General features: G+C 47.5%; 1 protein-coding gene and 2 pseudogenes across 1 annotated transcript; all 3 read right to left on the bottom strand.

Annotated features, from left to right (window-relative positions):
• Positions 1-14,831: 14,831 nt before the first annotated feature.
• On the bottom strand, positions 14,832-52,486 carry LOC147981089 (uncharacterized). The gene is made up of 3 exons (XM_087515860.1): positions 52,413-52,486; positions 26,743-27,427; positions 14,832-15,353 (listed from the first exon to the last, which is right to left on the bottom strand). The coding sequence occupies exons 1-3, from the start codon at positions 52,484-52,486 to the stop codon at positions 14,832-14,834; spliced, it is 1,281 nt and encodes a 426-aa protein (XP_087371986.1).
• Positions 52,487-60,750: 8,264 nt separating this feature from the next.
• On the bottom strand, positions 60,751-66,753 carry LOC147981088 (uncharacterized; annotated as a pseudogene).
• Positions 66,754-68,970: 2,217 nt separating this feature from the next.
• Positions 68,971-70,378, bottom strand: LOC147981087 (uncharacterized; annotated as a pseudogene).
• Positions 70,379-72,089: the final 1,711 nt, after the last annotated feature.

The following is a 72,089-nucleotide window of genomic DNA, read 5'->3' as shown; positions in this document are numbered from 1 at the left end:
GATCACGGGTATATACTATATACTTTATACATGATACATGTGGTGACTAAAGACGGGTCGGCTTGAGGAGCACCCGCGAGTGGAGTTTTGAGGCGGAGCGGCAGGGCAGGTTCCGACCACCTAGGAGAGAGGTGGGCCTGGCCCTGGTCGGCGTTCGCGGATACTTAACACGCTTAACGAGATCTGGGTATTTGATCTGAGTCTGGCCATTTGGTCTATACGCACTAACCATCTACGCGGGAGTAGTTATGGGTATCCCGGCGTCGTGGTATCAGCCGAAGCCTTCGTGACGTCAGCGACTGAGTGGCGCGCGCCGGATTGGACTGGAAGGCCACTAGGCTAGGTCTGCTTTCGGCCGCGTTCGCAACGTGCAGGTGTGCTAAGGGCGATGGGCCCAGACCCCTGGGCGCTTAGGTTTAGACCGGCGTGCTGACCTCTCTGTTGGTCTAGGTGGGGCTGCGACGTGTTGATCTTCCGAGGCCGGGCATGACCCAGGAAAGTGTGTCCGGCCAAATGGGATCAAGCGTGTTGGGGTATGTGGTGCACCCCTGCAGGGAAGTTAATCTATTCGAATAGCCGTGATCTTCGGTAACATGACGACTTGGAGTTGTACCTTGACCTTATGACAACTAGAACCGGATACTTAATAAAACACACCCTTCCAAGTGCCAGATACAACCGGTGATCGCTCTCTCACAGGGCGACGAGGGGAGGACCATCGGTTAGGGTATGCTATGCGATGCTACTTGGAGGACTTCCGTCTACTCTCTTCTACATGCTGCAAGATGGAGGTTACCAGAAGCGTAGTCTTCGAAAGGACTAGCTATCCCCCTCTTATTCCGGCTTTCTGCAGTTCAGTCCACATATAATAGCCTTATTCCAGTTGATACCAATGCATACATATGTAGTATAGCTCCTTGCTTGCGAGTACCTTGGATGAGTACTCACGGTTGCTTTCTCCCTCTTTGCCCCCTATCCCTTCTACCTGGTTGTCGCAACCAGATGTTGGAGCCCAGGAGCTAGACGCCACCATCGATGACGACTCCTACTACACCGGAGGTGCCTACTACTACGTGCTGCCCGCTGGCGACGACCAGGAGTAGTTAGGAGGATCCCAGGCAGGAGGCCTGTGCCTCTTTCGATCTGTATCCCAGTTTGTGCTAGCCTTCTTAAGGCAAACTTGTTTAACTTATGTCTGTACTCAGATATTGTTGCTTCCGCTGACTCATCTATGATCGAGCTCTTGTATTCGAGCCCTCGAGGCCCCTGGCTTGTAATATGATGCTTGTATGACTTATTTTATTTGTAGAGTTGTGTTGTGATATCTTCCCGTGAGTCCTTGATTTTGATCGTACATATTTGCATGCATGATTAGTGTACGGTCAAATCGGGGGCGTCACAAGTTGGTATCAGAGCCGACTGCCTGTAGGAATTCCCCTTTCCAACTCCTTGGCCGAAGTTGAGTCTAGTCGATGAAAACTGTTTTTCTAACATGGCTGTGTGGCCCATGGGCCCACGTCGCCATCTGGGTGGTATTAGGATCTTTTACTCCTCGAACCTTACTCTGGGACTCTGATCTCTCTTCTATTCGGGTTTAATAAATTTACTAAAAATCTAACTTAGGTTCTCGAAAATACTTTCTCCCGAAGAACCCCCTTCAGTCCAGACGATCGTCGGCTGCACTAGAGGATTTCGAAGATACTCTCCGATATTCTGTTGAAACCTTATGCCGTTGCTTTTGCAAGTCCCTACCACCGAAATATCCCTATGGATAAGTATTTAGACCTGACGTGCTTACTTTTATTCCCAGTCGATCTTGTTATTATAAGATACCCCGAGAATACTTTGTGCCTACTGCCTTGCAGTTCTTTGCCACATGCATACCACTACGGATAATTACTCGCATTTATCGAGTATCCGCTCATCCCCAGATATTCATGCAGTTCACAAAATTCTTCGAAATACCATTCGGTCTTCCGAAAATCCTGAGCAACCTATTGCTCCTGAAATTCTTGCTTGCTTGCATTATGGTTAATCCCATAAGTATAGTAATCTTATTGGCTACCTTTGTCAATATCATTTTGAGTCCATTGACTCAATATGTTGCGAATTCTCGCAATCCTCACTCAGATCGTAGAATTCATCCTTCCAGCTCAGATGTCATTTAAAACGTGAGCTGGTCCTCGGCCAATCAGATTGCCATCGATTGTACCCCTAAGTCTATTCAACTTGTCCATCCTTGATCAGAGCGTTTGCTCCTGATCCCTTGATTTGAAAATCATAATTCCTTTGTTATTTAAACGTTGAATTATTCAGATGTTCTGTAAAATGATGCATTTGCATTCTTTCTTCCTCTGATTGGGTATCGATACTCACATGAGCTCCATTGTGGGTCACCATATCCACTGTTGGATTATTATCCGACAATGCCCTTCATAATTAATCACCTTGTGAGTTCTTTCTCCGATACATAATGCCTTTGGTAATTTGTATCCTCTCCTTTTGCCAACCATGCTCTGCTTTCGAGCTGGTAATATTTACTCATGAAACTTGTGGTATATGTTTCTAAGAAGCCCCTATGGGTTGAACATATGCCTTCTCTAAAACTGCGTGAACTCGAAAGTTTTCACGGGTCATACTCCTCTGATAATTCACCGGGTAGGTTTTGACACTGAAATCAGTTTTATCTAGAGCAGTGATTGAAAGGTTATGCATTGAAGAAGTGGGAGTCGACCTTGAACTTGTGTTCATGCCCATGGACACGATGTATATCCTATCATGGAAGCTTCTTGCAATAATAACTATCCTCCTTGATATTATATCATTTGGTATCTGTGAATTGATCCTTGCAATCGTGGTTCCGACCATATGTTCTTCTTTGACCCCATTTCTCGGGCAAGTCTAAGCACTTGTCTTGTGTGGACCAATACACCAGTCCAACCTTTACTTTGATCTACCGTCGAGTATTACACCCTGGTATCTCGGGAATATCATGGGACATCATAACTTCTTATGGGTTCTTCATAAACCATTATCACTCGCCGGATCCAATTGTTCCTAGGTTCTGGGTTGTCGTCAACCGAGAACATCGAATAGTGAATCGAGTCCGCACTCTGATTCAATAACTCTTAAGTAAATGTTGTTGCTTACGAGTTAATATTCATTTAAGTCATTCCTAGCCTGATCGGCTATATCATCATTGTGCTAAATTTTAACTGTGCTACCTGGTCCTTCACGGAGCACAATTCTCGACGATGAGCTAAGCTTACGTCGATTTTCCTCATCATATCATTTCTCCCTGAACAGCAAACTTGATTTCGAGTTCGTGTCATACCCATGGTTCCAATAACCATTCGCTTCATCATTCCTTTCACTTGATGTCATCACCGATCGATTACATCTTCGTGGAGCCTCTCGACTAAATTTGTCGTGGTCATCAAACAACATTTTGATTCCTTCTAGAATATCAACCAAATGTATGATGACATGTAACCATCCTTGTCCCTCGATGATTTGTGTTATCACCGACAACATTATTGCTTTCCCTCCAACACAAACTTGTTCGTGTTTTGTGTTATACCTGGAGACCCGTGCTATCCAGCAATTATTCTTCGATACCTTGGAGTATTACCATCTTTTATGTCCAGAATGTCGTGAGAATTTCACCACCTCCTAAGAATTCTTGATACAGGTAATACTTATCACCATCACCATTCTTTCTTGGTCCCCGTGTTGGATCTAACCGGGATACCAACAGGTGAATGGTGCTGTTTGGATTCTGCCCTTCTAGCAACCCTATTGCTTTGAAGTTAATGGTCGGCCGTTCATTCTTAGACTATTGATTATTGAATCACCATTCTGACATTGGTCGTGCAACCCAACCCATATTTTGGGCGCACCTTTCAACCAATGTTTAATTGTGTATGTTTTTCGTGACCATACTTCCTTATATCATTTGATCTGACAAATGTTATCTCCTTGTTCACTTAATTGTGGAAATCCATCTTTTGTTAATCTTGATGAATTGTTGCTGATTCCATCAGCCACCTCCTCATTCTATCCTTGATTTAATAATGACCTCATGATTCGGAACTTGCTTCCATAGTTCAATTCCCGAGAATCTTACAATGTCGTCTCGTCAATTTGTCTTGCACCTTTTCTTCTCAGGCATCTTGAGTCTGAGGTTTCCTAACACCGATCAGATCGGAATCTCGATCAGATATGATGGTTGGAACATACTTTCAAGAGTTATAACATTGATCCTCATATGACCCGGTAAGGTGATGTCGTGCCTAGCACACCTGGCCGGTTGGCCCTATTGTTATAGATTCCTTTTCAGCAAGGTTATCCATTCGTCCATGAGGAAATTATAAGACTTATTCTACAAGTTATTCCTGATGGATCCTTTGTGTTTCCAAAGTCCGATCTTTGCTTAAAGACCTTTTCAATGCTATCTCGAAGCATGTCTGTGGTACTTCGATTTTCAACAAGAACATTTGAAATCCAATGCTAAATGTTTCTTGCTCAATTATCCAAACACCGTTGTATGGGTAATGTCATGAAATTTCTCTCTCCCCTTACCTAAAGGGTTTTCTACCTTATGTCCTGTCTTGGATATCATGCTCTGCTTGACTTTGGGAAGGATATACCCCTGACATATGTGTTTAAACACATTTTTCTTTCCATTGTTCTGTTTAAATCTGATGATCACATTTTCCTTTCCATTGTCTTGTTTAAACTTTCTCGTGGTTTATATGATCTAAGCAGTAATGATTCGTTGCTTATATAAACACCTCGGTTGTACGACTCTGTCAATAAGACCCTATTACTATTGTTGATGACATTCTGGTAGCCACCGATGGACGAGAACCTTGCCTATTGGTCCGCCTCGTTCAACGAGCAGGAAAATGGTTCTCTTCGTCCCTCGCCCTTGGTACCGACATTGTTGCCGACATAACTGATAGGCTATTTGATACCGGTGCGGTTTCTCATATTTGTAACTCAAAACAAGAGCTGTGGAATAAGCGGAGACTGGCAAAGGATGAGGTGACGATGCGTGTCGGGAATAGTTCCAAGATCGATGTGATCGCCGTCGGCACGTCGCCTCTACATCTATCTTTGGTATTAGTTTTACACCTCAATAATTGTTATTTAGTACCAGCTTTGAGCATGAACATTGTATCAGGATCTCGTTTAATGCGAGATGGCTACTCATTTAAATCTGAGAATAATGGTTGTTCTATTTATATGAGAGATATGTTTTATGGTCATGCCCCGCTGGTCAATGGTTTATTTTTATTGAATCTCGAATGTGATGTTACACATATTCATAGTATGAATGCCAAAAGATGTAACGTTGGTAATGATAGTCCCACATACTTGTGGCACTACCGCCTTGGTCACATTGGTGTCAAACGCATGAAGAAACTCCATGCATATGGACTTTTGGAGTCTCTTGATTATGAATCATTTGACACGTGCGAACCATGCCTCATGGGCAAAATGACCAAGACTCCGTTCTCCGGAAAAATGGAGCGAGCAACCAATTTATTGGAAATCATACATACTGATGTGTGCGGTCCAATGAGCATTGAGGCTCGCAGTGGCTATCATTATGTTCTCACCCTCGCTGATGACCTAAGTAGATATGGGTATGTCTACTTAATGAAACACAAGTCCGAGACCTTTGAAAATTTCAAGAAATCTCAGAGTGGGGTAGAGAATCAACATGACAGGAAAATAAAGTTCTTACGATCAGATCGTGGAGGGGAATATTTGAGTCATGAGTTTGGCACACACTTAAGGAAATGTGGATTTGTTTCACAACTCACGCCGCCTGGAACACTTCAGCGTAATGGTGTGTCCGAATATCGTAATCGCACTCTATTGGATATGGTGCGATCTATGATGTCTCTTACCGATCTACCGCTATCATTTTGGGGTTATGCTTTAGAGACTGCCGCATTCACTTTAAATAGGGCTCCGTCAAAATCCGTTGAGAGGACACCGTGTGAATTATGGTTTGGAAAGAAACCTAAGATGTCGTTTATGAAAGTTTGGGGATGCGATGCTTATGTCAAGAAACTTCAACCTAAAAAGCTCAAACCCAAGTCAGAAAAATGAGTCTACATAGGATACCCTAAGGAAACTATTGGGTATACCTTCTACCTTAGATCCGAAGGCAAGATCTTTGTTGCCAAGAATGGATCCTTTCTAGCGAAAGAGTTTCTCTTAAAAGAAGTAAGTGTGAGGAAAGTAGAACTTGATGAGGTACTACCTCTTGAACCGGAAAGTAGCGTAGCTCGGGAAGATGTTTCTATGGTGCCTGCACCGACTAGAGAGGAAGTTAATGATGATGATCATGAAACTTTGGATCAAGGTGCTACTGAACTTGGTAGGTCCACAGGGACATGTTCCGCACTAGAGTGGTACGACAACCCCGTCCTGGAAATCATGTTGTTAGACAACAGTGAACCTTCGAACTATGACAAAGCGATGGCGGGCCCGGATTCCAACAAATGGCTTGAAGCCATGAAATCCAAGATAGGATCCATGTATTAAAATGAAGTATGGACTTTGGCAGACTTGCCCGATGATCAGCAAGCCATAGAGAATAAATGGATTTTTAAGAAGAAGACTGATGCGGATGGTAATGTGACCATCTATAAGGCTCGGCTTGTCGCTAAGGGTTATCGACAAGTTCAAGGGGTTGACTATGATGAGACCTTCTCACCCGTAGCGAAGCTGAAGTCCGTCCGAATCATGTTAGCAATTGCCGCATTCTACGATTATGAGATATGGCAAATGGACATCAAAACGGCATTCCTTAATGGTTTCCTTAAGGAAGAATTATATATGATGCAGTTGGAAGGTTTTGTCGATCCTAAGAATGCTGACAAGGTATGCAAGCTCCAGCGCTCCATCTATGGGCTGGTGCAAGCATCTCAGACTTGGAACATTCGCTTTGATGAAATAATGATCAAAGCGTTTGGGTTTATGCAGACTTATGGAGAAGCCTGTGTTTACAAGAAAGTGAGTGGGAGCTCTGTAGCATTTCTCATATTATATGTGGATGATATACTATTGATGGGAAATGATATAGAACTTTTGGAAAGCATAAAGGCCTATTTGAATAAGTGTTCTTTCAATGAAGGATCTTGGAGAAGCTGCTTACATATTAGGCATCAAGATCTATAGAGATAGATCGGGACGCCTCATTGGTCTTTCGCAAAGCACATACCTTGACAAGATATTGAAGAAGTTCAATATGGGTCAGTCCAAGAAGGGGTTCTTGCCTGCATTGCAAGGTGTGTGATTGAGCACGGCTCAATGCCCGACCTCGGCAGAAGATAGAGAAAAGATGAGTGTCATCCCCTATGCCTCAGCCATAGGGTCTATTATGTATGTCATGCTATGTACCAGACTTGATGTGAACCTAGCCGTAAGTTTGGTAGGGAGGTACCAAAGTAATCCCGGCATGGAACACTGGACAACGGTCAAGAATATCTTGAAGTACCTGAAAAGTACTAACGATATGTTTCTTGTTTATGGAGGTGACGAAGAGCTCGTCGTAAAGGGTTACATCGATGCTAGCTTTGACACAGATCTGGATGACTCCAAGTCACAAACCGGATATGTGTACATTTTGAATGGTGGGGCAGTCAGCTGGTGCAGTTGCAAGCAAAGCGTCGTGGCAGGATCTACATGTGAAGTGGAGTACATAGCAGCCTCGGAGGCAGCACCGGAAGCAGTCTGGATGAAGGAGTTCATCACCGACCTAGGAGTTATCCCCAATGCGTCGGGCCCGATGACTCTCTTCTGTGACAACACTGGAGCCATTTCCTTTGCCAAGGAGCCCAGGTTTCATAAGAAGACTAGGCATATCAAGCGTCGCTTCAACTCCATTCGTGAATATATTCAAGATGGAGACATAGATATTTGTAAACTACATACGGATCTGAATATCGCAGATTTGTTCACTAAACCTCTTCCACGAGCAAAAGATGATCAACACCAGAACTCTAATAATAAAATGGTTATTATTATATTTCCTTGTTCATGTTAATTGTCTGTTGTTCATGCTTTAATTGTATTAACCGGAAACCGTAATACATGTGTGAATACATAGATGACAACATGTACCTACTGAGCCTCTAGTTGACTAGCTCGTTGATCAATAGATGGTTATGGTTTCCTGACCGTGGACATTGGATGTTGTTGATAACGGGATCACATCATTTGGAGAATGATGTGATGGACAAGACCAAATCCTAAGCATAGCACAAGATCGTGTAGTTCGTTCACTAGAGCTTTTCTAATGTCAAGTATCGTTTCCTTAGACCATGAGATTGTGCAACTCCCGGATACAGTAGGAATGCTTTGGGTGTATCAAACGACACAACGTAACTGGGTGACTATAAAGGTGCACTATAGGTATCTCTGAAAGTGTTTGTTGGGTTGGCATGAATCGAGACTGGGATTTGTCACTCCGTATGACGGAGAGGTATCTCTGGGCCCACTCGGTAATGCATCATCATAATGAGCTCAGTTTGACTAAAGAGTTAGTCACGGGATCATGCATTGCGGAACAAGTAAAGAGACTTGCCGATAACGAGATTGAACAAGGTATGGGGATCTCGACGATCGAATCTCGGGCAAGTAACATACCGATAGACAAAGGGAGTTGTATATAGGATTAATTGAATCCCCGACATCGTGGTTCATCCGATGAGATCATCGTGGAACATGTGGGAGCCAATATAGGCATCCAGATCCCGCTATTGGTTATTGGCCAGAGAGGTGTCTTGGTCATGTCTGCATGGTTCCCGAACCCGTAGGGTCTACACACTTAAGGTTCGGTGACACTAGAGTTGTAACGGGAATAGTATGTGGTTACCGAAGGTAGTTAGGAGTCCCGGATGAGATCCCGGACGTCATGGGGATTTCCGGAATGGTCCAGAGGTAAAGATTGATATATTGGACGAAGGGTATTGGAGTCCGGAAGTGTTCCGGGGGTACCAGGCTATGACCAGCATGACCGAAAGGTGTTTCGGGAGCCCCAACAAGTGTTGCAGGGCCTCATGGGCCAAGGGGAGGGGGCAAACCAGACCACTAAGGGGCTGTGCGCCCCCACACCCTTTTCCCACATTACTTGGGGAGGTGGGGCGCCTCCACCTGGCTTGGGAGGCAAGCCTCCACCTGCTTGGCTTGGGGGGCAAGTCTCCCTATGGTTTTCCTAGGGAGATCCAATCTGCCCTAGCCGCCGCCACCTAGGGGAAACCCTAGGGCACCTCCCCCTCTCCCCTCCCCCCTATATATAGTGAGGGGGTGGGAGGGCAGCCACACCCTTCCCCTGGCGCAGCCCTCCCCTCTCCAACTCCTCCTCCTCTTCCGTAGTGCTTGGCGAAGCCCTGCCGGAGAACCACGAGCTCCTCCATCACCACGCAGTCATGCTGCTGGAGTTCTCTCTAAACTTCTCCTCTCCCCTTGCTAGATCAAGAAGGAGGAGACGTCCCCGGGTTGTACGTGTGTTGAACGCGGAGGCGTCGTCTGTTCGGCGCTAGATCGGATCTTCCGCGATTTGAATCGTCGCGAGTACGACTCCATCAATCGCGTTCTTGTAACGCTTCCGCTTAGCGATCTTCAAGGGTATGAAGATGCACTCCCTCTCTCTCGTTGCTAGCATCTCCTAGATTGATCTTGGTGACATGTAGGAAAATTTGAATTATTGCTACGTTCCCAACATAGAGGTTGTTATTGATTGCAACAAAAGCAAGGTCACTTTTCATATCAATGGTAATGAGCATACGATGCACTTTGTGAAGAAACAATTGCAAGTGAATGGTATCAATGTTATTGAAAAAGACTTCGAAAATTACTATTGGAAGCTTCCAACGCCCTCTTCATACTACCAAAAATAAATATGAACAACTTAGGGCATGTTCTAATCTCCTCGAGCTTTTTACTCTTCAAATTTCTGGACAGAAGCTATGTCGAACGGATTAGCCCCTAGAAGCGTATTCGAGAAGCTGAGCCCTTCTCCCATGTAAAAAGTTAAAGCCTGTAAAGCCCAGCTCCAGAAAAATGAGAAACAAAAGTTGCCCATATTTACAACGAAAATGCCACCGCTAAAGAAAACGTTTCAGAGCAGCCCGATACGATACGGTCACAAGCGTGTTGCGCTCAAGCAGTTCCCCTCTCCTCGAAATGTTGCACTGTCCAGCAGCCCCCTCTCCCTCGACCCACCTTCGAGCCGTCGCCGCCATGGCCGGAGTTCCCATCCACCGCCAGATCCGGGGTATACCGGACCATCCCTACTGGTTCCCTTCGAGAGGACCACCCCGAAGGTGCATCCCTGCCACTACATCACGCAACACCCCCACCGACTGCATACACCACCCCGACGCCGTTTCTGGCCTCCACGGACCCCGCCTCAACTTCTGAGCCCACATCCCTGATGGCATCAACCCTAGGTGAGCTCCCTTTCCTTCTTCCCCAAGGTCCTCCCATGGCAGCCATGGTGAAGGTACTATACATGCTAATGAGTTTTATTTTTTCATATGAGTGCTAATGTGTGAAGTGGTATGTGTACTACTGTGTACATGTGATTTGTGCATACATTTGTTAGTGCAACATCTGATTGTGGCTAGGCATGAAATTGTCAATGAGTATTATTTTTTCATATGTGTGCCCTGTCTTGAAGTGTGGTATGTGTACTGTCAATGTGATATGTGCATACATTATTCATTTTATATGATTGTGGCTAGACAAGAAATTGTTATGTTTCCAATCCATGTACTGTTTTCCATGTGTTGCATACGTTTGAGGACCAAAGTGACAAGCATTTTTCTTAGAGAAGTGTCGAGAATGGCTGCTGAATGGAGCGTTGAGAACACTAGGATTGTCTGCGAGTTGTTTGTCGAGCAAGTGAACGCTGGAAATAGGCCAGGAAATTATTTGACACCAAGTGCATTTGATGAGGTGGCAAGGCAATTTAAAATGAGAACTGGGCTTGATTACACACAAACGCAATTGAAATTACAAATGGGACAAGCTTAAAGGTCAACATGTTCAAGAAACTCAAGTTGCGGGAGACCGGAGCCGGATGGGACTATGTGAACGACATTGTGTCACAAGATGATGAATGGTGGAAAAGGCTAAAATTGTAAGTTCTTTGGCTGATGTATCACATATCATAATTCATCCATATGATTTTATTTACTAACAAATTGTTTCCCTAGGGTTTTCCCTAGTAGTGTTGGGACAAGCCAAGGGTGGTGCCCATACTCATGTGCTCAGGTCTCCTTCTTCGGTGATGGTGGTGATGATGTAGTGGGCTTGTCCTGCCACATGAGGATACAATTTTCCTCTTTTTAGCTTGTAGACTTCCTGCTCAAGTTCCTAGATTTTGCAACGCAACTTGTCCTCTTCTCCCCGCATACAACGGAAAGGAGTAAATTGGAACTTAGAAGCTTTTACTGTGTTGGGGAGGCTTGATTTCTTGAACTCCACATGCATGTCCCCTCGTTGAGGTAGGAGACATCTTCTTCTTCTTCTTCTCTTGAGCAATCTGTCTGTTCCAAATCCTCCTTTTCGTCTTCATCTGTGGGCCATTCATATGGATCAACATCATCGTAAATCCTTGGATTGGCAACATAACGAGAAACATAACTCTCTCCATCCGAGTCTTGGGATGACATGCTGTCAGACCTGCCAGGAAAACAACCCGATAGAAGAAGATATGGGAAACTTGTGATACGCTGGTCAAAACATCTGAGAGTATATATAATGAAATTTTCTTGTGCAGGACAAGTAATATGGAAGAAAAATGGAGTCTGGAAAGTCCACGAGGGATCCACAAGCTCGAGAGGCGCACCCGAGGGGTCGGGCGCGGCCCCAGGCTTGTCGCTTCCTAGTGCACTTTCCCGGTTGTTTATTATTTTCCTAATTTTTTATATATTTTGAAGCTGACAAAAAAGTACTTTTATGGAACTTTTGGCATCGGTTTACTTACCGTACCACACACCTACTCCTTTTCAGGGTTCTAGTGCGTTGAGGAAGGTCTCTTCTATGTGCTCCTCTGGTGTGATTAATTGAATAATATTAGTTTCAATATGAATGGGCATATCTAAGAAATAATGTTTAATTTTTTGCACAGTAACCACTCTCGGATTGGTGCCCTCAGCATTGTTGGGTGGACTGTGTCGTAGTACTAGGAAAATGGGCACATGGGTGGGGGTTGCGGACGTTCTTCAATGCCTGGGTGGTGGGTAGAGATGTACATCAGCAGTGGTGGACGTGGATGGTGCAAATGCATAGCAGTGGGGAGTAGGAGGAGAGTGGAAGAGAATGAGACCGAGAGAGTGATTCGAATTGGTCAAGGGTGTCGGAGTCCTACATGGCGGTGGCCCTGAGTCCCGCTAAGCCCCACCCCCCCCCAGCCCCAGGTTGCTTCCAATTTATGGGAAAATTGACGTCCAGACTGTCAAGCTGATGGATACAGGATCACGTTGGATGACAAAGCACATCTAGAATGTGCAGTTCACACGCTTGCAGACGGTTTGAGTGTTGGTGTCGGAGATGCTCTAACTAGTTAAATCATTTTTTTGGAAAAATAATTGAAATACCCTTTTTTGCATAATTTGAATTTGAGCGTGTGCGTTACTACCAAGTGAAAAATATATACTTCAGAATGTCCAATATATTACATTGCTACGGTCAGATACCGCACCGCACGGCAGGGTTGCGATGCGCCTGTGGCGTGCCAGCCCACCAGAACCATCCCTTCCGCGACTGTGGGCGGTTGAACAGACAGCTGTCCACTGCGAGGCAGTGGATAGGTATCTGCTCCGTTCTGTTCCTACTTTACCAGAAAGCAAATCAACTTTTCCTTCCATGTACCATGGCTGGAGCTGGACGGAGAGGGGGAGGAGGCACGGCGGTCCCACATGGCATACAGACATGACGCGGTTTTCTTGGGCAGGAAGGCAACTCTCCTCGCGCGCGCTTCATTGTGCATTTCAAAATCATTCTCATTTCAAAATCATACATGTCGTGGTGTTCGTGCTCCCGGCGGGCGCGTCGGGGACTCACCTGAACGGCCGCGTCGTTGCCGTGGTGGACGGCAAGAGCATCATAAGCCTCGGCGCAAGTAATTTACTTTGCGGTCCTCATCGACATGGCAGTTCTCAATAACTAGAAAAAACCTAGTGATAATGTGCATGCTAATCCTTTCCTTTAATAACTATTTTATACCAAATATTTATACAAAATTATTTTATCATACCAATACATTAATGACTTTAATTTCTAGTGATCTATACTCTCTTATATTTCTTTACGGAGAGAGTATTATTTAGCTGACTAACCAAATAACAACATTATGTAATAATAATTATGTCATTATTATCATTTTTAATGTTTGTTACTAAAAAATTAATTATTGAAATTTTAATTTTATATTTTTACAAACCTTGTGTTTAAATAAAAGTTGGAAGATTCTATAAATTGTATAGTACATATAGATATATGTGTATTGCGTGTGTCGGTATATATTTTATTACTATCACAAATATCACTATAGAGATCTCTAGAAGTGTATTTTCTGACTAATATCTTAATAGTTGTTTCAAGTATACTAGGAGTATTAGATAAACATATTTACAAAACCTTCTAGAATATAAATTGAACCATTTACAAATGAGACAATTTAGGTTCAGTAATAAGTTGGGAAAATGTGACTTGTAGGTAAACTAAATTTAATATTGGGGCCCTCCTCTTCTCAGTGCCTGGGGCGGTCTCCTCAGGGGGGGGGGGGGCTTGGCCTGAACGTGCAATGTTGCTACTTCTAGTAGATAGATGTATGACTTCCCCTCTCTTATAAGGCGTAACTTTGTTCATAATCATCTCCCCTATTCAATTATAAGGGTAGTGACATCATTCACAATCATATATATCACCGTACCCGGGGGTAAATCGATCCAAACACTAGGAGAATAAAATCTAGCTACCCTAGCCAGTTCATGAATGCTACTTCTCTGTTTCTATTTGCATCACCATGGTCGCGTGGCACGAAAGGGGGCAAGGATGCAATGCAAAGCAACAATAACAAAGAGACACCTGGTTCTCAGGAGGTATGGGTTTTCCTCCTCTAGCCCTTTTCTTGGTCACCTTCTACTGGCTTGAACGAATCTATTCAGCGGCAAGGAAAATGACCTGACCATATGATTCCTCAACTTTGGCTTTTCTTTGATGCATATTGCATCCCATGCGACTCCTTTTTAAAAAAACCCAGTGACTTGTCTTATTGACTCTAGCATCACTCCAATATGTCCACTTGCAATTCATCGTCATGTGTTAGCATAGTGGGGGCCCAGGTGAGATGGACAATGACGAGGCCCCTGCTTTCGAGACTGACATGGATGAGTACCCTACGGAGAATGTATGTTTTATCGCCCCGTTATGGACCAGATTTTGTGCTCTTAGGTTGCTACATGTTCATCGAGCTTTTGCATCCATACCACTGATGAAAATCTCATGTGTTTTCTGCCTCGCAGATAGTGCTACTTGATGTCCTGGGGAAGATGTCTTGGGAGACACTATGCTAGAGGAGATCAAGTCATTTGAGGCTTTTACCACACCCTAGAAGGTCACCCTAATCGGTCTGAAGCAGCACATTCGCGCTCTGCTGTAGGTGATTGAGTCCACTTCCATCTCCGGTGAAGGTCATTACATCTTGTTGACTATCTATTTGAGTTCATGTGTCTCGCTAGAGGCATGCATGGATATTGCATAACCGTGCATGCTAAATTACCAAAGGAAATGGGGGTAAACTACTCATCATCTACTGTATTGGACAAAAATAGATAGTCAATGACAGTATGCGGCCGCGACACCAAGCTACATGGTCGTTCGATGCGTCCATGTGCCGGATGATATGCTCCAACTTTAAACAACCTTCTCACGACAAATTCAAAGCTCGGGTAGATGGTGTTAGCACTAATGGAGCCAGAGGGAAATACCTCTAGAGGCACCGAGAAAGAGCAATACATGCCCAAGAACATCGCACGCCATGCGCGGCCACAACCCAAGCTCTTGAGACGGGACAGTGTCCCGGTATCCAAATTCACTCGATACATGCCGTACTGATGGCGATAGCCTGATTTATTTCGCGACGTGAATGGTACAACCTGATCATGCATCAGCATCAGCTCACCACAATTGCTGAAGAGATGCATACTGTCCGTATATGGGAAGACACGCATATTCAGCTTGGCAGCCACCTCCAGGCATGGTGGCTGGTTTGGACGGAATTGCAGCACCATGACAGCATTGACGTTAACATGGTACAAGCACTGTCGGTGTTAAAACCAGCGGATCTCGGGTAGGGGGTCCCGAACTGTGCGTCTAAGGCGGATGGTAACAGGAGGTAGGGGACACGATGTTTTACCCAGGTTCGGGCACTCTTGATGGAGGTAAAACCCTACGTCCTGCTTGATTGTTCTTGATAATATGAGTAGTACAAGAGTAGATCTACCACGAGATCAGAGAGGCTAAACCCTAGAAGCTAGCCTATGGTATGATTGTATGTTGTCCTATGGACTAAAACCCTCCGGTTTATATAGACACCGGGGGGGGCTAGGGTTACACAGAGTCGGTTACAAGGAAGGAGATCTACATATCCGTATTGCCAAGCTTGCCTTCCACGCCAAGGAGAGTCCATCCGGACACGCGACAAAGTCTTCAATCTTGTATCTTCATAGTCCAACAGTCCGGCCAGAGGATATAGTCCGGCTGTCTGGATACCCCCTAATCCAGAACTCCCTCAGTAGCCCCTGAACCGGGATTCAATGAGGATGAGTCCAGCGCGCAGATTGTCTTCGACATTGCAAGGCGGGTTCCTCCTCCGAATACTTCATAGAAGATTTTGAACACGAGGATCGTGTCCGGCTCTGCAAAACAAGTTCCACATACCGCCGTAGAGAGAATAATATTTCCACAAATCTGATCTGCTGATGTACCCCGTAGCGTGGCTTCACGCCACAGCCAGGTCTTTATTCGAATCATTTTTCATAACCTATCTCAGCGTGTTTCGCGAGGCGGTTTCCTTGGCACGTCTTGTCGAAGCAGAGATCGTGTCCCCTTATTACGGGATTCCCATCAATACGGACGTGGTTAACCCAACCGCGCCATCAATTACGGCGCTTGGGGGATAAGCGAGTTTTACCAGGCTTGTGGGGACGCATAGTTTCGTCCGCCCTTATAAAGGGATAGGGTTTCACCTTCTTCTGCCCACGCCTTCTTCCTCCTTGCTCATCCATTCTTGCGCACTCGAGCTCCAGCGCCCAAGTCCACATCCTTCTCCTCAACCCTCTCCAACATGTCCGGAGCGGGAGGCAAGTGGATGGTCTCCTCCGTCATGGAGAGATACATCAAAAAGCTGCGCGGGGCCGGATACTTAGCCGCGGATATCGCGCACCGGCTGCCAGCCGCGGGGCAGATCGTCTATACCCGGAACCTCATGAAAGGGTGGTTTTCCTCCCCCACTTCGTCCGCGGACTGGGGTTTCCCCTCCATCCATTCGTCCGCGGCCTTATGTTCTATTATGGGCTGGACTTTCATGATCTGGCCTTGAATTTCATCCTCAACATCTCGGCGTTTACCGTCGTGTGCGAGGCTTTCCTCCGCATCCGGCCCCACTTCGGCCTGTGGCTGAAGACCTTCAATATCAAGCCGAAGGTAGTAGGCGGCCAACAAGCGGAATGCGGCGGAGCCATGGTGGGAAAAATGCCCAACGTTACGTGGCTCGAGGGCTCCTTCTAGAGACCATAAAGGGGTGGCAATCAGGGTGGTTCTAAATCACCGAGCCGCGCGACATCAACTGGGTGGCGGCCCCCGAGTTTCGATCCGGAATCCCCACGCGGCTCACTTCCTAGAAGGAGAAGGGCATGTCCTGGGGTTCATTGGTGGAGATGGACGGACTCCAGAAGTGTATCCGGAACATGATAAGCAAGAAACTTAAGCTTGTCAACATAGTCCAGGTCATGCTCTTCCGCCAGATCCTCCCATGTCAACAACAGGCTTTCAACTTATGGGAGTTCGACCCGGCCCAGCACCAGACTTTACATGAGCTCTTTGACACGACGCATAAGGACGTTTGAAAGGTGTTGTTCAAGGGCGCCGAGGTCCCTCCTTCTCTTACCGAGGACCGCGAGCTAAGCGCGAAGCGCCCTGCGAATCCGGTAAGTTTTGTACATCTGGTAGGGTATTTATTTCCCATAGCTTAACCATGTGCGGGGTCTGAGCTCCCATGCCTTTGACAGGACTGGGTGGAGACATCGGAGCAGATTAACTGTCCGACCCCTCTGCCCGAAGACCCTGCGGACACTCTCCATACGGAAATGCGGACTCCGGCTCCTTACGAGGTGCCGGAGAAGACCAAGAAGAAGGCCCAGGGAACCCGAAAGAGTTCCCGGCGCTAGGTGCTATCGGACTTATCGTACGATAACTCCAAGACGCACTCCTCCCATGAAAATAGGGAGGAGGAAGATGAAGACTCTCCCCCTCAAGCCGGGGGAGACAAGAAAAGGAAGGCCGCCCCAACCGGGGAGGCCGAAGGGTCCAAGAAGGGAAGGACTCTCCTTCTGGACGGTTCCACCACCGCCGCCGACGGCGAAGACGAGTGGTTACTCAGGGCTAAGCCCCTGGCGAAGTCGTAAGTATTCAGATACCAGAGTAACTCATAGCAAACTTTTATCGCACTGCTCCTCCTAACGTCGAATATGATCATGCAGTACGCCCCGAGCCCATATCGACGTATCCTCGTCGGACGGTTCCTTGGACTCGTCAGATATGGATAGCGATCCACTTCCATCCGCCTCCTCTCCTCGCCCTACGGACAATGCCTAGGTATTGTCTCAAGGGGCACCGAGCCGGGGGGAGGTAGTCCCAGAGGCGCCTCAAGGCGAACTTCTGGACTCTAGGGGTGAAGGGAGCAAAACTCCCAAGGGCTCCGAGTTCGGCCCCCAGCCGAACGCCGCGCCGGAACCTCTAGTGGTTCCGGACTCCGGCAGGCGGCCCCCTTCCAAGAGGGGCAAGCCGCCCGTGCTAGTGACCTCTGTCCATCCAGAGGCACCGGACAACCTGCTGGGAGCACTTTGCGGCGCTTCCATCGACGAAGAGCACCGCACTATTATGAGTGTGGTGATCAAGAAAGTTCAGTACGCCAAGAGCGGACTGACTGAAGCCTGTGCCGGCCTTCTAACAGGCTTTGAAGTAAGTATTTAAAATATAGGAAAATATTACCGCATAGATAGTAGCCCCTGATGCTCTGTTTGGTGTTCACAAAGAAAAGCCGAATAGAGGATCAAATAATATCCGCAGGAGTCTAAATAAGTATGTCTATATGCGTATGCAGACTTTGCTACTGGCCTCTGCCGCACTGACTGCGGAGGTCGCCGCTCTGAAGCAGAACTTCGAGCGGTCCGAGAAAGAGCTCAGCCTTGCCAAGAGGCAACTCGAGGAGAATAAAGGTAAGTAATACCTTGTCTATATATATATATATATATAGGGTCGCGCTATTCGTCATCCTGGTTGAGGAATAGTTATTCTTCACCCCCCTCTATTTTACCATCAATGCACCGTAATTTTACGTTCCGTAAGTTTTGTCTTATTTCCGAGGCAAAAAGGGACCGTAAGAAAATATATAATCGCCGTAAAAAATATTTTATGTTATGTAAAATTACAAACATAAAAACATAGTCTAAAATACACATAAACTGCAAATTTTCTTGTCTTATGACCTATATTTTTATTTTCTCATGTCAAATTTTACGTAGTGAATCAATAGGAATGTAACTATTTGAATTTGAAATGCAATTTAATCATGAAATGATCGTAAGATTACCTCGGATGAAGAATAACTTATTCTGCACCCTGGGTGATGAATAGTAACACTATATATATATAAGATATGGTTGCAAAATGATAGGATCATCATGGATGTGCCAGGGGCCACGACCGAAGTGGCGACCCTGAAGCAAGCGCTGTCCGAGGCCGAAAACAAAGCGGCCAAGGAGCGCACCGAGCGGGAGAAACAAGAGGCACGAGTGGGCGAGGTGCAGTAAGAGCTCCAGGCTCTCGTAAAGAAGCACGAGGCTTTGGAGCTTGACTCGAAGACGTGAGAGTCCGAGCTTGCCGCGGCCCTCGAGAGCACAAAGCGTGCCTAGGCTGAAGCCCAAAAGGCCCTCCAGGAAATTGAGGCGATGAGGAAGATAGCAGCGGGTAAGGCATTCATTATGCAAAGCAAGCATGTGAAAGTAAATTACTTATTACTTACCCGAGTCCGGAGCTCTCCAGGAGCATTCGCAGATTTTCCCCGCAGCGTGTCGGTTGCTGCGAAATATTACCAGGCCGAGGAGGGAAGCTCGACAGAGAAGTTGTTCTGGTCTCAGTATACTAGGACCGAACACCCGATGCCTATGAGCGACCAGCTGAAGCAACTGGTCGAGCTGCACAAGGCGGCCGAACAGGCCATGAGGGGCCTTATAGTCCGGATGTGGCCAGGCGACTCCCTTCCCAACAGCTACTTTGGCCTGGTGAGGCGGCTTGTGGACGCCTGCCCTCGGCTGGAAGTCATAAAGCGATCCGTCTGCATCGAAGGTGCACGCCAGGCTTTTGCCCGTGCGAAGGTGCACTGGGCCAAGATGGACGCCGAGAAGCTGGTGAAGGAGGGGCCGCCGCAGGGCAAGGAGCATCGCCACCCTGAGATGTATTATGAGGGTGTCCTGAAGGGTGCCCGTCTTGTGGCGGATGAATGTGCGAAGGATGTAATTTTTGAATAAACTTGCTCGTGTGATCCTGTATTATGAAAACTTGTTCATGTGCGCTATGCAACGCTTGTTTGAATTTAAAATATTACCTTCTGTGCGGCCGTTTATCAAATCTGAGAGATGGCCAGTCGTCGGCTTCTGCCCCCATGCCACGAGTGCTGGGGTGTTCGGGATAAATCTGAGCACTCTTTTTCCCATTGTTGGATCCTTCGAGGGAGGTGCTCAGCACAACGAACAAGGCGATCGGACTATAATGTGTTATCACTCTCACTTAGCCATAAAAGTCTACAATTTTAAATTTTGGCGAAGCCCCTAGTATTCGGAAGGCCGAATTCGGGGCGCTATACACGCCTAAGTCGGGCAAAGCCGACTCCTCGCCCTAAGCGGCATAAGTCTTTAGGGACTCGAGACCTCTCGAACAGTGACCAACTCTCGCCTTATCATGACAGTCAGTTTTAGCTTTCTCTACTGAGGTGCTTAGCCCAGATGAACCGGGGCACAATCGCAGTAGTTCTCCCAGTGCTACCTTAACCGATATAGCGGAACGCAAGGTACCAAAACATGGGAGCCGGGCAAACCCAACTATTGACCCAAGACATGATTCGGAGCTGATGCATATAATGCTATAAGTTCGGGGTGCCGCACTGTCAAAAGTGTTTGGAGTTCTCACGCCGTATTATGGGGTACGCTTAAGCCCCTGGCGTATTGGCCGTACCAGAGTGTACGGGTGCTGAATGTCATGAATGAACATATATATAAAAAGAATAGAGAATGCTATAATAGACTAGTGCTATGCATTGTTTATTCAAAAAAGGTGCGTCGAGGCAGAATGATACAATTAGTGCGATAAGCAAAAAAGTAGGACTATTTGACATGTCCCTTCCAAGGGCAAGCTGAGGAATGGTATTTAAAGCATGTATTTCACTCGTTATCAGAGACCACCTGGGAATTCCATGGTGCGACATAGCTTTCTGCCTCCTTGGTTGTTGCATCGTGTGTCCGGCAATCGTACTGCCGGACGGCGTTTCCAGAGATTAAAGTCCTGAAAGAGAGAAAAATAATAAAGCGGGAAGCCCCTAGTGTGGTTGAGCCGCGTCTTGGGGCATGCCGTAGTCGTGCCCCCTCCCCACCTGTGCCCATGGTATTTTCAATGCGTAATTATGTACGCGTGGCACGGATTTCACCATTTGGCTGGTACTGGGGTGAGGGCGCATTGCTATGCGAGCTCGAAACGTGCCAGGCGGTCTTGTTGTCGATTACTCCGGGCGTGCTTGAAGGTGTCCGGGTCCTTAATCGCCGAACTGGTGGATTGCCTTAAGAGGCTGCTTTGCGCTTCTGCTGCGAGGGCCGCAGTGTGCTCCTCCATGCGAAGAGAGCGTTCTGTGTTTCCATTGATTGTGATGACCCCACGAGGTCCTGGCATCTTGAGCTTGAGATATGCATAGTGCGGTACCGTGTTGAATCTCGCAAATGCGGTTCGCCTGAGCAGTGCATGATAGCCACTATGGAACGGGACTATATCAAAGATTAGCTCCTCGCTTCGGAAGTTATCCGGGGATCCGAAGACCACTTCCAGTGTGACTGAGCCTGTACAATGGGCCTCTACACCTGGTATGATGCCTTTGAAGGTCATTTTTGTGGGTTTGATCCTCGAGGGGCTATACCCATTTTGCGCACTGTGTCATGATAAAGCAGGTTCAGGCTGCTGCCGCCGTCCATAAGGACTCGAGTGAGGTGAAATCCGTCGATGATTGGGTCTAGGACCAGTGCGGCGAATCCACCATGACGGATACTAGTGGGGTGGTCCCTGCGATCAAAGGTGATCGGACAGGAGGACCATGGGTTGAACTTTGGGGCGACTGGCTCCAACGCGTATACATCCCTTAACACACGCTTCCGCTCCCTCTTGGGGATGTGGGTTGCGTATATCATGTTCACCGTCCACACTTGTGGGGGGGAAGCTCTTCTTTCCTCTGGTGTTCGGCTGCCGGGGCTCTTCCTCGTCATCTCTATGTAGCCCCTTATCTTTGTTTTCGGCGTTTAACTTGCCGGCCTGCTTGAACACCCAACATTCCCTGTTGGTGTGGTTGGCTGGCTTGTCGGGGGTGCCATGTATTTGGCACGAGCGATCGAGTATACGGTCCAAACTGGACGGGCCCGGAGTGCTTCTTTTGAATGGCTTTTTCCGCTGACCGGGTTTAGAGCCTCTGAATCCGGCATTGACTGTCGTATCCTCGGTATTGTCGCTATTGACGCGGCGCTTATGTTTGTTGCAACGTGACCTGCCATTGCTATCCTTGGTATGTGAAGTACCGTGGTTCTTTGATATGTTATTGCTGCGGGCCAGTCAACTGTCTTCTCCCGCGCAAAAGCGGGTCATGAGTGTCGTGAGGGCTACCATAAATTTCGGCTTTTCCTGGCCAAGGTGCCGGGCGAGCCACTCGTCGCGGATGTTGTGCTTGAAAGCTACTAGGGCCTCTTCATCCGGACAGTCGACGATTTGATTTTTCTTTGTTAGGAACCGTGTCCAGAATTGCCTGGCCGATTCCTCTGGCTGCTGAATTATGTGGCTCAAGTCATCGGCATCTGGTGGTCGCACATAAGTGCCCTAAAAGTTGTCGAGGAATGCGGCTTCCAGATCTTCCCAACAGCCAATGGATTCTGCTGGCAGGCTGTTGAGCCAATGCCGAGCTGGTCCTTTGAGCTTGAGTGGGAGGTATTTGAAGGCGTGTAGATCGTCACCGCGGGCCATGTGGATGTGCAGGAGGAAGTCCTCGATCCATACCGCAGGATCTGTTGTGCCGTCGTATGATTCGATATTTACGGGTTTGAAACCCTCTAGGATTTGGTGATCCATTACTTCGTTTGTGAAGCATATCGGGTGTGTGGCGCCTCTGTAGTGGGCTATGTCGCGACGCAGCTCAAATGAGTCTTGTCCGCTGTGTTCAGCCCGGCCGGATTTACTTTTACTGTATCCGGTGTGACGGTTATCGTCTCGCGTAGTGGCACGCCCTCGTGATCCGTAGATCGATCTTGCATGTTTTGCTTTGTCCTCCAATACGTCTCGCAGGTCTAGCGTGTTTCCCCGTGCCTTGTCATTTGTATTTGCATGGCGTCGGGGTGCGGGCTGAGTTTTTGGCTGAAATGCCTCTCTGTCGCGGCCACGAGGTGGCCGATCAGCCGCGTCATATGCTGGACATGTCGGTTTTAATGCTTCCTCCTCCAGTCGGGGTAGCAACCTGCGCTTTGGGTAACCCTTGGGGGGGCGTTCGAGTTCATATTCCTCGGCCGCAAGGACTTCAGTCCACCTGTCAGCTAGCAAATCTTGATCAGCTTGAAGCTGCTGCTTTTTCTTAAGACTATTTGCCGTGGCTATAAGCTGGCGCTTGAAGCGCTCTTGCTCGGCGGGATCCTCCGGCATGACAAATTCGTCGTCGTCGAGGCTTGCCTCGTCTTCGGAGGGAGGCATGTAATTATCATCCTCCGCCTCTCCATCTGCCGCTCTCTCGGGAGGGCTGGCTTCTCCATCCTCATGCTCTAAATCTTGCTGGAGGGGATTGTTGTCGTCTTCGGTGTTAGGAAATAAACCACAAGTGTGTCATGGTCTATGAGTATTGGTCGAGTCCGAGAACCGGTGCGTTGCCACGTTCGTGTCTAGAGCGAGTCGAGCCGGTTGTGGCTAGGCCTGCGATCGTAAGTCAACGGAGCTATAGGATCAGCGGGCGCAGCGGAAGCGAGGTGGCGCCCAGGTCGTGCGTGCGCGGGCGCTGGAAATCGCAGGCTGTTGCTGGTGTGGTGCGTCCAGATTGTTAGCGTACGTGCGGGCGGCCGTATACCTAGGAGTTAGTAGTTAGTGCATGGGTCAGTTGATTACTGGATCAAGTCGTGTGGTGCATGGCATGAGAACCGGGTAGGTTGTTGCCTTGGCTGCGCGTGAGTCTATTGGACTGGGTATTTAAGTTGTACTGATGAATGAGAAAAGTTCAAGCCGAGAGGGCTGAGGAAAATATGTAGCCTGTGTGTTCGCCAAGGAGAAGAGCCCATGGCAAAGTATTTGTGCTCCTTCTTGGTCCATGCGTGTGTGTGTGTGTGTGTTTGAGTTTCTTCCATGTGTGTGTGTTCTTGTGTTCTTGAGAGAAGAAGATAAAGAGAAACCACAAGAGAGTTGTGTCAGGCAACGAGAGGAAGAAGAAGAGCGGCGCTGCGAGGAGAGGCGGCGCCAACATTCGGCACTGTCCGGAGTGTTATTATCTCCTGTGCCGGTGTCACCGCTTTTGCTTTGGCGAGTCTTAGAGCGGCGCCGCTGACGTCGGTGCTTGGGTTGCTTCTTGGAGGGATCATCCTCCGCCATCCCATCGCCATTGCCTACTTTGGGTGTGTCCACCATGTATATATCATATGATGAGGTGGCTGTCCAGTGCCCTGTGGGCAGTGGTTCCTCTTCGTCTCCCGCATCGTCGTCCATATCGTCGATGTCTTCGGAGTCGAAGTCAAGCATGTCGGTCAAATTATCGACAGTGGCTACTAAGTGGGTGGTGGGTGGGCGGCGAATTTCTTCGTCATCCGCATCCCAATCCTGCCGAACATAGTTCGGCCAGGACTCTCCTGACAGGGAGAGAGACCTTAATGAGTTCAGTATGTCGCCGAAGGGCGAGTGCTAAAAGATATCCGCAGAGGTGAACTTCATGATCGGTGCCCAGTCGGGTTCGATAGGCACGGGCGCAGGCGGTTCGGAGTCTGTGTCCGAGAAAGAATCCGGCAATTTGGCGTCACAGCTCTCGTGAAGGGTAAGGTCGATACTTGGCTCGATACCGCTGAGAATGCGGCTTCTGTGGCGGGGTCTATCCCCTCGTCCGTGGATGGCGCAATCGCTCCGAATTGAGGGTCGGGGCGGTTGCCGATGCAATCTCCTGAACACTGTCTGATGGTAGAGCTAAATCATACTCATCGTGACCGTGCGGCGCACTCGACAGGGGCTCGAATTCGTCGAAGATCAAGTCTTCGCGGATGTCGGCCGTGTAGTTTAAGCTTCCAAACCTGACCTGGTGGACAGGGGCGTAACTCTCGATCTGCTCCAGATGGCCAAGCGAGTTGGCCCGCAGTGTGAAGCCGCCGAATACAAAGATCTGTCCGGGGAGGAAATTCAAACCCTGGACTGCATCGCTATCGATGATCGAAGGAGCCATCAAGCCTAACGGTAACGACACAGAAGAACTCTCAATGAAATCACCAATGTCGGTGTCAAAACCGGTGGATCTCGGGTAGGGGGTCCCGAACTGTGCGTCTAAGGCGGATGGTAACAGGAGGCAGGGGACACGATGTTTTACCAAGGTTCGGGCCCTCTTGATGGAGGTAAAACCCTACGTCCTGCTTGATTGTTCTTGATAATATGAGTAGTACAAGAGTAGATCTACCACGAGATCAGAGAGGCTAAACCCTAGAAGCTAGCCTATAGTATGATTGTATGTTGTCCTACGGACTAAAACCCTCCGGTTTATATAGACACCGGGGGGGCTAGGGTTACACAGAGTCGGTTACAAGGAAGGATATCTACATATCCGTATTGCCAAGCTTGCCTTCCACGCCAAGGAGAGTCCATCCGGACACGGGACGAAGTCTTAAATCGTGTATCTTCATAGTCCAACAGTCCGGCCAAAGGATATAGTCCAGCTGTCCGGATACCCCCTAATCCAGGACTCCCTCAAGCACCCTGCAAACATTAGAGCAACTTTAGCAGACCCCGCAAAACGCCCTGCCCGCAAAAATTCCAACGAGTATGTGGGCTCGGTCCAATTTTCCGGCCAGAACAAAGCCCGCATACTCAACCGGCCCGCAAAACAATTTGCCGCAAACCGCAAACCGCACGCCCCGAGCACTATAAGTGCAGTTCCGCGACCCTTTTGCGGGTCTAAACCCTATCCCCCCGCCGCCGCGAGCCACCCGATTCCCTTTCCCCTCTCCCAATTTCTCGCCGCCGGCGACCCTCCGCCCCGCCTCCAGCCGTCATGTGGGGGCGAATGTGGAGCTCCGAACGCGGCTCCGGCAGCAGATCCGGCAGTCAGAGGGACCCGGAGCGCGAGCGGCGCGTCCGGTCCGACGGCGCGAGGAAGCGCAGCGCCCGGAGGTGGACCAACCACGGGTTGTTGCCGCCGGCGAGCTTCGACCGCCGCGAGACGGAGGAGTACGACCGCCGGCGCGCGTCCTTCTCCTCCGCGAGGTCTTCCTACGCCGGATCCTCCTCCTCCGACGCGGGCTTCCTCCCCGTGAAGAGGGAGTGGTTGGACGAGGAGGAGGAGCCGGAGCCACCGGCGCCGTTTGCCTTCTTCCCGGTGAAGGAGGAGCCCGAGGAGCCCGCTCTGCTCGGCCGCCGCGGAGTCGTCGACCCCGAGAACTATGTCGCGGACTTCGACGCCGTCGCCGCCGCCATCGCCGAGAAGAGCGTGCGCGAGGAGGAGGAGAGTCGGCGCCACGCGGAGGAGCTCGAGGCCCTCGAGTGACGGCGGGCGGTCGCCGACAACCGCTCCGCCAACGAGAAGGCTGAGGAGGGGCGCCGCATCCGCGCAGAGCAGGCGGCGAAGTACCTCGACCTGTGAAGCTCTGGCGAGGAGGATTGAGCGTCCGGCTCCTCCACCGCGTCGTCCAGTTGCCGCGACCTCGCCGCCGTCAGATCCAACCCATATGCTAGTAGTTTAACGTAGTTTGTAGTATAAACTATGCTTGTAGTTTGTTGATCATGTGATGAACTATGTAGTATGTGATGAACTATTGGTGCAATTTCTTCCGCGAAAGTGTGTTTTCAAATTATGCAGGTTTTGATACGGGTTCTGTTCTGCCGCGCATGTTTTCAACCCGCAAACGCGATCTTCGTGAAATCGCAAACGTGTTTTGCGAGTCGAATTTTTGCGGGGTCTGCTAGAGTTGCTCTTAGGGGCCTTTTTGTAAGCCCATCAGTTTTGTGTTCCAGCAACATCCAGTGGTCGTCGCCGGGCTTGGCCTTACCAAGCATGTCGAGCTTATTGAAGCAGAGCACCTCTGTTGAGTCATCACTAGCAATGCCGAAGCCCATCGTTATGAAGTTGCCTATGTTGAAAAAGGAAAGCATGGCATGGTCTTTAGACGGAAGCAACGTGGTGAGCGGCGGTAGCTCTGTGAGGTGACGCGTGAGCGGGTTGAGCAGGCGGACATGGTTATGGTCGTGGAGCAGGACGAGGAGGCCCTCAGGGGTGACGGCGAGCAGCTCATGGTCAAGGAGCTCCGGGAGGTCCAGTTGGGTGAACTCGCCGGTGGAGGAGTTTAGGAAGCAACGGCGGTTGGGAGCAGCGAGGGGGTCTCGGAGGAGGACCCACCGCCAGCAATGGAACTGGCGGTCGTGCCCGCCGTGGGAGCGCGGTTCTGTGCAGCATCGCCGCCATGCGCGGCACACGGCACGGAAACGAAGATAGTTGGCGACGTCATACGCGACGCGCTTGGCGATCAGCCCTGCCGGCCCATCGCCTAGAGCAGACCAGTCCCTCCTGTGTGTAATCCGCGCTGTGCGTGGGCGCTTCGCTCCCCAGTTGGGAGAAGGTCGCAGAAGATGATGAGGCCCCCTTCTTCCTCTGTCGTTTCATCCTCCTCCTTCGCTATCGCAGCAGGTGGTCCTTGGCCGAGTCGCCCGACGGGATGATGGAGGACAAATAGGAGCATGGGATCGGGCGGCGGCTTCCATTCCGGCGACGAGGGTTTCTTCCCGAAACCGGGGAGTTTATGGCCTCAAGGTACGGCCTCAAAAGCCTCTGCTGTGCTGCGGTCCGGCCCTGGTATATGACTGCGTCGGGGGTCGGTGTGGGCCTTATCCGTGTCCGACAGTAATCTGAGTCTGACTGCCTTACGTACGCGTTTCCCTTGAGCTTCTATGTGTCGCGTACTCACGCTTTGCGTCAAATAGCGCACAGGGGCCAGCCCAAGTGGAGCCGCTAGCGCCGAGCGGCATTGTATCGGCATTTGCTGTAGCTACCAGAGCGCTGTAGTGGGCGCTCTGTTCGCTGTAGTGCGCCGGACACTGTAGCTCGGATGTTTTTGTCTTCTTTTTATTTTGAATGTTTTTTTAATTCCCCGACATTTTTTAATTATGTGAACATAATTTGAAAATGTGAATATTTTTTAAAAAACATGAACAATTTGAGAAATCCCTTAACAGTTATTGAATTTCTAAACATTTTTTAAACATGAACAGATTAAAAAAATTTCCAATAAAATTATGAAAATAAATAAATTTGTGAACAAATAGATTTTAGTCATGCCCATTGACAGTGTAGTTGCACGGTGACACTTCCGAATTACAAAGTCTCTGAATAGGGAGATCGCTGGAGCCAAATCCATATGTCCTTTAATGCCACTGCTTTGAATACGATGGTGGTCTCTTTGGTGTATCCTTGGTATATCACGCGCAAAATCATTGGAGTAGTTTTTTCATTGCCAATGTATGCAATCAACTGAATCGGGCATACCTGGAAAACCTCTTGCCTCTCTAATAGCCATCAACATTTTTGTATCTCGCACATTTGATTCTCTAAAATACCCTACTCCAAATACCTGCACCATGGCGCGTGCAAATCTCACAAAGGTCTTTAGGCATGTTCTCTCCCTCATCGGGACCATCTCACCAATGGCACCGGTGGTGGTACCTAGTGGAAGCATTCTCATAACAGCCGCGCATTTTTGCTTAGTCCCTACATTCCAATAAAGAAGGCTCACACACTTCCCAAAATTAAACTTTGACAATAATTAGTTCATCTTTTTGTGATTTGAAAATTATACCATTGAAAACTACTTTACAATGTGAATCCTATGATATAGATTTTTTCACAAATAAATCACATTTGGTTGGTCTAATTTAGGGTCAGAGTTGAATTTTGGGAAATGTGCACGCCTTATTCATTGGAATGGAGGGAGTAGGAGAGAACGAGAGTGTTGGCCGCAACAGTGGCGTAGCCAGCCCAAAGCGCTAGGGTGGTCCGGTAATGGAAATATTTACATAAATATAATTATTTTCAAAGAAATATATTTTTACTACACTATATCACTAGTAGAAAAGGGGCCTATTGTCCCAGTTCGTAAGGGCCTTTTGTCCCGGTTCCTGAACCGGGACTAAAGGGTCGGTACTAATGCCCTGTCCCTTTAGTCCCGGTTCAATCCAGAACCGGGACAGATGGGCCTCCACGTGGCCTGTGCGCGAAGCCCAGGCAGGAGGGCCTTTGGTCCCGGTTGATGGCACCAACCGGGACCAAAAGGCATCCACGCATCAGCATTTCTGTGGCTGGGGTTTTTGTTTTTTTTGAAAGGGGGGGGGGGTTGGGGGTTTTGGGGGGTTAATTTAGGTGTTTCATATATTGTGTTAGCTAGCTATAATTAATAGAGAGAAGTGTCCTCTCTTATGTCCGTGCTTGGTCGACGCTACGTACTATACATACGTATAGAGAGGACTAGACACGCTAGCTAGCTAGTAAGCAAACGAAGGAAACAGAAGATCGTCATGAACATATATGCATACAGAGAGAAGTGATATCGACCACCTCTCCTTCTCCGAGAGATTGGTCGAACAACAAGTTCTCGTATATCTATCCGACACTACCGGCTACATATATGCAATAATTATCTTTTACAAATATAATCTCCTAACATACGGACTCATGGTCCACATAGTATTCTCCGTCTTCAGCGATCACGTGGTCAAGAAAGAATGCCGCCAATTCCTTTTGAATTGCTCACATGCGAGCTGGTGCTAGGAGTTCATCCCGCTTCTGAAACATCTAATTTGAAAAAGGGGGTCAATACATATATATATGAATGAATGAAACTCAACACAAATGATGGTAATAAAATAAAATTGTGAATGTTGTTATTTACGCACTTCATATTGTTCGTCAGAGTAGCCCCGCTCACAGGTCGTGTGGCGGATGGACTCGCAAACGTAGTATCCACAGAAATCATTCCCTTGTTCCTGCCACAACCACTTTACAAGAAATATAGATCAATCAAACTGATAAGCAAGAATGCCAAATGCTATTGATGAAACTAGCGCTTGAATCAATAGGAGATGCGCGGAACATGCTACTATAGTACTTACTTTCGGGTGTCTAAATTGCAGCTTCTTCGGGAGTCCCGGAGCTTTTTTGGTGAATTTTTTCCAAACCCTGCCAGACAAAGAAAACAATTACTTGATATATCAGGAAATGAACAAAGTTGCTGATATGATGGATAATGATTGATTTAACTTACTTCTCGAGCATTTGAGTCATGTCCGCATAGTCCTGGGGATCTTTTCGTCTTGAGTCTAAGACGGTTACTAGTCCCTGCTCAAGCTTAATCTCTAGGAGAATATAGTGGAAACTGCACACGCATGCATAACTCATCAATTATATTACTATAACCTTGACTAATATATAAGGGAAACCAAATATGCACAAGACAGTAACACTCACTTGAAGTTGTAAGGAAAGAGTATTATATCTTTGTTTTCATTTATTACCAACGATCGTAGCAAGTTGGCCTCGGTATCTGCGGCATGAAATTTAACCTGAGTTGCATCTATGATATTTGTGTTAATGAACCCAATATCACCGATTTGTCTTTTCTTCAATTCGACGATCTTCAATCTGCATAATATAGTGAGGGTAATTATAAATACATGCAATGAAAGAGCTGAGCTATATAGAGAGACTTAATGACAGAAGTAGTACTACTTACAGACAGTAGCAGGTGATCGTTGCTTTATCAAGGGCCAATTGATTGAAAAACTGAAAGAACTCCTCAAATGGAACATGCAACAGATCAATTCCAACGAGGTCATGCTCCTTTTTAACTCTCACATACAAAGTACTCCTCCCCCCAGACTCTCTGCAGATTTTCAAGTACCAATGATGCAATCTTCGCATCATCGTTGATAGAGATCTTTCATCTTTGACGAGAGGCTTCCCGTACTCGTATCTTTGTATCTGCACCTCCATGAAATCATAATGTACATCGTCGGGCAGGTAATCTCCAAGATTGCTATAACCGGGCACCATCCTCGGATCATTAGCAACAATGTCGCTAGGCACCTTGAGCGGGGGGCACGATTGCTTCGCTTGTTCGCCGAGCTGGGCAATTTGTTTCCCAGCTCGTCGTTCTTTCAGCCTTTGATCACTGACAGTACTTCCCGACCGCTCCGCTTCGGCAAATTCCTTTCCAATAATGCGCTCATAGTTTCCTTTCGACGGAGACTTGGGTGGTTTTGTCAGGGCAGCCAGAGTGCGCTTCGCTTTCACCGGATCTACCTTCTCCTCCGGAGATGGATGTTTCTTTGCTTTCACCCCTTCAAAGAAGTTCCTCACTTCTTCTCGCGCGATCTTGGCGTTCTCCTCCGGGATCCTCTCGTATGGTAACTTCTCTGGAGTCTTCAGAGAAGGACCGAATCTGTATGTCCTCCTGCCTCTGGCTGTACTGCTAGACACCGGCAGAGCAGATGGAGCGGTTGTCTTCTTTACTTGCTTACGAGGTGGAGGAGAAGGACTACGACGCGCCGGAGCAGCCGAAGCGGCGGCAGCTCTCTTCCGCCCTTGCTCACGAGGCGGAGAAGGAGGAGGCTGGCTGCTCGGGCGCGCCGACGCAGGCGGAGAAGGAGGCGGAGTGCCGCCACGCGCCGGAGAAGGAGCCGGCCGAGTGCCCTGATCGTCACTCGCCGGAGGAGGAGGCAGTGGAGGAGGCGGAGTGCCCTGACTCGCCGGAGGAGGAGGAGGCGGAGGCGTCCAGTTCGAAAGGTTGATGAGCTCCTTCTGCCATAGGCATGGAGTCTTCAGAGCAGAACCCAGCCGAGTCTCCCCTTCACCGGTAGGGTGGTCAAGCTGGAGGTCCTCAAATCCCTCCGTTATTTTATCCACCATCACCCTAGCATATCCTTTTGGAATTGGCCAGCAGTGAAAAGTTGCGCCGGGTTCAGTAGGAAAAACAGAGCCAACAGCCGCCTTGACCTTCATATTAATCCATTGCGTCATAAGATGGCCATTTTGAGACTCCGTGATAGAATCCATGGGATAGCTGGCAGGAGCCATCAAGACATGCTCTGGCTGAAGCAGCTCGGTGGAAGCCACGCTGCTTCTCCGCTGAGATGACGGGGTAGCTTCAGGGGAAGCTTCGGCAGTTCGTTTGCTGCGATTTGCTTCTCGTTCCTCTATCGCTTGTACCCTAGCGTGCAGCGCCTGTAGCTGGGTCTGCTCCACTTTCTTCCTCCTCTCGTGGCATTTGTAACCGCCTGTGTCCGAAAACCAGCCTTCCACGGAATGGAGCCTGGCGTGCCTCGTGTCCGTCCAGGGTGCTCAGGATTCCCGAGGGCCGGATTCCCGAGGGCCATTGTGAGCTCATCGTTCTCTCTGTCTGGAACGAACGTCCCTTGCTGTGCTGCTTCGATATAGTGCTTAAGCCTCTTGACTGGTATTTCCATTTGCTCGTCCGTCCAAATGCACTTCCCTGATACAGGGTCCAAGGTTCCGCCAGCCCTGAAGAACCAAGTCCAGCAACGGTCTGGCCAGTTAATTGTCTCTGGTTCGATCCCTTTATCAACCAGATCATTCTCAATCTTGGCCCACTTAGGCCGGGCTGCGAGGTAGCCACTTGACCCCATGCGATGGTGATGCTTCTTCTTTGCAGCATTTTGCTTGTTTGTCACTGACATCTTCTTACTCTTTTCCGATGTCTTGTGGGCCACAAATGCGGGCCAGTGATCTCTGATCTTCTCATATTTGCCCTTGAATTTTGGTGTCTCTTTATTTTCGACAAACTTATTCAGCTCTTTCTTCCACCTCCTGAATAGTTCTGCCATCCTCTTAAGAGCAAAAGACTTGATTAATTGCTCTTTAACTGGCTTCTCCGGATCATCCTCTGGCGGTAGGGTGAAATTTGACTTCAGCTCAGTCCAAAGATTATTTTTCTGCATATCATTGACATAAGACACCTCAGGGTCTTCTGTAGCCGGCTTTAACCATTGCTGGATGCTGATCGGGATCTTGTCCCTAACCAAAACCCCGCACTGAGCAACAAATGCGCTCTTTGTCCGGAGGGGTTCAATCGGTTGGCCGTCGGTCGCGATTGCTATGATCTCAAACTTTTCATCCGAGCTCAACTTTCTCTTCGGGCCTCGTCTCTTTACCGAAGTTGTCCTCGATCCGGAGGGCTAGAAAAAAGAACAAAGACTTAATTAATATGTGTACATACCAAAACAATGAATGCATCAATTAGCTAGTCAGCAGAAGCTTAATTAATATATATACCTGGCCGGACTCGGTTCGGTCACCGGAGACGTCATCACGGTCTCCTTCTTGCACCTGCTTTGTGTCACCGGAGCCGTCCTCACGGTCTCCTTCTTGCACCTGCATTAGGTCACCGGAGCCATCATAATCATAGCCAGCTGCTTCCAGACCATTGGTGTCGTTGAGAAACAACGAGCAGACGGCATCACTTCCTCGTGCGATTATGTCCCCCAACAACTCTTCTTGTACTTCGTCTCGGGCGGTGTCCGTAGTTTCTACAAATATTTACAACATGGCAATTTTTATTCAAACATGACAGATGGATATATTAGTGGCAAACGTAGAACTAATATTAATTAGTGGCCTCGATGCTGCTTCTCTAGGGTTTGGGGTGGCCTCAACGCTGCTTCTCTAGGGTTTGAACTGGCCTCGACAACGCTTCAAGGATAGAAAAAGACGAGGAAGAAGAAAAAAAAGGAGAAGAAAGGATGTAGTTCCTCTTTTTTTTATCGGGAACGAGGGTCGTCGAGGGTCGCCAAGCGGTAGAGGAAACCCTAAATAGCAAGTATCGTGCGTGTGAGATACATGTGGCCGTCGGTGTTGGACACTACATCCACGTCCCACAAGTGACGTGGGCGTCGAAGCCCGCGTCACTTGTGGGACATGGGTGTAGTGTCCGACACTGACGGCCACATGTATCTCACATCGACGATACTTGCTATTTAGGGTTTCCTCTACCGCTCGGCGACCCTGACCCTCGACGACCCTCGTTCCCGATAAAAAAAGAGGAAGAAGAAAAAAAAGAGGAGAAGAAAGACGGGCGGGGCGGGGTGACGGCGACGGGCGGGGCAGGGGCGACGGCGACGGGCGGGGCAGGGCGACGACGACGGGCGGGCCGGGGGCGACTGCAGGGGCGGCGGGCGAGGGCACGGGCGATGGCGACGGCGCGGTCAGGGGCGACTGCAGGGGCGGCGGACGGCGTCGGGGCAGCTTGGCGGCGTCGATGAGCTCGGCGTCGTCGGGGGCAAATGGTCGATGAGAAACTGAAATTTTCACAAGTCCTGGTTATATACCAAGAGCATTGGTCCCGGTTCGTGGCACCAACAGGGACCAATGCCACCTTTAGTCCCGGTTGGTACCACCAACCGAGACCAAAGGCCTCATTTCAGCAGCCCAAAGGGCGGGAAGCGGCGGCCTTTGGTCCCGGTTGGCGGCACCAACCGGGACTAAAGGGGGGCATTGGTCACGGTTTGTGCCATGAACCGTGACCAATGCCTCCTTTAGTCCCGGTTGGTGCCACCAACCGGGACCGAAGGCATGCGCCTGCCAAAGCCGCGGTGCGGTGGGATGTTTAGTCCCACCTTGCTAGCTGAGGAGCGGCCGCACCTGTTTATAAGCGCTGCCCCGCCCTCTCCATCGAACTCCTCAGAACTGCAGGCCTTTGGGCCTAATCTCATACCGTTATGCCTATGGGCCTGCTGGGCCTTCTGCGGGCCTGAATCCTGGCCCATGGATGGTCTTCTAGTCGTATTCAGGCCGTGGTGGCCCAGTAGGTGGCATTTTTTTACTATTTATTTTTTTTCATTTCTACTTAGAACTAAATACTTATAGTTTTTTAGTGATTTTTTTCTTTTAGGTCACAAAAATTATAAACTTTCTATTAGTGCCATTAGTTTTAAAATTTGAATAGTTTAAATTTGAATTTTTTAAAATTTGTGTGAATCACTAGTTTATGAATAACTTTACTATAAAAAATTATTTTTGAGTAATTCTTTTTCCTGCTATTTAATATTACTGTGTTTTATCATTATACTCAATTTGGTAATTTTAGTTAGTCATAACAAATATTATAGGCATTTTTTTTGCTATTTATTTTTTCATTTCTACTTAGAACAAAATACTTATAGTTTTTTAGTGATTTCTTTTTTTTAGGTCACAAGAATTATAAACTTTCTCTTAGTGCCATTAGTTTTCAAATTTGAAAACACTTTTTTTGTTTTTTTGCTTTTAGTGCCTATTTTTTCCAGTTTTTTTGTTTTGTTTTCTGCATTATTTATTTTCTTTTGTTTTTTTGCTTTATTTTTAATTCTTTTTTGCTTTTAGTTTTAGAAAAATTATAAACTTTCTGTTAGTGCCATTAGTTTTCAAATTTGAAAACACTTTTTTAGTTTTTTTGTTTTCTTTGTTGCTTTATTTATTTTATTTTGTTTCTACTTACAACAAAATACTTATTGTTGCTATTTATATTTTTTTTCAGCTTTTTTTTTTGTTTTATGTATTATTTATTTTCTTTTGTTTTTTCCTTTATTTTTTAATTCTTTTTGCTTTTAGGTCAGCAAAATTATGAACTTTCTGTTAGTGTCATTAGTTTTAGAAAAATTATAAACTTTATGTTAGTGCCATTAGTTTTCAAATTTGAATAGTTAAAATTTGAATTCTTTGAAATTTGTGTGAATCACAAGTTTGTGATTAACTTTACTAAAAAATGAACATAGATGCACCTATAGAGAAAATTCGACCTAAATTCATAGTTTTCAAATGAACTCTGAAAAAGTTGGCATAGCATACTCGTGTTTTACAAAGTTGGCATAGTATCATCATAATAGTTGCGGGAGAAAGTCTTCACTTTTTCTTTGCTTGTGTCATTTGCTTATTGCACCGTAACCATGGATAATCTTCATCGTTTATCAGGATGCTTGGGTCAGCCTTGCCATTGAAGGGAGGAATTTCATGAAACTTTTCATAATCTTCAGACATGTCTGTCTTGCCCTCCACTCCCAGGATATCCCTTTTTCCTGAAAGAACTATGTGGCGCTTTGGCTCATCGTATGATGTATTCGCTTCCTTATCTTTTCTTTTTCTCGGTTTGGTAGACATGTCCTTCACATAGATAACCTATGCCACATCATTGGCTAGGACGAACGGTTCGTTAGTGTACCCAAGATTTTTCAGATCCACTGTTGTCATTCCGTATTGTGGGTCTACCTATACCCCGCCGCCTAACAGATTGACCCATTTGCACTTAAACAAAGGGACCTTAAAATCATGTCCGTAGTCAAGTTCCCATATGTCCACTATGTAACCATAATATGTGTCATTTCCGCTCTCGGTTGCTGCATCAAAGCGGACACCGCTGTTTTGGTTGGTGCTCTTTTGATCTTGGGCGATCGTGTAAAATGTATTCCCATTTATCTCGTATCCTTTGTAAGTCAATAGAATCAAAGATGGTCTCCTGGACAACAAGTACAGCTCATCACAAACAGTGTTGTCACCTCTGAGACGTGTTTCCAACCAACTGCTGAAATTCCTGATGTGTTCACATGTAATCCAGTCGTCGCACTGCTCCGGGTGTTTGGAGCGCAGACTGTTCTTGTGTTCATTGACATACGGGATCACCAAGGTAGAGTTCAGTAGAACTGTGTCGTGTGCTTGAGACCAAGAATATTCGTCCCTGCATATTATTGAGTCACTTCCAAGAGTGCCTTTTCCAGTCAGTCTCCCCTCATACCGCGATTTAGGGAGACCTATCTTCTTAAGGCCAGGAATGAAGTCAACACAAAACCCGATATATCCTTTGTTTGATGGCCCATGGAGATGCTTCCTTCTGGCCTAGCGCGGTTACAGACATATTTCTTTAGGACTCCCATGAACATCTCAAAGGGGAACATATTGTGTAGAAATATGGGCCCCAGGATGACAATCTCGTCGACTAGATGAACTAGGACGTGCGTCATGATATTGACGAAGGATGGTGGGAACACCAGCTCAAAACTGACAAGACATTGCGCCACATCACTCCTTTGCCTTGGTATGATTTCTGGATCGATCACCTTCTGAGAGATTGCATTGAGGAATGCACATAGCTTCACAATGGATAATCGGACGTTTTCCGGTAGAAGCCCCCTCAATGCAACCGGAAGCAGTTGCCTCATAATCACGTGGCAGTCATGAGACTTTAGGTTCTGAAACTTTTTCTCTGGCATATTTATTATTCCCTTTATATTCGACGAGAAGCCAGTCGTGACCTTCATACTGAGCAGGCATTCAAAGAAGATTTCTTTCTCTTCTTTCGTAAGAGCGTAGCTGGCAGGACCTTTATACTACTTCGGAGGCATGCCGTCTTTTTCGTGCAAACGTTGCAGGTCCTCTCGTGCCTCAGGTGTATCTTTTGTCTTCCCATACACGCCCAAGAAGCCTAGCAGGTTCACGCAAAGGTTCTTCGTCACGTGCATCACGTCGATTGAAGAGAGGACCTCTAGGTCTTTCCAGTAGGGTAGGTCCCAAAATATAGATTTCTTCTTCCACATGGGTGCGTGTCCCTCAGCGTCATTCAGAACAGCTAGTCCGCCGGGACCCTTTTCAAAGATTACGTGTAAATCATTGACCATAGCAAGTACGTGATCACCGGTACGCATGGTGGGCTTATTCCGGTGATCTGCCTCGCCTTTGAAATGCTTGCCTTTCTTTCGATATTGATGGTTGGTCGGAAGAAATCGACGATGGCCCAGGTACACATTCTTCCTGCATTTGTCCAAGTATATACTTTCAGTGTCATCTAAACAGTGCGTGCATGCGTGGTATCCTTTGTTTGTCTGTCCTGAAAGGTTACTAAGAGCGGGCCAATCGTTGATGGTCACGAGCAGCAACGCCTTTAGGTTAAATTCCTCCTGTCTGTGCTCATCCCACGTACGTACACCATTTTCCATTCCACAGCTGTAAAAGTTCTTCAACTAATGGCCTTAGGTACACATCAATGTCTTGGCCGGGTTGCTTAGGGCCTTGGATGAGAACTGGCATCAGAATGAACTTCCGCTTCATGCACATCCAAGGAGGAAGGTTATACATACATAGAGTCACGGGCCAGGTGTTGTGATTGCTGCTCTGCTCCCCGAAAGGATTAATGCCATCCGCGCTCACTAGTAGAAAAAGGGCCTGTTGTCCCGGTTCGTAAGGGCCTTTTGTCCCGGTTCTGGAACCGGGACTAAAGGGTCGGTACTAATGCCCTGTCCCTTTAGTCCCGGTTCAATCCAGAACCCGGACAGATGGGCCTCCACGTGGGCAGTGCGCGGAGCCCAGGCAGGAGACCCTTTGGTCCCGGTTGGTGGCACCAACCGGGACCAATAGGCATCCACGCGTCAGCATTTCTGTGGCTGGGGTTTTTGTTTTTTTAAAGGGGGGGTTTAGGGGGGTTAATTTAGGTGTTTCATATATTGTGTTAGCTAGCTATAATTAATAGAGAGAAGTGTCCTCTCTTATGTCCGTGCTTGGTCGATGCTACGTACTATACATACGTATAGAGAGGACTAGACACGCTAGCTAGCTAGTAAGAAAACGAAGGAAATAGAAGATCGTCATGAACATATATGCATACAGAGAGAAGTGATATCGACCACCTCTCCTTCTCCGAGAGATTGGTCGAACAACAAGTTCTCGTATATCTATCCGACACTAACGGCTACATATATACAATAATTATCTCTTACAAATATAATCATACGGACTCAGGGTCCACATAGAATTCTCCGTCTTCAGGGATCACGTGGTCAAGAAAGAATGCCGCCAATTCCTCTTGAATTGCTCGCATGCGAGCTGGTGCTAGGAGTTCATCCCGCTTCCGAAACATCTAATTTAAAGAAGGGGGTCAATACATATATATATGAATGAATGAAACTCAACACAAATGATGGTAATAAAATAAAATTGTGAATGTTGTTATTTACGCACTTCATATTGTTCGTCAGTGTAGCCCCGCTCACAGGTCGTGTGGCGGATGGACTCGCAAATGTAGTATCCACAGAAATCATTCCCTTGTTCCTGCCACAACCACTTTACAAGAAATAGAGGTCAATCAAACTGATAAGAAAGAATGCCAAATAGTATTGATGAAACTATCGCTTGAATGACTAGTAGATGTGCGGAACATGCTACTATAGTACTTACTTTCGGGTGTCTAAATTGCAGCTCCTTCGGCAGTCCCGGAGCTTTTCTGGTGAATTTTCTCCAAACCCTGCCGGGCAAAGAAAACAATTACTTGATATATCAGGAAATGAACAAAGTTGCTGATATGGTGGATAATGATCGATTTAACTTACTTCTCGAGTATTTGAGTCATGTCTGCATAGTCCTGGGGATCTTTTCATCTTGAGTCTAAGACGGTTACTAGTCCCTGCTCAAGCTTAATCTCTAGGAGAATATGGTGGAAACTGCACACGCATGCATAACTCATCAATTACATTACTATAACCTTGACTAATATATAAGGGAAACCGAATACGCACAAGACAGTAACACTCACTTGAAGTTGTAAGGAAAGAGTATTATATCTTTGTTTTCATTTATTACGAACGATCGTAGCAAGTTGGCCTCGGTAGCTGCGGCATGAAATTTAACCTGAGTTGCATCTATGAGATATGTGTTAATGAACCCAATATCACTGACTTGTCTTTTCTTCAATTCGGCGATCTTCAATCTGCATAATATAGTGAGGATGATTATAAATACATGCAATGAAAGAGCTGAGCTATATAGAGAGACTTAATGACAGAAGTAGTACTACTTACAGATAGTAGCAGGCGACCGTTGTTTTATCGAGGGCCAATTGATTGAAAAACTGATAGAACTCCTCAAATGGAACAGGCAACAGTTCAATTCCAACGAGGTCATGCTCCTTTTTAACTTTCACATACAAAGTACTCCTCCCCCCAGAGTCTCTGCAGATTGTCAAGTACCAATCATGCAATCTTCGCATCATCGTTGATAGAGATCTTTCATCTTTGACGAGAGGCTTCCCGTACTCGTATCTTTGTATCTACACGTCCATGGGTTCATAATGTACATCGTCGGGCAGGTAATCTACAAGATTTCTATAACCGGGCACCATCCTCGGATCATTAGCGATGTTGTGGCTAGGCACCTTGAGTGGGGGGCACGATTGCTTCGCTTGTTCGCCGAGCTGGGCAATTTGTTTCCCAGCTTGTCGTTCTTTCAGCCTTTGATCGCTGACAGTACTTCCCGACCGCTCCGCTTCGGCAAATTCCTTTCCAATAATGCGCTCATAGTTTCCTTTCGGCGGAGACTTGGGTGGTTTTGTCAGGGCAGCCAGAGTGCGCTTCGCTTTCACCGGATCTACCTTCTCCTCCGGAGGTGGATGTTTCTTTGCTTTCACCCCTTCAAAGAAGTTCCTCACTTCTTCTCGCGCGATCTCGGCGTTCTCCTCCAGGATCCTCTCGTATGGTAACTTCTCTGGAGTCTTCAGAGAAGGACCGAATCTGTATGTCCTCCCGCCTTTGGCTGTACTGCTAGACACCGGCAGAGCAGATGGAGCGGTTGTCTTCTTTACTTGCTTACGAGGTGGAGGAGAAGGACTACGACGCGCCGGAGCAGCCGAAGCGGCGGCAGGTCTCTTCCGCCCTTGCTCACGAGGCGAAGAAGGAGGAGGCTGGCTGCTCGGGCGCGCCGACGCAGGCGGAGAAGGAGGCGGAGTGATGAGCTCCTTCCGCCATAGGCATGGAGTCTTCAGAGCAGACCCCAGCCTAGTCTCCCCTTCACCGGTAGGGTGGTCAAGCTGGAGGTCCTCAAATCCCTCCGTTATTTCATCCACCATCACCCTAGCATATCCTTCTGGAATCGGCCGGCAGTGAAAAGTTGCGCCGGATTCAGTAGGATAAACAGAGCCAACAGCCGCCTTGACCTTCAAAGTCATCCATTGCGTCATAAGGTGGCAATTTTGAGACTCTGTGATAGCATCCACGAGATAGCTGGCAAGAGCCGTCAAGGCATGCTCCGGCTGAAGCAGCTCGGTGGAAGCCACGCTGCTTCTCCGCTGAGATGGCGGGGTAGCTTCGGGGGAAGCTTCGGCAGTACGTTTGCTGCGATTTGCTTCTCGTTCCTCTATCGCGTCTACCCTTGCTTGTAGCGCCTGCATTTGGGTATGCTGCACTTTTTTCCTCCTCTCATGGGATTTGTAACCGCCTGCGTCCGGAAACCCAACCTTCCACGGAATGGAGCCTGGCGTGCCTCGTGTCCGTCCAGGGTGCTCAGGATTCCCGAGGGCCATTGTGAGCTCGTCGTTCTCTCTGTCTGGAAAGAACGTCCCTTGCTGCGCTGCTTCGATATACTACTTAAGCTTCCTGACTGGTATGTCCATTTGATCGTTCGTCCAAATGCACTTCCCTGTTACAGGGTCCAAGGTTCCGCCAGCCCCGAAGAACCAAGTCCGGCAACGGTCTGGCCAGTTAATTGTCCCTGGTTCGATCCCTTTATCAACCAGATCATTCTCAGTCTTGGCCCACTTAGGCCGGGCTACGAGGTAGCCACCTGACCCCGTGCGATGGTGATGCTTCTTCTTCGCAGCATTTTGCTTTTTTGTCACCGACATCTTCTTACTCTTTTCCGATGTCTTGTGGGCCACAAATGCGGGCCAGTGATCTCTGATCCTCTCATATCTGCCCTTGAATTCTGGTGTCTCATTATTTTCGACAAACTTATTCAGCTCTTTCTTCCACCTTCTGAATAGTTCTGCCATCCTCTTAAGAGAAAAAGACTTGATTAATTGCTCTTTAACTGGCTTCTCTGGATTATCCTCTGGCGGTAGGGTGAAATTTGACTTCAGCTCAGTCCAAAGATCATATTTCTGCATATCATTGACATAAGACACCTCAGGGTCTTCTGTAGCCGGCTTAAACCATTGCTGGATGCTGATCGGGATCTTGTCCCTAACCAAAACCCCGCACTAAGCAACAAATGCGTTCTTTGTTCGGATGGGTTCAATCGGTTGGCCGTCGGGCGCGATTGCTATGATCTCAAACCTTTCATCCGAGCTCAACTTTTTCTTCGGGCCTCGTCTCTTTACCGAAGTTGTGCTCGATCCGGAGGGCTAGAAAAAAGAACAAAGACTTAATTAATATGTGTACATACCAAAACAATGAATGCATCAATTAGCTAGTCAGCACAGGCTTAACTAATATATATACCTGTCCGGACTCGGTTCGGTCACCGGAGCCGTCATCACGGTCTCCTTCTTGCACCGGCATTGGGTCACCGGAGCCGTCCTCATGTTCTTCTTCTTGCACCGGCATTAGGTCACCGTAGCCAGCTTCTTCACCCTCTCCTTCGAGACCATCGGTGTCGTTGAGAAACAACGAGACGGCATCACTTCCTTCTGCCATTATGTCCCTCAACAACGCTTCTTTTGCTTCGTCTCGGACGGTGTCCATAGTTTCTACAAAATTTTACAACATGGCAATTATTATTCAAACATGACAGATGGATATATTAGTGGCAAACATAGAACTAGCTACCTAATCATAGTAAGGAATCATATATATTAATTAGTGGCCTCGATGCTGCTTCTCTAGGGTTTGGGGTGGCCTCGACAATGCTTCAAGGGTTTGGGGTGGCCTCAAGAACGCTTCAAGGAGGGGGTAATATCAACCCCCCCACGTGTTGAAGCTATCGGGAGGGGGTAATATCCGGCTAATGATGAAGCCATGGATTTCTTCAATACTTTGACACTAGGGAACCTCTCTCGACCCCTCGGCGATCCTCGACCCCTCGAACCCTCGACGACCCTGGAACCCTTGACCCCTCGGCGATCCTCTTCTTCCTCTCATGTTCGAGAGGATCGCCGAGGGGTCGGGAGGTTGCCTAGTGTCAAAGGATTCAACAAAACCATGTCTTCATCATTAGGCGAAAGTAACAGGTGCATGATGGTACGAAGCTCTCCAAAGTTATTTTGGAACTGAGTCCCATATAAGATAATTCGCTTTTTGGTACAAAGTTCAGCAAGAACCTTCCAAATATCGTTATTTGGAAGGCCTTTGCTGAAATTCATACAAAAAGGCAAATTATCCTATCCGGGACACCATTCCAAAATAACTTTGGAGGACTTCGTCATGCCCTGGTTACTTCCGGCTAATGATGAAGCCATGGATTTCTTCAATACTTTGACACTAGGAAACTTCTCTCGACCCCTCAAACCCTCGAGGACCCTAGACCCCTCGACCCCTCGAACCCTCGACGACCCTAGACCCCCTCTCGACCCCCTCATGTCGAAGTTATCGGGTAGGGGGTATATCGACAACGACATACCCAATACATGCATACATACATACATACATACATATCACATGCATCCATACATATATGAACACAATTAATATCTACTAATTAACAACCTAAATAAAAAAACTAATACATATAGGAAGAAGAAGAAAAAAGAAGAGAAGAAAGAATAGAGGAGAAGACTTCCTCTTCTTCCTCTCCTCTTCTTCCCCTTCTTCCTCGCCTCTCTCATGAATGTCCGACGTTCTCGACCCCCCCCCACGTGTCGAAGAAAAAAAAGAAGAAAAAAAATAGGAGAAGAAGAAAGGAATAGAGGAGAAAAGAGAAAATAGAATATATATATATATATATATTCTATTTTTCTCTTCTTCTCCTCTATTCCTTTCTTCTTCTCCTCTTCTTTTTCTTCTTTTTTCTTCTTCTTATTTATTTCTCCTCGTCTTCCTCTCCCCTCTCGGCGACCCTAGACCCCCTCTCGACCCTCGACCCCTAGGCGACCGTCGACCCCTCTCTTTTTTTCTTCCTCTTCTTTTTTATCCTCTTCTTCCTCTACCGCTCGGCGACCCTCGACGACCCTCGTTCCCGATAAAAAAAAGAGGAAGAAGAAGAAAAAAAAGAGGAGAAGAAAGAATAGAGGAGATCTTCTCCTCTATTCTTTCTTCTCCTCTTTTTTTTCTTATTCCTCTTCTTTTTTTATCCTCTTCTTCCTCTCATGTTCGACGACCCTCGACCCCTCGGCGACCCTAGACCCCCTCTCGACCCTCGACCCCTCGGCGACCGTCGACCCCCTCTCGACCCTCGACCCCTCGGCGACCCTCGTTCCCGATAAAAAAAAGAGGAAGAAGAAGAAAAAAAAAGAGGAGAAGAAAGAATAGAGGAGAAGATATCTCCTCTATTCTTTCTTCTCCTCTTTTTTTTCTTCCTCTTCTTTTTTTATGCTTTTCTTCCTCTCATGTTCGACGACCCCCTCTCGACCGTCGACCCCCTCTCGACCCTCATATATAAAACATTTTCTTCCTTCTATTCCTTCTTCCTAAATATATAAAACTTTTTTTAAAATGAAACTAACCTAAAATGTACTAAATCAGAGAACATATATAGATAAAATGAAACTAACCTAAACTTTTTTTAAAACATCATTACAATTGAAAAAATACATACATACATACAAAAAACATGTAAAAAATATATACATACATATATGAACATACATCAAAAAATACGTATATCTAAAAAGTACATACATACACATATATATGAAAATCTAAAAACATGTAAAAAAATAGCATATATAATAAAAAAATGCACGGCGGCGGCGGCGGCAGACGTGCAGTGCTCACAGAGGCGGCGACACGTCGGGGCAGGGGACGGCGGCACGGCGACGGCGACGGGGCAGGGGCGGCGTGCGTCGGGGCGGGGGACGGCGGCTCGCGGCGACGGTGTCGGCCGAGGGCGTAGGCGACGGCGTCGGGGGAGGGCGTGGGCGACGGCGACTCGGGGCGCGGGCGACGGTGACGGCCGAGGCGGCGGGCGGCGTTGGGGCAGCCTGGCGGCGTCGATGTGCTCGGCGTCCTCGAGGGCAACTTCGAGGGAAATGTGAAATTTTCCTAAGTGCTGGCTCATATAGCAAAGGCATTGGTCACGGTTCGTGGCACAAACCGTGACCAATGCCCCCCTTTAGTCCCGGTTGGTGCCACCAACCGAGACCAAAGGCCTCTTTTCAGCAGCCCAAAGGGCGGGAAGCGGCGGCCTTTGGTCTCGGTTGGTGGCACCAACCGGGACTAAAGGGGGGCATTGGTCACGGTTTGTGCCACGAACCGTGAGCAATGACCCCCTTTAGTCCCGGTTGGTGCCACCAACCGGGACCAAAGGCCTTGTGCGGCTGCTGCGTCGAAAGTTTAGTCCCACCTCGCTAGTTGAGAGGGGTGCGCAGTGGTTTATAAGCCCCACTGCCGCACCCCTCTCGAGCTCCTCTCCATTGCAGGCTTACGGGCCTAATTGTCACTGCTATGCCTGTGGGCCTACTGGGCCTCCTGCGGGCCTCAATCCTGGCCCTTGGATGGGTTTCTAGTCGTATTCAGGCTGTGGGGGCCCAGTAGGTGGCATTTTTTTTTTGTTGCTTTATTTATTTTCTTTTGTTTTTTGCTTTATTTTTTAATTCTTTATGCTTTTATTTTTAGAAAAATTATAAACTTTTTGTTAATGCCATTACTTTTCAAATTTGAAAAAACTTTTTTAGTTTTTTTGTTTTCTTTGTTGCTTTATTTATTTTATTTTGTGATTAACTTTACTATAAAAATAGTTTTTTCCTGTTTTTTTGATTTGTTTTTTGCATTATTTATTTTCTATTGTTTTTTGCTTTAATTTTTAATTTTGTTTGCTTTTAGGTTAGCAAAATTATAAACTTTCTGTTAGTGCCATTAGTTTTAGAAAAATTATAAACTTTTTGTTAGTGACATTAGTTTTCAAATTTTAAAACACTTTTTTAGTTTTTTTGTTTTCTTTGTTGCTTTATTTATTTTATTTTGTGATTAACTTTACTATAAAAATAGTTTTTTCCTGTTTTTTTGATTTGTTTTTTGCATTATTTATTTTCTTTTGTTTTTTGCTTTAATTTTTAATTCTTTTTGCTTTTAGGTTAGCAAAATTATAAACTTTCTGTTAGTGCCATTAGTTTTAGAAAAATTATAAACTTTCTGTTAGTGCCATTAGTTTTCAAATTTGAATAGTTAAAATTTGAATTCTTTGAAAATTGTTTGAATCACAAGTTTGTGATTAACTTACTAAAAAATGAGAATAGATGCGCTTATAGAGAAAATTCAACCTAAATTCCTAGTAAATTTCTATGAATTTTAGAGAAATTCACTATGAATTTAGGTTAAACTTTTCTCTATTAGGGCATCTATTTTCACTTCGAGAGGAGCTCAACAAGGCAGAGAGGGAAGGGCTTATAAACCGGTGTGAGCCCCCTTCGGTTGGCGAGGTGGGACTAAACTCTGCCCGCAACGAGGACCAACCCTTTAGTCCCGGTTTGTGGCACAAACCGGGACTAATGGTCATGGGCCAGGGGCGAGGAGCAAAATTATAAACTTTTTGTTAGTGCCATTAGTTTTAGAAAGTTGAAAGTTGAAAGTTGGCATGGGCCAGGGACTAATGGTCATGGTATTACGAGGGCCGAACCATAAGACATGAAAGCATTTCAAATGAACTTTGAAAAAGTTGAAAGTTGGGATGGTATCATAATTTCACCCACATAGCATGTGCATGTACAAAACGGACAATGGTAGCATGTTCGTGTGTTACAAAGTTGGCATGGTATCATCATAATAGTTGCGCGAGGAAGTCTTCACTTTTTCTTCGCTTGTGTCATTTGCTTATTGCGCCATAACCATGGATAATCTTCATTGTTTATCAGGATGCTTGGGTCAGCCTTGACATTGAAGGGAGGAATTTCATGAAACTTTTCATAATCTCCAAACATGTCTGTCTTGCCGTCCACTCCCAGGATGTCCCTTTTCCTGAAAGAACTATGTGGCGCTTTGGCTCATCGTATGATGTATTCGCTTCCTTATCTTTTCTTTTTCTCGGTTTGGTAGACATGTTCTTCACATAGATAACCTGTGCCACATCATTGGCTAAGACGAATGGTTTGTCAGTGTACCCAAGATTTTTCAGATCCACTGTTGTCATTCCGTACTGTGGGTCTACCTGTACCCCGCCGCCTAACAGATTGACCCATTTGCACTTAAACAAAGGGACCTTAAAATCAGGTCCGTAGTCAAGTTCCCATATGTCCACTATGTAACCATAATACGTGTCATCTTCGCTCTCGGTTGCTGCATCAAAGCGGACACCGCTGTTTTGGTTGGTGCTCTTTTGATCTTGGGCGATCGTGTAAAATGTATTCCCATTTATCTCGTATCCTTTGTAAGTCAATACAGTCAAAGATGGTCCCCTGGACAACAAGTACAACTCATCACCAACAGTCTTGTCACCTCTGAGACGTGTTTCCAACCAACTGCTGAAAGTCCTGATGTGTTCATATGTAATCCAGTCATCGCACTGCTCCGGGTGTTTGGAGCGCAGACTGTTCTTGTGTTCATCGACATACGGGGTCACCAAGGTAGAGTTCTGTAGAACTGTGTAGTTTGCTTGAGACCAAGAATATCCGTCCCTGCAAATTATTGAGTCTCTTCCAAGAGTGCCTTTTCCAGTCAGTCTCCCCTCATACCGCGATTTAGGAGACCTATCTTCTTAAGGCCAGGAATGAAGTCAACACAAAACCCGATAACATCCTCTGTTTGATGGCCCATGGAGATGCTTCCTTCTGGCCTAGCGTGGTTACGGACATATTTCTTTAGGACTCCCATGAACCTCTCAAAGGGGAACATATTGTGTAGAAATACGGGCCCCAGGATGACAATCTCGTCGACTAGATGAACTAGGACGTGCGTCATGATATTGAAGAAGGATGGTGGGAACACCAGCTCGAAACTGACAAGACATTGCGCCACATCACTCCTTAGCCTAGGTACGATTTCTGGATCGATCACCTTTTGAGAGATTGCATTGAGGAATGCACATAGCTTCACAATGGCTAATCGGATGTTTTTCGGTAGAAGCCCCCTTAATGCAACCGGAAGCAGTTGCGTCATAATCACGTGGCAGTCATGAGACTTTAGGTTCTGAAACTTTTTCTCTGGCATATTTATTATTCCCTTTATATTCAACGAGAAGCCAGTCGTGACCTTCATACTGAGCAGGCATTCAAAGAAGATTTCTTTTTCTTCTTTCATAAGAGCGTAGCTGGCAGGACCTTTATACTGCTTGGGAGGCATGCCGTCTTTTTCGTGCAAACATTGCAGGTCCTCCCGTGCCTCAGGTGTATCTTTTGTCTTCCCATACACGCCCAAGAAGCCTAGCAGGTTCATGCAAAGGTTCTTCGTCACGTGCACCACATCGATTGAGGAGCGGACCTCTAGGTCTTTCCATTACGGTAGGTCCCAAAATATAGATTTCTTCTTCCACATGGGTGTGTGTCCCTCAGCGTCATTCGGAACAGCTAGTCCACCGGGACACTTTCCAAAGATTACGTAGTGTAAATCATTGACCATAGCAAGCACATGATCACTGGTGCGCATGGCGGGCTTCTTCCGGTGATGTGCCTCGCCTTTGAAATGCTTGCCTTTCTTTCGACATTGATGGTTGGTCGGAAGAAATCGACGATGGCCCAGATACACATTCTTCCTGCATTTGTCCAGGTATATACTTTGAGTGTCATCAAAACAGTGCGTGCATGCGTGGTATCCTTTGTTTGTCTGTCCTGAAAGGTTACTGAGAGCGGGTCAATCATTGATGGTCACGAACAACAACGCCTTAAGGTTAAATTCCTCCTATCTGTGCTCATCCCACGTACGTACACCGTTTCCATTCCACAGCTGTAAAAGTTCTTCAACTAATGGCCTTAGGCAGTGGCGAAGGCAGCACCCAGCGACCCGGGGCAGCTGCCCGGGCTCACCAGCCAGCTGCTGTATAAAATACAGCTATGACCCTACGTACTAATTTGCTTCTTTGTTAGCGTCACGTACTAATGAGCTAGAATTATCATGACTTGCCCGGGCAAATCGCTGGGCCTTGCTTGGTGCCTCTAGGCCTATCCAACTAACTTGCACGGTTGTTCCTAGGCCCATGGCTGCACGTAGGGAGATAGGGAGACTAAAAAAAGTGGGGAGGTAGGGTTTCTTAAAAAACTATCAATGCAGTGTGCTCACGCGTCCTCACCTCCTCCATCTGACCTGAGAAAAAAGGAAACCTCCTCCCTCGATCAGTTCGATCGCATCAACGATATGTGCGACTACGTCGGCTGTCAACAGTCTAGGAGAAGGTAGAACACAGCGGTAATATGACAGGCACAAACGCAGAAAGACGGTAATCGACAGCGGCGCCTCCTGGCCATTCAAGCCCGCTGATTAGGCGAGGTGAGTTAAGGTTATATAGATTTGGGAATTTGAACCAGTGGAGATGCACACATAAAATTTATGGTATGGGGTGAGAATTCACTCCTCGTATTTTAGTTTTTTGACAGTATTGGTTTATAATTTGTAGGGATATATGACTTTGGGGATTCCATCATTATGTTTATTGAAGAAAAATAGATTACTCTCTGTAGGTATTGTCTCTTCTAGACTCCTCTAGCCTAACCATTTCAGTTAATTCAATCATTCCAGATCGTCTAATTTTAATCTTAAGTTATTAAATTTCATCTATGAGAATTTTTTGGATGCCTAGAGCAATTAGATGACGTATGTAGTTCTAGTTTTTTATTGAAATTATGTGTATGGACAATGCAACATAGGTCGTTTGACTTTGTATGAATTTATGGTTCACTAATTTAGTGCTTATAGTTGCAAAATACATATCCAAATGCATTATTGCGGTTCGCCGTATTTTTTAGTTAGCTTGCGGTCCGCCCCAGCTCCTAATTTTTCCTGGCTCTGCCACTGGCCTTAGGTACACATCAATTTCGTTGCCGGATTGCTTAGGGCCTTGGATGAGAACTGGCATCATAATGAACTTCCGCTTCATGCACATCCAAGGAGGAAGGTTATACACACATAGAGTCACGGGCCAGGTGCTGTGATTGCTGCTCTGCTCCCCGAAAGGATTAATGCCATCCGCGCTTAAAGCAAATCATACATTCCTTGGGTCCTTTGCAAACTCATCCCAGTACTTTCTCTCGATTTTTCTCCACTGCGACCCGTCAGCGGGTGCTCTCAACTTCCCATCTTTCTTTCGGTTCTCACTGTGCCATCGCATCAACTTGGCATGCTCTTCGTTTCTGAATAGACGTTTCAACCGTGGTATTATAGGAGCATACCACATCACCTTCGCAGGAACCCTCTTCCTGAGGGGCTCGCTGTCAAAATCACCAGGGTCATCTCGTCTGATCTTATACCGCAATGCACCGCATACCGGGCATGCGTTCAGATCCTTGTATGCACCGCGGTAGAGGATGCAGTCATTAGGGCATGCATGTATCTTCTCCACCTCCAATCCTAGAGGGCGTACGACTTTCTTTGTTGCGTATGTATTGTCGGGCAATTCGTTATCCTTTGGAAGCTTCTTCTTCAATATTTTCAGTAGCTTCTCAAATCCTTTATCAGCCACATCATTCTCTGCCTTCCACTGCAGCAATTCCAGTACGGTACCGAGCTTTGTGTTGCCATCTTCGCAATTGGGGTATAACCCTTTTTTGTGATCCTCTAACATGCGATCGAACTTCAGCTTCTCCTTTTGACTTTCGCATTGCGTCCTTGCATCGACAATGACCCGGCGGAGATCATCATCATCGGACACATCGTCTGGTTCCTCTTGATCTTCAGCAGCTTCACCTGTTGTAGCATCATTGGGCACATCGTCTGGTTTCTCTTGATCTTCACCAGCTCCCCCCGTTGCAGCATCACCGTATTCAGGGGGCACATAGTTGTCATCGTACTCTTCTTCTTCGCCATCTTCCATCATAACCCCTATTTCTCCGTGCCTCATCCAAACATTATAGTGTGGCATGAAACCCTTGTAAAGCAGGTGGGAGTGAAGGATTTTCCGGTTAGAGTAAGACCTCGTATTCCCACATTCAGTGCATGGACAACACATAAAACCATTCTGCTTGTTTGCCTCAGCCGCATCGAGAAACTCATGCACGCCCTTAATGTACTCGGAGGTGTGTCTGTCACCGTACATCCATTGCCGGTTCATCTGCGTGCATTATATATAATTAAGTGTCCAAATTAATAGAAGTTCATCATCACATTAAAACCAAAGTACATACATAGTTCTCATCTAACAACATATAGCTCTCCAGAGCATCTAATTAATTAAACCATACATTGAAACTATGTAAAACATTTCAATGCGAAAACAAATGCGATCATAATCGCAACCAAGGTAACAATTGATCCAACGGCATAATGATACCAAGCCTCGGTATGAATGGCATATTTTCTAATCTTTCTAATCTTCAAGCACATTGCATCCATCTTGATCTTGTGATCATCGCCGACATCCGCAACATGCAACTCCAATATCATCTTCTCCTCCTCAATTTTTTTATTTTTTCCTTCAACAAATTGTTTTCTTCTTCAACTAAATTTAACCTCTCGACAATAGGGTCGGTTGGAATTTCCGATTCACATACATCCTACATAAATAAAATCTATGTCACGTTGGTCGGCATAATTTTCATAAACAATAAATGAACCAATAGTTATAAATATAATATATATGCCACATCCGAATCATAGACAGGACGAGGGCCGACGGGGGCGGATACCAAAACCATCGCACTATATAAGATACAATAATAAAAGTAAGAAAATAATACAAGTATCTATGTAAACATACAAGTAAGAATATTTTTCCTTTCAGAAAGAAGATAAGAACAAGAGGCTCACCACGGTGGTGCCGGCGATGAGCTCGGTGTGGGTGATCGATGGTGGTGAAGACGGGGACGGGGCGTGACGGACCGCTAAACCTAGACAAATATTGAGGAAAATGGAGCTTGGAGGTCGAGCTTGGAGAGGAGAAAGCTTAAGTAGTGTGGCTCGGGCATTCCATCGAACACCTTGTGTGCATAGGAGGTGAGATAGAGCACCACCAAGCCCTCTCCCCCTCGGCCAGAAAAAACAGAGCAGTGTGCTCTGCTCTTACGCGAGGGGTATATATAGGCACCTCATTGGTCCCGTTTGGTGGCATGAACCGGGACTAAAGGGGAGCCTTTGGTCCCGGTTCAAGCCACCAACCGGGACCAATGGTGGTGGGCCAGGCGCGAGGCCCATTGGTCCCGGTTCGTCCCACCAACCGGGACCAAAAGGTCCAGATGAACCAGGACCAATGACCAACGTGGCCCGGCCGGCCCCCTGGGCTCACGAACCGGGTCCAATGCTCCCATTGGTCCCGGTTCTGAACTGAACTGGGACTAATGGGCTGACCCGGCCTAGACCGCTGCCCCCTTTTCTACTAGTGTATGCAAGCTATGGGAAATTCCAGGGTGGTCCATGGACCACCCTGTCCACCCCCTAGCTATGCCACTGGCCGCAACAATGCATGGTGAGCCTGAAGTATAGTATGTGCCTCTATTCCCTCCACCATGTGCAAGAACAAGGGTTTACGCATAAGGAAGCGTCGACGAAACCATGTATCAGGGAATGTTGGTCCGGGTTGAAAGTAGTCCTTGTTAAGCAGTCGTGCTCCGGCAAACCTATCACGGTTCAAAACTATTATCTCTTCGATCCAACCCTTGAAATTCAGAATGTGCCCCACCTCCATGTCCATTTCCTCCTAGATGCTCATGATCACGATCATCTCGACATCTTCGCCCAACTCGAAGAACACCTTTTGCGTTAATTCATCAAGCTCAGTGTTTCCATACTCCCCATCCAACAAACCGTCTGAATCCATCGTTTTCCTACAAAAGAATCACAAAAGGTTACTAGGACAGTTTATCGAACACATATAGGGCAAGGTCCAGTCCGAGAATAGTTAGATGTACTGCGGCAACATTCGCGACGACAGTGTCCGAAGTGGCGAGACTGGCCAGAAGAAGGTTTCCGTCGGTAGCGTTGTTGAGGTTTGGGAAGACGTTGTAGATAGGATGGCGGCGGAGCTAGAGGAGGGTTGGCAGGGACAAGGTAGAAGAGAGGAGAAGAAAAGGGCTAGTCCGGCAATGTCAAGACAGATTTGATGAAATTTATGATGAGTCATGTTTGTTGAATTCGACGTGGATGTGGGCTGGATATAAAGGTGCCGATCAATTCAGGCATATAGGATTTGTTTGAAAAATCTAACCGAGTTACGAATTTATGGCCGATCACCGAAACCAGCCGTTCGCGCAAACATACAGGGGGAGGCATTGGAGGAGCCGGCTGTGCGCCAACGCTCCCAGAGCCCTAGGCATGCAATGCACTTGTTGGCCAACATTCCATCCGATTCAGCACCTACCTGCTACTACGGCGCGTCTACGCTCGGCGCATGTTACGACGCTGCTTGACGGGGTCCAAGCGGCACTTGTGCATGTACTGCCCGCCAAGCAGGGGAGGGAAGGCTTGGCCGTATGCGACTCCATTTCCGATGGTGGCCGAATCTTTTTTCCTCCTCGCCATTACTGCCTGCCTGGCAGGAAAGCGGAGATCGGTGACGTGAGGCAGCAGAAGAAGGGAAGGCGTTGCGTATCTCCGCGTGGGATCCGGCTTGCCTGCTTCCTCCTCATGCTTTCATCCGTTCTCTCACTTCATCTTACGATTGTTTTTTTTTTTCTTTCTAATCTAATCATCTTTCTTCTGATTTTAAGAGGGTGGAGTCGGACCTTATTTTGTCCAATCAAATCAAGCCACGTACGCGGGAGCACGGATGGACACACGCCGGGGAGCAGGTAAGTCTCGTCCCTCTGCGTGGCCCATCCACCGATCGCTTTCTATTTTAGTGTCCCTCTATCCTTTCCTGTGAGACATTCCTCGCATGTTTTCTTGTGCGCCAGGCCTCCTCGCTTGCGGATGAAAGGCTCTGCCAATCTCATCGCCGGTTTAAAATTTGAACCGCGGTCCACTTTTTTTTGATCTGGCGGGACGTGCCACTCTCTTTTTCATCTGGCGCACAAAGGTGCTACTGCCGTCGATCTGATCACCTGTGCAAATGCGCCTATTTATGGAGGGAGAACGCCTATGCAAATGCGTCCATTTATGAAGGGAGAATGAAACGGTCCAAAACGGGGATTTGCTTTCTCTTCTACTCCTTCCGTCCCATAATATAAGAATGTTTCTCAAGCTACTTTAGGTTGAAAAATGTTCTTATATTATGAGACGGAGGGAGCAAAAAGTCACTTTGGAACCCAGGTGCATTGGAGCCCTATTTTTTGAACTGTGCCAAAATGCTTTTTTGAAGTTTTAAAAAATTCTGAAAAGAAATCAACATGTTTATATGAATGTATATTACACATGTGCAAATTTTGATGCTGAAATAAATAACCATGCGAGTTACACAAAAATGACAAAATCGTGGTTTTGGAAAGATGAACAGTGCATGCATTATTCACTATTTGAAAATCACCATTTTGTCATTTTTATATAGGTCGCCTATTTACTTATTTCATCACCAAACTTTACACATATGCAATATACATTCATATGATCACGTAGAATTTTTTTCAGAATTTTTTGAAACATTAAATATGATTTTCAAAGTATTTAAAATAAGGTCCTCCAATACATCCGGGTTCCAAAAATCCACTCTCACGGAGGGAGTACATACTACTTCCTACTTTATGCTAGAGCCTCTACTGTCCATGTAAAAAGAAAAGGCTTTAGTTTTAAAAAGTCTTTTACTGCACTGTTACGTTGACCCCTCTATCCCCTCTCTTGTACGGAATCTTTCGGTCGTTGCATTCAGCGTGTTTTGTTCCTCTTCGGACCATCTACACCTTGTCTACCTGTCACTAGTTCCATGAGCTTAACTAGTTAAATGGAATTGATGGAAAAATAAATTCGAATCCCATATTATTTTTCACACAATTTGAATTTGATCAAGACTAACCATATATTCTGTTACTTTCTTTGTACCGTCATGATGTTTAATGAATAGATTAGAAGTTTCTCCTGCAAAAAAAAATCTATCGCAGCTTGACCACTATGTGATTGGTCCGCCGGCTCCACCAATTACGTAAGTAAGCTTATGTTTCTTAAGATAAAAATGCTTAATTGGTTTTTTTAAAAAGGAGGATGACTCCCGGCCTCTGCATCTGAGAGATGCATACGGCCATTTTATTGATTATTCTCGAGGATCTTATAAAGTATTACAACAATATGCCTGAATCTGCCATTTTGGCAACGTATGCCACTACTCCTATCCATATAATGAAGGGGTGCTACCTGGGCCATATACCCGGTCTACTCACCTAAGCCTATCATCAAAAACCAGAAGCCCCAGCCGAGTCACATACCGGGTCTGGGGCATAAACTGGTCTGACGCACTCACATGTGTCGTCGCTGCCATCTTCCACGGGTCCGTCTTCAAAGCAGATATTGAGGCTTCTACCTTGTCAGGCCACTCCGTCATCGACGCCACCTTGACGCCAGACAACTACCTCCACATGCGCGAGTCCATCACTGCGCATCGGGCGCCGAGTCTCCACTGCATCACGCCGCCAAGATCCGCCGTCATCAATGTGAAGGATGAAGTACCGCTCCACCAAAAAAGGCGCCCGTTGGTCCCTCGATCCCGTGTACGCCTCCAAGAATGACGCCCCCAAGGAGGAAACGACACCAACGCGCCGCCGTCATCCGATCAACTGATTTAGAGTTTCCCCCGGAGGTAGCGGATAGAGGTCTGGAGCTTCTCCACGGCGATGCCCTCAAGAAGGTAATGACACCACAGGGTGCCACCAATGCCGGTCTTGGCATCAAGCCAAGCACAAGGTTTTCACCCGGATCCGCTTGAAGAACCTCCATCACGTATTGTGCGCACGGGTCACCGCCGATCTGAGCCGTCGCACATGGCGCAGGCCGCACCGGCCAGATCAGATCTGTCCGGAGGGCACAACCCGCATGGTGCCGACCCAACCACCAGGCCCACCATGCCGCCACCGCCGATCTGATGTCAGATGGGGTGTCGCCGCAGACCGGGCCGCCGTCGCCGAACGCCGCCACGCAGCCCGAGACAGGGCCGGCTGCCGCACCCCACCATCGCCGCCCTTGGCCGAGGCAGCCGCCTGTTGGGGAACGTAGCAATTTCAAAAATTTCCTACGCACACGCAAGATCATGGTGATGCACAGGAACGAAAAGGGAGAGTGTTATCCACGTACCCTCGTAGACCGAAAGCGGAAGCGTTAGTACAACGTGGTTGATGTAGTCGTATGTCTTCACGATCCGACCGATCACCTCCGAGTTCTGCACACGTTCAACTCGATGACGTCCCTCGAACTCCGGTCCAGCCGAGTGTTGAGGGAGAGTTTCGTCAGCACGACGGCATGGTGACGATGATGATGTTCTACCGACGCAGGGCTTCGCATAAGCACCGCTACGATATGATCGAGGTGGATTATGGTGGAAGGGGGCACCGCACACGGCTAAGAGATCAAGAGATCAATTGTTGTGTCTTTGGGGTGCCCCTGCCCCCGTATATAAAGGAGTGGAGGAGGGGGAGGGCCGGCCCTCTCTATGGCATGCCCTAGGGGAGTCCTACTCCCATCGGGAGTAGGATTCCCCCTTTCCTAGTAGAACTAGGAACCCTTCCAAGTAGTAGGAGTAGGAGGGAAGGAAAGGAAAGGGAAAAGGACAAGGAAGGAAGGGGGCGCCCCCCTCCCTAGTCCAATTCGGACCAGCCCATGGGGAGGGGTGCGGCCACCCTTTGAGGCCTTTCTCTCCTTTCCCGTATGGCCCATTAAGGCCCAATACGAATTCCCGTAACTCCCCGGTACTCCCGAAAATACCCGAATCATTCGGAACCTTTCCGATGTCCGAATATAGTCGTCCAATATATCGATCTTTACGTCTCGACCATTTTGAAACTCCTCGTAATGTCCCTAATCTCATCCGGGACTCCTAACTCCTTCGGTACATCAAAACACATAAACTCATAATATAACTATCATCGAACTTTAAGCGTGCGGACCCTACGGGTTCGAGAACTATGTAGACATGACCGAGACATGTCTCCGGTCAATAACCAATAGCGGAACCTGGATGCGCATATTGGCTCCTACAAATTCTACGAAGATCTTTATCGGTCAAACCGCATAACAACATACGTTGTTTCCTTTGTCATCGGTATGTTACTTGCCCGAGATTCGATCATCGGTATCTCAATACCTAGTTCAATCTCGTTACCGGCAAGTCTCTTTACTCGTTCCGTAATACATCATCCCGCAACTAACTCATTAGTTGCAATACTTGCAAGGCTTATAGTGATGTGCATTACCGAGTGGGCCCAGAGATACCTCTCCGACAATCGGAGTGACAAATCCTAATCTCGAAATACGCCAACCCAACAAGTACCTTTGGAGACACCTGTAGAGCACCTTTATAATCACCCAGTTACGTTGTGACGTTTGGTAGCACACAAAGTGTTCCTCTGGTAAATGGGAGTTGCATAATCTCATAGTCATAGGAACATGTATAAGTCATCAAGAAAGCAATAGCAACAAACTAAACGATCAAGTGCTATGCTAACGGAATGGGTCAAGTCAATCACATCATTCTCCTAATGATGTGATCCCGTTAATCAAATGATAACTCATGTCTATGGTTAGGAAACATAACCATCTTTGATCAACGAGCTAGTCAAGTAGAGGCATACTAGTGACACTCTGTTTGTTTATGTATTCACACATGTATTATGTTTCCGGTTAATACAATTCTAGCATGAATAATAAACATTTATCATGATATAAGGAAATAAATAATAACTTTATTACTGCCTCTAGGGCATATTTCCGTCACCGCCACGCCGTTGCCGGAAGGCAGGCCCGCCGTGCCGCCAGGCCAGATCGGCCGTGCCACCCACGCCGCGGGGCTCCGCACCGCGCGCACGGCGCAGGCAAGAGGGAAGACCCCCGCCACCGCCATCAGCCCCGGGCTATAGCCGGTGGTGTCCTTCGACAGCGGCGGAGGGAGGGGAGGACGGATGGGGACCCCCAGCAGCTAGGCTTTTAGATCCCGCCCGAGTCGCCCGAGCGGGGGCGACGCGGGCAGAGGCAGGCAACATGTCTCAGGAAAATGCTTAATTGGCAGGAGGAGTCGATATCGAGCGACCTGTCCCGAAGGCAAAAAAAAAACTCCCGGCCCAATTTGGAGTGTCTGTGCTCGAAATTGCTAAGGTATTCAGGATATATAGCATACCTGTTTGCGGCTGGAACAAGCGTCATCCCTTCCAACCCCGCTCAAGATAGGAGGTCTCGCCCGCCCGTGGACTAAGGAACGACGGGGGAACATATAGCACATCCCCTCCCCTCCCGCCCCGTCGTGATCCCTTTCCTTTTTTTCTATCCCGGTGGAGGAGACCCTCTCATCTCTCTCTTTTATTCAGGTACGGTACTGGCTGGTTCAAGCTTCGGTGCCCCTCATGCCTTCACCCCGAGCTCCACCATCCGACTTAGGTGTGTTGCTAACCGCCCCCCTTCCCTCTTTGTAGAGCTCCTTCTCTCCTCTCCCTTGTCCAGCGTCTGGTGGACTCCTCTTTGGTTCATCTCTCATCTTTCTCCTCTGTGTAGAACGCGTGGCCGAGCTTAAGAAGACAAACAGTGACCTTCATCCCCGATATTTTTTTGCTTGATGTCGTGATTAATACAATGTCGTAGTTGTTGCATGCAAAAATGTTTGGATGTTTTTTTCACTTTTTTTGGAAGTTATAAGATGAAGTTGATTATCTGGTCATAATTATTTTTATGTGATATATAATTATTCAAATATATTCAGATGTTAAACTAGAAAAATCAAAGTGTCATACAACTCAAATCCCACACTTCCACCATCCAAACAACATGTTGTTTGCAACTGAATCTCAATATCAAGTCTTTGTTTGAAATACCTAAATATCCAAACTGAAATACTGGCATTTGATCACAATATCCTATCCTTTGATATTGATATTCAACCCAATGCAATGTCAATGCAAACATAAAAACGGAGCGTTAATGTTTCATTTTGAGTCAGTACAACCCACTCTTTCGTTGATTGTTTTTCACCGTGCCATATATACAAAGGATGGTATTGATAAGGCAAACATTACTACAATTTATAAATGCTGCAACGAAAAAAATGTAACAGTTCGTATGGGAAGGCTGTCAAGGTATGACCGAATAGGCAGGCCGTTTTGAGCTTACAATACAACATGGGCGACGTACCGTTTCTACCTTTACATTTCCACCCTCTCTCTTTAGCATGAAAAAGGAATGGAGCTTTCATGCCTTGCTTTTTTACTTGACGGGGCGGGGCGGGGCGGACAACACAAGAGGTTACTAGGCGGTAGCGTGGTAGAGACGCTGTAGAGGTTGCAGGCCGCCCTGGGTCTGTGATGGTGCCGATTCAGCCGTTGATGGTAGAAACAAATGTTGATGATTTTACCAGCCATTGGGTTTACCGCCGGAGTGCCCTTCTCTATCCCATGGTCAAAAAAGCCATGACTATGGCGAGGCGCTCGAGTGGCTTCGCCCCTCTATCTCACCTCATCCTCACCACCCACTCCGCGCATCCCCCGAAGCACACCCTTGCCTGTCAAATCGTTTATAAATACCCCTCTCACTGCGGTTACACCCAAACCTCTCTCATCACTTCTATCCAGAGTGTGAATCCTCCTTCCAACCCCCACCCCCACCAACAAACCAAGATGGAGTTTGTTTTCGGCGGCGCATCCCTCGTCGGCAAGGCCGGCCTACTGGCCAAGGGAGGGGTCACCGTGGCCGGCGCCATGCTCACGATGGGAGGTCTTCTGCGCGAGAGCCGGCCGTGGTTGATGGCAAGCGCAAAGTATGTCTTCTCTCTTCTCCGCCTTGATGTCGATGCATGTCGTGTTAGTGCTTGAATTGTGCCCGTGTGTGCGATTCTCCGCCTTGGTGTAAGGATGGTCCAAATAATTTTTGTAGCCGAAGCAAATTAAAGTAAGTAATTTATACCAAATGTTTATTTAAAATTATTTTATCATACCAATACATTATTGACTTTAATTTTTATTTTTAGCTGACTAACCACATAACAATGTTGTGTAATGTTAATTATGTCATTATTTTTTAATCATTTTTAATGTTTATTACACAAAAAATCAACTTTGCAAAATTTTAATTGTATGTTTTAATGAAATTTGTGTTTAAATAAAAGTTAAAAATTATATAAAATATACAGTACATATGTATATGTTTGTGTGTATTTACATGTGTTGATGTATGTTTTAATATTATCAAATATCATTGTATAGATCTCTAGAAGTGCATTGTGTAACTAATATCTTAATAGTGGTTTCTAGTATATTATTAGATAAACATATTTATAGAACCTTCCAGAGTATAAATTGAACCATTTGCAAATGAGGCAAGTTAGGTTTAGGAATAAGTTGGCATAATGTGACTAGTAGGCTAACTAATCTCATTGTGGCCTTATAGATTGCATGTCACCTAGGTTTGCGTCGCGCCACGCATGACACATCCCAACATATACCTTTTGGAAGGACGAGCAGGGGAATGTTGCTACCTAGGGATCTGGCATAAGGCCATGGAAGGGCATCATTGGATCCTCCGAGGTAATCCAGTTTTGCTTGCGCCGTATGATGGATTCACGAGGCCGTCCTCAATTGATCTTAATAAGTTTAAAATCCGGATCCAAATCCATGATCTTACTGATTGTTTTGGTCCAGTGGTGAAGCCCCTTGCGGCTAAAGTGGGCGAGTTCTATGCTGAGGAAAAAGGTTCTAGTAATTAATCAGGGCTAGTCATCCATACATACCTCTAGCTAGACACATCACACATGCACTCAAATACTCCTAGCAAACCAAATGCGACAAAGAGTGCATATCGCATAACCATGCATGCTAAATTATCGAAGGAAATGGGGCTAGACTACTCATCATCGACCGTATTGGACAAAGATAGATAGTCGACGAGAGTATGTGGCCGCAGCACCAAGCTAAATGGTTGTTCGATGCGTCCATGTGCGAGATGATATGCTCCATCTTTTAACAACCTTCTGTCAGCGAAGTCAAAGCTCGGGTAGATGGTGTCAGCACTAATGGAACCAGAGGGAAAAACATCTATAGGCACCGAGAAAGAGCAATACATGCCCCAGAACATCCCACGCCCTGCGCCGCCACTGCCTAAGCTCTTGACACGGGATAGTGTCCCGGTCTGCGAATTCACTCGATACATGTTGTACCGATGGCGATAACCTGATTTATTTCACGACGTGAATGGTACAACCCGATTGTGCATCAGCATCAGCTCACCACAATTGTTGAAGAGGTGCATACTTTCCGAAAGTGGGAAGACACGCATATTCAGCTTGGCAGCCACCTCCAGCCGTGGTGGCTGGTTTGGAAGGAATTGCAGGACCATGACACCATGGACGTTAACGTGGTGGAAGCACCCTGCAAACATTAGGGGCCTTTTTGTAAAGGGATCTCTTTTGTAAACCCATCAGTTTTGTATTCCAGCAACATCCAGCGGTGGTCGCCGGGCTTGGCCATGCCAAGCATGTAGAGCTTATTGAAGCAGAGCACCACTGTTGAGTCATCACTAGCAATGCCGGAGCCCGTCGCTATGAAGTTGCCTATGTTGAAAAAGGAAAGCATGGCATGGTCCTTAGAGGGAAGCAGTGTGGTGAGCGGCGGTAGCTCTGTGAGGTGACGTGTGAGCGGGTTGAGCAGGCATACGTGGTTGTGGTCGTGGAGCAGGAGGAGGAGGCTCTCGGGGGTGACGGCGAGCAGCTCATGGTCAAGAAGTATTAAACGTGATGTTAGGATTCTGGTTGTTAGGCTAGCTGTAGATAAGGGCAGATCACGCCATCAGTTGTAACCCTAACAACCTTGTACTTATCCTTTGTACGTACGTGTATAAATATACGAGGAGGCCGGTGGTCATCATCACGGCAAATCATTCGTTCTGACTTGGTATTCAGAGCAATAAGATCCAATCCTACCCACCATGGCCGGCTCCAACGCTGCTCCCATCACCAACACTTCCGGCGCCCTTTCCACCGTCAATGCCGGCACCCTTGCCGCCGGCTCCTCCTCCTCCGCTCCAATCTCCGTCACCACTCTCGGCAACCTCATCACGCTGCGCCTCACGCGGGAGAACTTCCTGCTGTGGAAGACTCAAGCCGTCCCTGCCCTCGCCTCGAACGGTTTGTTCGGCTATGTTGCCGGCACCGAGGAAGCGCCGCCGCAGACCCTCATAGAGGGCACTGGCGATGCAGCTGTCGAGGTCGCCAACCCGGAGTTCCTTCGCTGGTTCCAGAAGGATCAGCTCGTCATGATCGCGCTCCTCGGCTCCATGACCGAGGATATACTCGGGCAGATGACCCAGCTCACCACTTCTGCTCAGGTCTGGACTACTCTTCATGAGTTGTTTGCATCACAGAATCGTGCTCGTATCATGCAGTTGCGCTACCAGCTATCCAATTTGAAGAAGAAGGACCTCACCGCCTCGGAATACTACCGCAAGATGCGGGGCTTCGCCGACGCCATGGCTTCCATCGGCAAGCCGCTCGACGATGACGAGGTGTTGGGCTACATACTCGCCGGACTAGGTCCTGAGTTTGAGCCTCTGGTCGCGTCCATCACGGCGCGCAACGACCCCATCAGCCTCAGCAGCTTCTATGCCTTCTTCCTCAGCGCCGAACTTCGCCTCGAGCAGCAGGCATCGTCCGGCAACATCCATCCGTCCGCAAACATTGCTGCGCGCCACACTGATGGTCATCGTGGCGGACAAGGCGGCCAAGGCGCACGCGGCGGACACGGCGATCAGGGCGAACGTGGTCGCGGAATGCGCGGCCGCAGCAACGGCCGGACTAACCTGAAGTGTCAGGTCTGCTCCAAGTTCGGCCACGACGCCCTCCACTGCCGCAACCGGTTCAACCACGCCTTCCAGCCAGAAGAGCAGCGTGAGCGCTCCGGCAACGTCGCCAACACCGGCCCAGGCTCGTACTCCGTCGACACCGACTGGTATGTAGATACCGGCGCCACCGATCACCTGACGAGGGACCTGGACCGTCTCAGCTTCCATGAGAAGTATGGTGGCAAAGACAAGGTGCATGCAGCCAACGGAGCAGGTATGTCTATTGCGCATGTTGGTCATTCCACTATTCCCGGTTTATCCAAACCTCTGCACCTCCGTAACATTCTGCATGTTCCACACATCAACAAACACCTCATGTCTGCACAAAAACTTGCCTATGATAATCATGCTTTTGCCGAATTCTATCCTCATCTTTTTTGTCTTAAGGACCAAGCAACGAAGGCGGTTCTTCTTCAAAGTAGATGCCACAATGGTCTCTACCCGGTGCCAAGCTACAAGCAGTCGTCGCTCGTATCTGGTCCTCGAGCTCTCTCGAGCATCAGGCTATCTTCAGATTTATGGCATAAAAGATTAGGTCATCCGTCCAAAAGTATTGTCGATTCAGTTCTTAGGTTAAATAAATTTGCTTGTGCACCATCTACCGAGTCTAGTGTTTGTGATGCGTGTCAGCGCGCAAAAGTTCATTAGCTACCTTTTCGAGATTCTAATCATGTCACTTATACACCTCTTGAAATTATTCATTCGGATGTATGGGGCCCTGCTACTACTTCCGTTGGTGGTATTAAATATTATGTGAGTTTTTTGGACGATTATAGCCATTTTACATGGATCTATCTCCTTAAACGAAAATCCGATGTTGAACAAGCCTTCTACACCTTCCAAAAACATGTTGAACGCATGCTCGATGCAAAAATTAAAACTGTTCAGACGGATTGGGGCGGCGAGTATCGCCGTCTCTCCCGCTATTTCCAAAAAGAAGGCATTGCGCACCGGGTTTCCTGTCCTCACACCTCACAACAAAATGGCATCGCAGAACGGAAACATCGTCATATCGTCGAAACAGGCATCGCTCTTCTCGCTCACTCCTCCCTCCCCGTTCGGTTTTGGGACGAGGCTTTTCTCACCGCTTGCTATCTCATAAATCGCATGCCCACTCGAGTCCTTCAAAACTCCACACCAGTCTCTTGTCTTTTTGGCGATAAACCAGACTATACATTTCTCCGTGCTTTCGGTTGCGCTTGTTGGCCGAACCTGCGCCCTTATAATAACCGCAAGCTAGAATTCCGGTCTCGGCAATGCGTTTTCTTGGGATATAGCTCCATGCACAAAGGCTACAAATGCTTAGATCGCTCTAGTGGTCGCATTTATATTTCTCGTGATGTCACTTTTGATGAACAAGTGTTTCCATTCTCAACTAGCTCAGTAGTGCAAAAGTCCACACCATCCTCTTTTTTTCCCATCACCGAGCCGGCTCTAATGGATGATCGCATGCGCAAATATGACATGACCTTGCTGCCTGATGCTTCGTGTAGCTTGTCTTTGTCTCCTGCAGGTACTCGCCAGGAGTTCACGTCGCCATGTGCGCCACGTAGCAGCCATACAGATGGGGGGCATGCAGATGTTTCAGCCGGACCCTCGGCCGTTCTCGTCACGCCGCGATCGCGCAGCCCGGCTTCTCCTGTCAGCCGGCTTAGTCTGACGCCCAACCAGGCTGACGACGTCGACCCGGCCTGTTCGTCCACCGGAACTCCAGCGTCAGTACCGCCGACGCCCCCGGCGACCCCGTCGTCCGATGCTGCCGCGGAGACTGAAGTTGCTTCGTCCAGCGCCCTGCATCCGATGATGACTCGCCTTCGCAACAACATCGTCAAGACGCTCGTGCCAAGCGATGGCACCGTCCGCTACGACCCTCGCCGTCGTGCTTTCCACGCGGAGCCTCGCTCATTTCGCGCCGCCCTTGCCGATGACCAGTGGCGGCCCGCGATGGAGTCTGAGTTCCAAGCTCTTCAACAAAACAAGACATGGTCATTGGTGCCTCGACCTCCTGGCAAAAATGTTATAGGCTGCAAATGGGTCTTCAAAGTGAAGCATAAGGCAGATGGCTCCCTCGACAAGTTCAAGGCATGGCTCGTCGCGCGTGGCTTCACTCAGCAGTACGGGCTTGATTACTCGGAAACATTCTCTCCGGTAGTCAAACCTGCCACCGTGCGCCTCGTCCTCTCGCTCGCTGTTTCCCGTGGCTGGCACTTCCGTCAAGTGGACATCAGCAATGCTTTCCTTCACGGTGTCCTCACTGAAGAAGCTTACATGCAGCAGCCCCCCGGCTTTCAGGATCAGTCACGGCCAGCCTATGTTTGCAAGCTCCACAAGGCGTTATATGGCCTCAAACAGTCTCCTCGTGCATGGTATGCCCGTCTTAGTGAGCGTCTTCAGCAGCTTGGGTTTCATCCGTCAGCAGCCAATGCATCTCTGTTTATCCTTGTTGATCGAGGTGTCACCATCTACATGCTTGTCTATGTGGATGATATCATCATCGTGAGCTCATCTGCCTCTGCCATGCATAATCTGCTTCAGTGACTCTCGGATACCTTCCCTGTGAAAGACCTTGGTTCTCTGAATTATTTTCTCGGTATTGAAGTACTTCGCAATTCCGGGGGAATGACTCTTACTCAGACAAAATATGCCCTTGATTTGCTGCAGCATACTGATATGGTGAATTGCAAAGCAATTTCAACACCCATGTGCACCCATGAGAAGCTCACTCGTGATGCTGGACATAAACTGAACGAGGATGAAGCTTTCAAGTACAGAAGCACCGTTGGAGCTCTTCAGTACTTAACTTTGACACGGCCGGATCTCTCGTTCGCCGTGAACAAAGTCTGCCAGTTCTTGTCAAGGCCCACTAATGTGCACTGGGAAGCTGTTAAACGCATCTTGCGATTTGTGAAAGGGACAGTTGCGACAGGCCTGACCATCAGGCGCTCGCCATCAACTTTGATCAGTGTATTCACTGACGCTGATTGGGCTGGCTGCAGCGATGACCGAAGATCCACCGGTGGTTTCTTTTTTGGACCAAACCTCGTTTCATGGAGTGCGAGGAAACAGCCGACAGTCTCGCGTTCATCCACCGAAGCCGAATACAAGGCGCTTGCGAATGGAACTGCTGAAGCCTCTTGGATATAATCCTTGCTGAAAGAGTTGCACGTTCCGTAGCCTCGAGCACCCATTCTATGGTGTGACAACCTCGGTGCCACGTACCTCACTGCAAATCCGGTGTTTCATGCTCGTATCAAACACATTGAGGTGGATTTCCATTTTGTGAAAGAAAAGGTGGCCATGGGTGCACTTGACGTCCGGTTCATTGCCTCTGCTGATCAGGTAGCCGATGCATTTACCAAACCTCTCACGAAGGTCATGCTTGAGCGGCTGCGCACCAATCTCAACCTTGTGTCAGGATGAGATTGCGGGGGAATGTTAAACGTGATGTATAGTTAGGATTCTGGTTGTTAGGCTAGCTGTAGATAAGAGCAGATCACGCCATCAGTTGTAACCCTAACAACCTTGTACTTATCCTTTGTACGTACGTGTATAAATATACGAGGAGGCCGGTGGTCATCATCACGGCAAATCATTCGTTCTAACTAGGAGCTCCGGGAGGACCAGTTGGATGAACTCGCCGGTGGAGGAGTTCAGTAAGCAACGGCGGTTGGGAGCAGCGAGTGGCTCGCGGAGCAGGACCCATCGCCAGGGATGGAACCGGCGGTCGAGCCCGCCGTGGGAGCGCGGTTCTGTGCAGCACTGCCGCCATGCGCGGCACACGGCACGGAAGCGGAGATAGTCGGCGACGTCGTATGCGAGGACGCGCTCGGCGATCAGCCCGGCCGGCCCATCGTCTAGATCAGACCAGTCCCTCCTGGGAGGGGGGAGCAAATCGTAGCGGGCTGGAGCGATAATCCGCGGCGTGCGTGCGCGCTTCGCCCCCCAATTGGGGAGCTGGCTGGAGCATGGTCGCAGAAGCTGATGAGGTCGTTTTCTTCCTCGCTTCGTCATACCGCCCCGCCGAGATGATGGTGTTCTTCCATCGTCTCGTCCTCCTCCTTCGCCCTCGCAGCAGGAACAGGTGGCCCTTGGCCGCTTCGCCCGACGGGAGGGACGAGGGATAGGAGGAGCATTGGATCGGGCGGCGGCTTCTTCCATTCCGGCGAGGAGGGTTTCTGCCTGATAAGCTACGGCCAAACCGGGGTGTTTCTTCTTCACAAAGTACGGCCTGTTGTGTTGCGGGGTATATATAACGACTGGTGTGCCCTGCCGACCTCGGTGGTCGATGTGGCACTAATCCGAGTCCGACACTATTCGAGCCTTACTGCCTTATCATACGCGTTTCCCTCCACAAAACTAGAGCCAAAAAAATGCGAGAAAAGATAGAGCCAATTCAAATCTCAATTTGCATAAGCACCACCTATCCGCCTTTTTTTTAGTGAATTTCATTTTTTACCCACGCCTAGTTTCACGTTTGTGACAGTATTTATCAAAAGAAAAGAAAAATCACATTTTTACTCAATTTAATCAAAAAAATTCCACAAATTACCTCATTTTAGAAAAATCATTGTTTCTCTGTTTGACTGTACATGCCATGTCGACGGTTTAGTTTTCATTCGTGTTTTTCTTCTGGTTTATTTGCACTAAACCAGACCCAGCCCAACTAGTCGAGTGTGACCTGACCCAAGTGACCTCGTCACGACGCTAGTTGAACCGCACCCGACCCACTAGCAATGGCGTCCTCTCGTCCCCGACGGCTCCATTGCTCCTGCCTCCCTAGGACAACCAGGATCAGGATGCGACAGGTTTCCCTGTCCGTCGTCGGTGCCGCCGTTGGGCTGCATCGTCTCTTGTGGCCTTTGGGCAATGGAGGCGCGTGGTAGATCCCAATTCTTGTCGGTGGGAGGGCTTTATTTTTAGGTGTTTGTTTAGTTTGGTTAGGCTTTGTATTCTTCTCAGAAAGGCGAGACATCGACAACTTCCTGAAGATGGAATATAGTTCTTCCATCATAGCCCTCACATCCCGATGGTGCATATACCATCATTAGAGGGTGTGTGGAGGTGTGTCTCCGACGGATCACGTGGGATCCGGTCGGTGTTTCTCTTCTATGGATCCTTTTGGATCCGGTATTCGCTCGTCTGTGTTCGTGTGTCTACGGCTAGTTTCATTTTATCTACACTTTACTTCATCGATGATAGTTGTTCGAAGCCACGTATAAGATGGATAGTCAATTGACTACCGAGCTTTTTGATGAAACTAGCATATAGGTGTAGAAATATTGGAACAAATTTGTATAAATTCGTATATTCGACTACACAATTTGAAATTGACTACACAAGACGACATTTCTGGCACCGCCACTACTGATGCACTAGTCCCATGAAGTCTTAGCACGACGATTTCCCAACTGTCTACTACAACAAGATTTTCTCCGCTCCAGTGAGGGAGGGTGATGACGGCGACGCGCCTTCGGCTTGCTCCAGTGCTTGTAGTCGTTGTTAGATGCTCTATGGATTTGGGTGTAATTTCGTTTACTTCCGGTGTTCTCTATACTAACTTGACAAGTGATGAATGGATCTCAAGGTTTTCCCCAAAAAATATAAACACATTTTTTTAGACAAAAAATATAAACACATGTGTGCATAGAAATGGAGTTTTGGTCCTATATTAGCACTGCCTTGCTGGTTTACGGCACTAACTAACTAACTGGTGTTTGCCTCAAAGGTAGGCCTCGTAAATGTACAGATTCAGCTATACAAAGATTAGGCCTACACGGGTTTAGGTTTAAAAAGTTAACCTGGAATTCAAATGGAAAACTAACTCATAGAGCGGTGCAGAACTGTATTCAGTCGAGTGAAGTCAATATTTCCATCTTGGATTACACAGCCCAGGTGGGGAAACAAAAATTGCACAAGCAACTTGTTGCTTATTCTCCAATTGAAGTCGAGTCACGGGTACACTGATTTCTTTAGCACAGCATGCAACGATGTGTTGATCCCCAGTAAAGAGATAATCTGCATGCTAATCCCTTGCCTTTATTTTCCGGGCTAAACTCCTCTTCGCGTTAGACTAGTCGCTAGATGCTTACAAATCTGTGACAGATTTGATATGCAAATTAATCTGTGTTCGGACCAGTCATCCATACATAACTAGCTAGATACATGGACTCAAATACTAGCTCCAATGGGACAAACAGTGCATTTTGCATAACCATGCATGCTAAATTATCATAGGAAATTAATGGGGTAAACTACTCGTCGATCGACCGTATTGGACAAAGCTATATAGTCAACGAGAGTACGCGGCCCCAGCACCAACCTACATGGTCTTTCGATGCGTCCATACGGGAGATGATAAGCTCCAACTTTTAATGACCTTCTCTCGTCGAAGTCAAAGCTCGGATAGATGGTGTTAACACTAATAGAGCCAGAGGGAAAAACCTCTAGAGATACCGAGAAAGAGCAATGCATGCCCAAGAACATCGCACGCCCTGCGCCGCCACCGCCCAAGCTCTTGACGCGGAATAGTGTCCCCTTATCCAAGTTCACTCGATACATGTTGTACCGATAACCCCAATTATTCCGCGACGTTAATGGTACAATCAGACGGTGCAGCAGCATCAGCTGACCACAATTGTTGACGAGCTGTATATTTTGCGAAATCGGCGAGACATGCATATTCAACTTGGCAACCACCTGCAGCCGTGGTTTCTGGTTTGGACCGATTTGCAGCACCATGACACCATGAGCGTTAACGAGGTAGAAGCGCCCTGCAAACATTAAGGGCGTTTTTGTGAACCCATCATGGTTGTACTTCAGCAACATCCAGTTGTCGTCGCCGGGCTTGGCCATGCCAAGCATGCTCAGCATATTGAAACAGAGCACTACTGTTGAATCATCACTAGCAATGCCCGAGCCCGTCGCTAAGAAGTAGTATATGTCGAAATAGGAAAGCATGACATGGTCCTCAAAGGGAAGCAGCGTGGTGAGCGGCGGTAGCTTTATGAGGTGACGCGTGAGCGGGTTGAGCAGGCGAATGTGGTTATGGTCGTGGAGCAGGACGAGGAGGCCCTCTGGGGTTACACCCAGCAGCTCATGGTCAAGGAGCTCCGGGATGTCCAGTTGAATGCACTCGCCGGTGGAAGAGTTGAGGAAGCTACGGCGGTTGGGAGCAGCGAGTGGTTCGCGGAGCAGGACCCACCGCCAGGGATGGAACCGGCGGTCGAGCCCGCTGTGGGAGCGCGGTTCTGTGCAGCACTGCCGCCATGCGCGGCACACGGCACGGAAAGCGGAGATAGTCGGCGACGTCATACGCGAGGACACGCTCGGCGATCAGCCCGGCCGGCCCATCGTCCAGATCAGACCAGTCCCTCCTGGGAGGGGAGACCAAATCAGATCGGACGGGAGTGATAATCCGCGGTGTGCGTGCGCGCTTCGCGCCCCAATTGAAGAGCTGGCTGGAGCAAGGTCGCAGAAGCTGATGAGGCCGTTTCCTTCCCCGCCGAGATGATGGTTTTCTTCCATCGTCTCCTCCTCCTCCTTCGCTCTCGCAACAGGAACAGATGGTCCTTGGCCGCTTCGCCCGACGGAAGGGACGAGGGATAGGAGGAGCATGGGATCGGGCGGCGGCTTCCATTCCGGCGACGAGGGTTTCCGCCCGAGGAAGGACAAAACGCGGGCTGCTTCACAAGGTACGGCCTCAAAAGCCTGTGCTGCGGTCCGGCCCTGGTATATAACGAACTAGGGGGTCGGTGTGGGCCTAATCCGAGTCTGACTGCCTTTTATCACACGCGTTTCCCTCCACAGAATTAGAGCAAAGAAAAAGTGGATCGAGATTTCTCAAGAAAAAAAGAAGAGCAACTAGTTAACGACCGCTCCTCCGGAAGCCTCGCAATGATCAGCGTCACTTAGCGCACTTTTAGTCATTCGCCACGTGTCGCGCTCTTGGCGTTCCCTTCGGATTTTATTTTATTTTTCCGCACGTATTTCTGGCTTTTTCAATGGTTTTTTTAAGTTTTTTTTAAGTTTTGGTTTTTCACTGGTCTTTCTTAGATTTTCGATCAAAAAAAATTTACGCGAAAAAACTTGTTTTTTTTTCCTTCGCGAGAGTCACGGTTTTGCTTCCGCAAGAGGCACGGTTTTGCTTTCGCGAGAGTCACGGTCGTGCCTCTCAGAAACGAATAAACCGTTTTCTCCTTTTTTTCCCTATCGCGAGAGTCATGGTTTTGTTTTCACGAGAGGCATGGTTGTGTGCTTTAGCGAGAGTCCTCTCGGAAACGAAAAAAACGTGTTTTTTTTCCGCGAGAGTCACGGTGTTGCTTCCGCAAGAGGCACTGTTTTGCTTTCGTGAGAGTTACGGCCGTGCCTCTCAGAAAAAAAACATGTTTTTTGTTTTTTTTCCTTTCACGAGAGGCATGGTTATGCTTTCGCGAGAGTCACGACCGTGCCTCATCGGAAACGTAAAAAAAACATGTTTTATCTTTATCTTTTTTCCTTTCGCGAGAGTCACAGTTTTGCTTCCGCAAGAGGTACAATTGTGATTCCGTGAGAGGCACGGACGTGCCTCTTTCGGAAAGGAAAAAAACCCGTGCTCCCGGTTCAGTTTTTTTGTCTGATTTTTTCGTGAAAAAAAAGTTTGTCAAAACCTAACAACATGGGATCTAGTTTTGAAGATCTCGATGCAAGGAATCGAAGGATGAAAGCGGATCGAGATTTGGACGCACGGTTTAAGAGATAAACATTTTGAATAAAAGGATTTATAAAAAAAAGGAAAACTCTCAGGTTGCGACAAGTGGCGCACAGTGCGCCACTTGTCACAACCTGGGAAAGTTGGAGTGATCTTTGCAACGAGTACTCATCAACTAGTGATTTTTAGAAAAAAGAGCAAAAAAAATTTGCGAGAAAAATAGAGCCAAACTCAAATCTCAGTTTGCATAAGCACCACCTATCCGCCTTGTTTCTTTGAGTGAATTCCATTTTTTACCCATACCTAGTTTCACGTTTGTGACAGAATTTACCAAAAAGACACATTTTTACTTAATTTATTACCTCCATCCATAATTATGCAACATCGCAGAATGATGGAGATATTATTTACCTCCATCCATAGTTTTTAAAATATTACATAATGTATAATTTAGCAAGGAGGGAGTATATATGAACATATAATTGTTGGATTTTCCATGATTATTATTCACAGTACACAATAATTATTATCTATTCCATCATGGCAACGGAAAATATGACAAGAATCCTCCTAGGATTTTTGGAACAATATAAGATGATGGGCTTCAAAGAGGAGGCCAAGTGGGCCTGTCACACCTTGGGCCTGAGGCACGTGGGCCTGG

The sequence above is a fragment of the Triticum urartu genome, chromosome 3A, assembly GCF_056163025.1.
Source record: "Triticum urartu cultivar PI428250 chromosome 3A, HENAU_Tu73, whole genome shotgun sequence".
Classification (NCBI taxonomy): Eukaryota; Viridiplantae; Streptophyta; class Magnoliopsida; order Poales; family Poaceae; genus Triticum; species Triticum urartu.
This window is presented reverse-complemented; position numbering and strand designations above follow the sequence as displayed.

What these genes read in the sequence shown, in the direction of transcription:
- LOC147981089 (XM_087515860.1), bottom strand. Translation starts at nt 52,486, where the DNA reads ATGGACATGGAGGTGGGGCACATTCTGAATTTCAAGGGTTGGATCGAA. An exon ending in ATAGTTTTGAACCGTGATAG is followed by an intron (nt 27,428 to 52,412) that starts GTTTGCCGGAGC and finishes ATGAAACGACAG; the next exon opens with AGGAAGAAGGGGGCCTCATC. An exon ending in GGCCCCTAAGAGCAACTCTA is followed by an intron (nt 15,354 to 26,742) that starts GCAGACCCCGCA and finishes TAACACCGACAG; the next exon opens with TGCTTGTACCATGTTAACGT.